Source organism: Polypterus senegalus, chromosome 11 (assembly GCF_016835505.1).
Source record: "Polypterus senegalus isolate Bchr_013 chromosome 11, ASM1683550v1, whole genome shotgun sequence".
Classification (NCBI taxonomy): Eukaryota; Metazoa; Chordata; class Cladistia; order Polypteriformes; family Polypteridae; genus Polypterus; species Polypterus senegalus.
Genome location: NC_053164.1, coordinates 132727909 through 132799997, shown reverse-complemented (window position 1 = coordinate 132799997; position 72089 = coordinate 132727909).

Below are 72089 nucleotides of genomic sequence, written 5' to 3'. Positions count from 1 at the left end.
ACCTGTTAAACCATTCCTGTTTTGGGGGTCATCTCATTGTTGCCCCTCTAGTGCATCTGTTGTTAATTTAATTAACACCACAGCAGCTGAAACTGATTAACAACCCCCTCTGCTACTTAACTGACCAGATTAATATCCCATAAGTTTCATTGACTTTATGCTATACTCTGATTAAAAAGTGTTCTTTTAATTCTTTTGAGCAGTATATTAATATCCTTTTGGTTTTCCAGGTACCCAAAAATTCTTTACCCTGGATCCCAATTAAGCTCTGTATTATAGCTTTTTAACTTTTTAGCCAATATTTATAACTGTCAGAAAATCTTAACATTAATAAGTCCTTATTAGTATAGTAGCCTGTGAATTTACCTTTAACTGGAAACATCACATATATATTTATTGTAGACTGTTCAATCAATGAATCAACAAGGCTACTTTTTGTGTTGTTTCAGCCAGGGTCTCAGTCCTGCATAAGTTTTTTTTTTTTGTTGTTGGTTGTTAAGAATTATTTTGTAATTTGTTTTTGTTTTTCTTTTCATGTGATATGCATATTATTTTGCATACATATTTCATATTTTCTGATTAGTGTATTTTTAACAGTTATTATATACCCTGTATTTTGTAAATTGAGCCAAGGGGTCAGGGTCACCAGATGCTGCAGCTGGGAAACCACCTTCAACTTTTCATAAGAAGAAGCAACATTGAAAATGCCCATTTTAAGACTGTAGTGTTCTCCTGTCTTTGATTTTACATTTGCATTTGCATATGTCTTTGGTTTCCCCAGTTTATCAACTTCTGCCATTCTGGTTTAAGGTTCTGTTTATGATATTTAGATTTGGTTTTGTTAGTGTTTTTGTTTTCTTTTTTTACTTTTATTTTCTCTTTGTGTCATTTTTCAAATAAATCTTTAACTATAAAGGATCTTTATTGGTTCAGTGCATGCTCCCAACATTTGTTTTATTTTCTTGGATGAGAGGTTTTATGGTTTTCCTCTCCCCTTTTTAAAGCCTTTGCCCCACTATTGGGCCTATGCAGGACACTAGCAGGCAAATAGAGTTAGAGACTTTGCTGCTTAGGCATGTCTTGCCCTTTCGATTCAAGCCCGGTGGGAGTGCAGGTGATATTTTCATTCTTTGAGGACTCCATCATTTTTGGGTTGGTGTTGTTGAATAGACAGGATCATAACATTTGCTAATGAAACAAATACAGTATAAACTTGTGTTGTCTTACTGTATTTAGTCAAAGGAACTCAGCAAATTCAGCTGACTTGAATTGTGGACCTTTGACTGATACTGAAAAGTTTGGAAGATCATAGTAGTATTGTCATGCATCTTTTCAATTTTGATCCACTTACATTAGACATCCACTAACATTAAAAACATCTGTCCTTTTTTTCACAAAAATGCAAATGAAGCCTCTGCCAGGGTCTTTCAGCAAAACTCCAAGAATGTACAGGTGCTTTTTTCTGGCAGATTCCTATTTTCTTGGCAGGATCTGCACACATCCATTCTTTCTGCTATCTGCCTACCCAGTCCTGTTCACAAAGAATGACTCCAGGCTGTTGCTTTCATTTTTACTATTCCTGAGTGTTCCCCATGTAACTTGTTCAGTAGGGTACTAGGTAACAATGCTGGAATTACCACTCTCAGCCCCCAATGTGCACAATTGTTCTCTACTGTGAGCTCTTCTCTCCTTTCAAAATAAGGCTTCAGTTCTTCCTCTCTCAGATAATTTGGCCATCCACTCAGTGTATAGAATTTCAAGAGGCATCTACCTGCAGGTGGTGCTTGACATTGCCCTCTTGCAGCCAGGTACCTGTGAGAATTTACCTTCTTTAACATTGTTCATCACAAACAGTTCATGCACTGCAAGCAACTGTACTTTATGTCCATTTTCAGTGCATTCCTTAATGGGTTGGGTGTGCCCTTGGAAGTAACTAAGTTCCTCACATTTGTGTTTCCTGCCATCCCATGAGAAGCATTCAATTGATAATTAGCCCTAGGTGCACTGTCCATACTGATTGCAGCCATGTTATTTATCTCATGGAAGTCCATCACGTCCTCTGACCCCTCCAACAATGAAGTTGCTCCATCTTAGTTCTTGAACCATCCGAACTCTGCCCACAGGGATTTGGAATTGACAAAGCTCATTTACTAACTGGCATGATTCGGCAAGCCCTAGATAAATTTCCACTTTTCCTAACTTGTTACAGTTAAAATCCCTGATTCAGCATGTATTAAGCTTAAGTCAATCCCAAAACAATGGAAGCACTCCTTCGTTCTTGACGTGGCAATGAAGCTGCCTGTATGAAATGGCTTTTCCGGATGAAACTGTTTAAGGCTGGCAACAAAAATCCACTGTCTGGAGGTCACTGGGAAAAAGATCTCTCAATTAATATATCAGAAAAGGAGTGGAAAGTAGCAATGCAGAGAATTCACTCGAGCTCCATATGCGCAAAGCATACAATTATACAACTCAAAATTATATATCGAGCACATCTGTCTCGACTAAAACTCTCCAAAATGTTTCCAGGGCATGATCCAACCTGTGAACGCTGCAATCAAGTCCCAGCCTCACTGGGTCACATGTTCTGGGCCTGCACCAAATTAACATCATTCTGGACCAAAATTTTTAATTACCTTTCAGAAAGCCTCGGCCTCACAATCCCTCCAAACCCATTAACAGCTGTGTTTGGGGTTCTTCCAGATGGGTTTAAAGTGGAGAAAGACAAACAAATTGTGATTGCATTCACTACACTTTTGGCACGCAGACTTATTCTGCTAAACTGGAAGAACCCCAACTCTCCTCTTTTAAGTCAGTGGGAAACTGATGTGTTATATTATTTGAAATTGGAAAAAATCAAATACTTAGTTAGAGGATCCGTACAGACTTTTTTCAAAACATGACAGGATCTAATCAGTAATATTTTAAAATAAGCGCATAAAGCACAGAGAAATTATTAATTTAGGTATGTGTACAAGCCCTAAATTTCACTCCATTTGCTTTGCTCTCTCTCTCAGGGGTGGGGATCAATTGTCCTTAACTCAATTTTTCTTTTTGTAAAAACTTGATTGATTTGTATAGATTGCAATAAAATTAATAAAAAAAAAAAAAAATCCACTGTCTTGTCCCACGTTAACATTTCTTCATAAGCATCTTTTAGCAACCAGACTCACAGCTCCCCATTAGCCAACACACAGATCAGATGGTCCCTCAACTGTTCTCCTAAGGTTGTGTCAAACTTAAAATGTTCAGCCAGTCCCTTTAAAGCCACTATATATTGTGGCACAGACTCCATACCTTGCTGTTTTCTGCTGCAAAAAACATAATGTTCAACCACTATATTCTGCTTTGGTTTAAAATGTGCCTTTAGTGTGGTGGTTAGCTGTTCTAAACTAATTTCTTTTGTGGTTTGTGGCACTATGACATCTTTTAGTAGTGCAATGTTCTGTGTTCCATTTTAACTCAGGAACACCACCTTTTTCTTTTCCTCATCATTTCCCACAAAGAAATATTCATGGCTCTCTTCAAAATTAGAAAAACTCTCCTCCAACTCCTTAAACTTCATAGCTGCAGTAACAAACAACTTTAGTCATTTTCACCCTGCCCCACAATCTCAGTCCTCATCACCAGTCTGTTGTGTCTCAGGTAAGTAACTCTGAGAGTTTGGAGACAAGTTCAATTGACGAGTACTTTATTTCAATCATGATCTTCAATATTTATAAGAACAGTCTAATGGTAATCTAATTAACATTGGATAAATGTATTACCTCAACTTACATCTATTATTCTATGTGAAGCACTTTAGTCAACTTTTAGTTGTTTTAAATGTGTTATATAAATAAATAAAATCTAAACCTTAACCTTTATATGGATATACTTTACAACAAAGTCTAGTATGCAACTGGAATGAACAAACCTTTTACTGCCAAAATAAAAGTCCCTTTTGAAACAGCCAAAACAACAAAGAAGTCCAATCCAGCAGTTACTTTATACCGGAGCTTGAAGAGGGCTGGCATGCACTGGTACCAAGTACTAGCATCTTTCAGCATTTTGAGTTTGCAGACCAGTAGTGTTTTCAAGCGTACCGGCTCATGTCATTTGTATTCAATCCACTGTACTTAAAACTCCCAGGGAGACTCTACTCACCTCCACGCTCTACAATCAACTGTCAATTTATCACAGCACTCAAAACTCCAGGAGAGACCCTAGAGTCCCAGTTTTCTAATCGCTTGAAGCTCCCACTCCCTGCTCTTTAAATGCAAAAACATACAGTACCAGCACTTATGTATATCCACTTCATGCACTGCTTTATATCACTATTGACAAAAAGTAGCCTGCATGTACTTAAACATACCCCTTACCTTCCACAAAATGGAAAATGTTGAGTAGTACCTTATAGCACCAGATAATACCAAACCTGCCAGCACTACGTTCACTCGTGTTTGGCACAACTTGTGTAAATAATGACTTTGAGGACAATCATGTAGTATTTACAAAACTATTTATTACACTGTATCTATATAGATATGATTAAACCTGTCTATTATAGATTCTAGAGTTCCCAATAACGTCTGAATCGCAGTATCCTCCAATTGCCAAAAAATATTTGAAACAAATAACTGTCAACGTACAAGTACAATTTTATTTTTACCCCATGATTCCAGAATTCTGCTGTGCCCTGAGATCACTTTATCTTATAATCAGGCAATCTTTCTTATATAGCTTCTCATATTTCCTTTGAGCTGTACATCATCCTGAGTCTCTGTTTGGATTTCCTTTAGGTTTCTGTCACTCACTGCCAGGCTGCTGTACACAGGTGTATCAGCTGGTATGTTCTTGCCTTTTCTGATACTTTTATCTTGAACTGACAGAGACTTCCTAAACAATAAGTCTATGACAAGAATGTTAACCCAGTCAGTTAATGATTATTTCTCTGGAGCTAAATTATCATCTACTGTACCACAGGTAGTATTGCTGCTTATGTTCAGTCGAGATGTGTTTAATCACTCTCCTCAAACAAACAGCATGAACAGAATTCCTTGTAAAACAAAATTGAAAATCACTTTCTAAATTAATAAAAGACTGATAGAAGCTTAGCCAAGGGACTAGCCCTAATTTTAGAAAATATTTAGGGACACTGTAGGATCTCATATATAGCAGGATACTTTTAATAACAGAACAGATATTGCCATGATATGAATGTTTTATATAAGTGCCTAGCCCTAATATCAGGAGTCAAAAGCCAAATGTGTTATGCATTCATGGACCACCACAAAAGAGTATGAGCCAACAAATCTTTCTCTGACCTGACATAAGAACTTTGGAATTTAAATGGCACCTGCTAGAAGTTAAAGTTATTAAATGCAGAAATGTTATTGTGGCCTGCTTTATAACAGAGGTGAAAAAACAGGTATGCTGGATTGTTTGGGGAAGATTTTAGATCATTTTTAAGAGTATTCAAGACAACAACATATCCCTCTAGAAACATGGGGATGTAAATATCAATGTTGTAAGGCCAAATAGGAGAGGTCTGGTTTGTATTGACTTGTAATCTGTCTTCCTATGACTTTTAATTGTTAGAAAGCTAAAATAAAATATACATTTCTATAAGACTGACCACAGAGTTTGAGGTTTTCAATGACTAGTGTCTTAAATTCATAACAGATACAGTATATTCTATTCTTACTCTAAATTTGACAATGCTTATCAGAAAATGAAGATGTTTTGTGTTTCATTTTGAAGTAATAGATGTGTGTCACAGTTTTGACTCAAGTCAGATAAAGAAGTAAAACTTGAAAATTTGATATAAGCCTTTATGTGTTTTAGTTCTGAATTAAAAAGCAAAACATGCTTTTTTCCTTTTTACTCCTACAGTATGTATTTTCTGTAGATTTAACTTTTTTGTTTGTACTTAAGGATTTCCAGAATATGGGAGCAGAACCATTGTTATACAGATGTAAATTGGGAACCTAGATTGAATGGAGGCAAGCACTTCAAACTTTTTTTGTGGTGCAACCTCATTGAAACCAACAAAATTTAAAAAAAAGAAACAATTAAGAGCTGTTTTAAAGATAAAAGGAAAAACAAACAAAACAAATTTGGTCGCCAGAGGGTTCACGGTGGTGCAAGTAGTCACTTGGCAAAAAAGGCAAAATGGTTATTTATCAAGTAGACAAATGCATGAATTTTATTACTAAAAATGTTTGTGATGCCCCATCTTCTGGAAAAACAGAGACAAAGCAACTGGACGGACACACAGACAGACACTTCTCCTTTTATTAAGGTGGAAAAGTGCATAAAGAAACACACTTCTATTGTCTCAATTGCAACATCAGGCTGTCCAGAAACAACCCTGGAAAAAGACACAGTCCATCACAGTGCCCATTTGGTCAGTTTAGATCTGCCAATTATTGCTCATGCCTTTGGGATTGAGGGAGGAAAGCTGAAATATCCAGAGGAACTCCAAAGTAGACAGCAACAGTACAGTATATGGAACTCAGTGCCAGGAAGCTGGATCTATGAGGCATCAATACTAACCAATGGCACCACCATTCTGCATGAGTATGTTAATATTGAAAGTAACCAACTAATTTTCTGGAATTACACTGCAAGCCAGAGATGATTATTTTTAAAGTCAAGTTTAATATTAATCATTATCTGTATCTGTCTGTCTTTATGTCTGTCCCACTTTCACAAGAGAACTACTTAACGGATTTAGATCTGTTTTTTTTTCTATAATTTGCTTGAACATTCCGGTTGATTTTTTGCGACTCTCATCACGTTAAGTGTTATATTTCAGTTGCAGAACCGCTTTAATTGTACGAATCCGAGAGACTGTGGGCTGAGGGGAGGGGGAGACGTGACCTCAGGAGTAGGGAACCAGGCAGGGCCATCCTCACTCACGTGCCAGCCTCCGTTTGAATCGCTCTACCTCTCGCCACGTGTTGGAGTGTACTTTGCCTCCTTGCTTAGCTAGGGATACCTGTTTGTTCAGCAGAAATTAGCATCTAGAGATTGTTAAAGAGTAACGTTTGACGTTTTTGAGAGAGAGAGATCACAGCAACGTGTTTTAGAGGGTACCTGCTCATTGGCAGAGATATCACGGCCACATGCTCTTCTCCCTATGCGGGGGACACACTTCCATCAGAGATGAACATGATCAGATACTGTGGCAACGTTTAATGTTGGAGTGTACCCACCTTCCACTTGGCCAGAGATACCTTGCCAGCGTTTTACATTTTTGGCAAAGAGATCACAGCTACATTCTCGCCCCTGATAGCAAAACCAAAAATATTGCATATTAAGAGGCCCTTGAATATGAAAGCTACCAATATAAATTATTCTCAATACAAATGATTACATTTTTTAAACTTTTTTATTGATTTTTAAAGTTAGTCCTGTTTCACTACCAAGTGGGCAGGGTTACGGGGGATAGCTAGTGTTTAATAAAATCATGTTTAATCTATATTTGTAGAGCATTTTCCTGCATTCATCATTTACAATAATATTGCTTCAGAGCATAATGTTCAAGTTTTGTGAGCAGTGTTTCGATACTCATTCAGAGTTCATATAACTTGTCAAGTCAACTGTTAATTTCTGTACTGACATAGTGTGAGAATGTGCTATGTGGGATTTTGTGTGTGGTGGGCACCTTAGTTTTACCTGCTTCACTTTTCCACAATTCACATTTAAGGGCAATTTTTTGCATTATTTTTTCTGCAGCAAAAGTCTGCAGTACGCCAGTAAATTCAATCATATTCACAGGAGCACAGTGTGTTTTTAAACAATGTAACATGCTGCGTATTATACACACATAGATGGACTAAATTATAGTATTGTGGATATTATAGCATTTTTGCCTCAAAAAACAAACAATACAGGGAAGTTTTCTAGCAACCACTCTGATCAGAGTTCTGCCTCTAAGGCCTATTTAGGATTGGCAAAGTGAGAATTGCACTGCCAGAACATTAACAACACATGTTACACAAGTTAACACTGTGTCTACACATGACAGGAAATGACTCTAATGACATTTTTCACTAGATAAGAGAGGTCTGTGCCATTATGCATTTTTAAATTGAAATGATTCAGACCATGTAGGCTCCAGGTTGACGCCGCAGCTCCAAAGTTGATTAAGGTGCTAGGCTGATCACGCATTCTTAGTCAAGTGCTTCGTTCATGCCTCAGAGTTGGTGAATTCAGCACCTACACCCTGCCACAACTTAAAAGGGAAACTGGGCAAGAGAAACCATGAACACAAAAGAGAACGGAGGTTGAAAGAGAAGCAAGAGGTAGGAATGGGAGAGCCTGTGCTGTAAGGAATGGAGTCACATGGCTGGAAGTGAGCCCCCGAGTGAGGAGCGTAAGGCCAGCACTTGACGGGGCTGAAGATGGTGGTCCTATTGAATAACATCACCGAGTAGGAGCGGCCAGTTTGGCAGTGTCTCCCACAGAGATTGAAGGACTGGCAGCGGGAGACGTGTGTGTGGCTCTTTGTGGCACCTCATAGACGCCTATGGACTGACAATGGGAACCCAAGCCAGGATTAATGGCTAACTGTACCTGACAGTGGGCTTCTCCTCTTGCTACAAAGTCCAGATGGATTTATGAGAGTTGCACTGGGGCTCAAAATTTTAAAAGGAGACCTTAACCTCATTTTAACAGAATTATTTATTGAACTTTTTAATCTCCACTGAGCACCTGCTTTACTGGATAATTTACTTATTGGATGAAGAATTTTGGCATTGCACTTTTTGAACACTTTGTTTTTGTTTAATTAAGCACTCACTATGCACCAACCCTTGCTGCTGGTTTGTGTCCTCATTCGCCCAGCTCATCCTTGGTTATGACTATCAACGTCTCTGGGTTCAAGCTGCCCAAGGATAGTGGAGTTAACATGGACCATCAAAGACCATTGTTTAAAGAAATGTGGAATTCCTGCATGAAAACACATAAAACTATTTTGTTTTTTGATATATGTTAAAAATGTGTATCAACACACAAAAAACATAGAAAACATCAATGCATATATCTGTCCACGAATCAAGAAAAAATGTTTCTCAAGATACATGCATAGAAAATAATTGCTGGTATTTTTCTTTTATCCATTCACTATTTAATATACTGTACTTAATCTAGTGGTACTTTTTGACATTTTCTGTTATTTTTCAACTTAAGATAAATTACTTCAATAATTTACTATCAATGCTTAAAACCACTGCCTTCTTAAAAGCTGTGACAATAGAAGGACCAAGTAAGTAAGTAATAAGACTTTGCAACTGAATGTCTATTCCTTGACTAATTTTATTGACACTTTAGGACACAGAATATCATCCAGTATTCACAAATATTATGCCATGCTATTTATTAGTCAGCATGAACCTTGGTAGCAGTGAAAATCCAAAAAATTGTTACACACACTGTGTAAAATAGTTACTTTGAAGTGAGCAGGTTATGAGGTTTACATGGAACTTCTCACATCCATGTGCATAATAAACACTCATATGCTGTATCTTCTGATTTTTAAGAGGTACTTGTACAATATGTAGACAGTTCCATTTCCCCTTTGAAGCACTGCTGACCTTGTTTCATCTGTCTCCCATTGCTGGGCTTTGATGTTTGCACTGCAGGAAGTGTCGACTCAAATCCACTTAACAGTCCTTGCATAGTCACAGTTTGACTGATACCAATGAGACATTTTTGTGCAATCTGTTTTTGAGGTTCAAAGTCCTAGTTTTCTTGATCTGGTATGGCCATTTGATACTGAACCTAATAAATATTAATCTTTACACTTCAGCACTGTCTCTGCTGAAAATGCCAGGGTTGATTACAATACAATCAACTCCCTGGAACAAGCCTGGAGGCAATTTTTGTCCAGTTACTCACTGATGCAAGTTACTATATAAACCTTCTGCTCATTTACAGTAAACCTACCTTTAAGCTTCTTTATTTTAAATAATTTACAATGTCCTGACATATGTACAGTACTACATTGTACAGTAAGCAGGTTATCTGAACTGAAGTAGCCATGTCAGCACTTAAATGGGATAAATACAGGTGGGCCATACACTTAACAATCTACCACTCGCATGTATTACTGCAAAGTGATATATTATACATTCCACAGAAGCTATTTTGCCACGTTTTACTAGGCATAAATGAAGCATTTATTTCCACAATTAAGAACTTCTTTGTTCTGCTTACAGTTGGAGCAAAAAACAAAATAGTACAACCCATTGAATACTTAAAATGCAGTTACAGTAGTTTTGATTTGAAATAAGGTGGATTCAGAAAATATTTACCCCCTTCATTTTCTGCACACTTTATTGTGTTGTAGACTTAATTTTAAATGGATAAATGTACTATTTTTGCCCATCACTCTACACTCAATTACCTATAATGAGAATGTTAAAATGTGTTTTCAGAAAGGCTTACAGATTTATTAAAATCAAAAACTGAAATCCCTCATTAATATAAGTATTCAAACCCTTTGCTGTGGCACTCCAAATTGTGGTTACATATATAATCTGTTTACTTATTTACTTAATTATTCTTGAGATGTGTCTGGAAGTTGACTGAAGTCCACCTGTGGAAAACTTTATCAATTGGGCATAGTTTAGAAATGCATACACCTTGTCTATAATTTCCCGCAATTCACACTGCCTATCTGGACAAAAACCAAGAAATGAAGTCTAATGAGCCCTCAGCAGATCTTGGCGTTCAAATTGTTGTGAGACGTAAATCAGGACAAAGGTATAAAACCATTTGTAAAACTTTGGGTGTTCCCAGTATCACAGTGGCTTCAATAATTGTAAAGTGGACAAAGTTAGACACCACCAAGACTCTTCTTAGAGTTGGTTGTCTGGACAAACTGAGTAGCCATGCAAGATCATCATAGGTCAGGAAAATGACTAAGAACCCAATTGTCACTCTACTAGACTTTGAGCATTCTTCTGCTGAAATGGAAGAACCTGTCACAAGGATGACCATCTCTGCAGCACTACATTAATCAGACATTTATGGTAGAGTAGCTAGACAGAAGCCGCTTTTAAGTAAAAAAAATATGATATTTTAAGGACTCTGAGTTCATGAGGAAAAATATTTTCTTTTCTAATGACACAAAAATTCTACTCTCTAGGCAACACTCCAAGCACTGTGTTAGGCAAAGACTGGGCACTACTTATCACCTGCATAATGCCATCCTTACAGTGAAGCATAGTAGTTGTAACATCATGCTATGAGGTTGTTTCTCAGCAGCAAGGAAATGGAGATTGGTTAAAACTGAGGGAAGGATGTATGTCATCAAATGTGGAGAGGTCCTTGAAGAAAATATGTTCTAGAGTGTAGATCTCAAACTTGGTCGATGGTTCAACTTTCAGCAGGACAATGACCCAAAGCATACAACTAAGAGAATGCTATAGAGACTGGAACAAGTCTTTGACAGTCCTTGAGTGGCCCAACAAAAGCCCAGACTTAAACCTTAGAGAACATGTGTGAAAAGACCTGAAGATGGCAATTCATAGACACTACCAATTTAATCTAATGAAGCTTAGAATAGATCAATAACATGCCAGGTGTCCAGGTGAGGCTCTTCATAGGAAAAGGCAGGCTCTGTATTCAGAGCTGAACCTCTTAACAACTAAAGAAACTGAACAACTAATTTTAAAAATCAAAACATCATTACTATGAACAGAGAAAGCTAATGAGCTCTTAGCTCAACAAATCCACAAGCAAGTAGTTCACAATGCAATCCCAGCAATCACCAACAGGAACTGAGACAAAATCATTGACCCTAAAAACATGATGCACACATTTAGAGACTACTATAAATCCTTATATTCTACTGAGTTTAAAGAAGGCAACACACAATCTAATGTATTTCTGGATGCAATACAGATACCACAAAAGGATACTCTTAGTGCAGAAGAATTGGATAAACTTCTGGCACTATCAGAATTACTAGATGCTATAAAGTCACTTCAAAGTGGGAAAGCAGCAGGCCCTGATGGCTACTCTGTTGAATTTTATAAGAAATTCTCCACTCAGCTAGTTCCCCTCTTATTAGCAACATTTACAGAAGCTAGAGACAATGAAGTTCTACCTCTGACTTTTCGCCAAGCATTAATCACCGTCTTTCCAAAACAAAATAAGGACTCATAGCAAGATAGATAGATAGATAGATAGATAGATAGATAGATAGATAGATAGATAGATAGATAGATAGATACCTTATTAATCCCAAGGGGAAATTCACATACTCCAGCAGCAGCATACTGATAAAAAAACAATATTAAATTAAAGAGTGATAAAAATGCAGGTAAAACAGAGAATAACTTTGTATAATGGTAACGTTTAGCCACCACCCCCCACCCCCCACCAAGGTGGAATTGAAGAGTCGCATAATGTGGGGGAGGAATGATCTCCTCAGTCTCAATGGAGCAGGACAGTGACAGCAGTCTGTTGCTGAAGCTACTCCTCTGTCTGGAGATGATACTGTTCAGTTGATGCAGTGGATTCTCCATGATTGACAGAAGCCTGCTCAGCGCCTGTTGCTCTGCCACGGATGTCAAACTGTCCAGCTCCATGCCTACAATAGAGCCTGTCTTCCTCACCAGTTTGTCCAGGAGTGAGGCATCCTTCTTCTTTATGCTGCCTCCCCAGCACACCACCGCGTAGAAGAGGACACTCACCACATAATAATTATATAATTAATTAAAAAACCAGAACACCTGGAAAAACAGAATGAAAATTTGGTTGAAAATACTGTTAACAACTTAAAAAATACATATTCCCATATAACTGCTTATTACATTTTATTTTAAATCCACCAAACTTAGTCTGATAGAACATCTGCAGCATCTTATTGCAGATGTTAAAGGATGCCAGTCTCCTAAGGAAGTATAGTCGGCTCTCTCCTCTCTTGCATAGAACATCAGTATTGGCAGTCCAGTCCAATTTATCATCCAGCTGCACTCCCAGGTATTTATAGGTCTGTACCCTATGCAAATAGTCACCTCTGATGACCACGGGATCCAGGAGGGGACTGGGCCTCCTAAAATCCACCACCAGCTCCTTGGTTTTTCTGGTGTTCAGGTGTAAGTGGTTTGAGTTGCACCATTTAACAAAGTCCTTGGTTAGGTTCCTATACTCCTCCTCCTGCCCACTCCTGATGCAGCCCACGATAGCAGTGTCGTCAGCGAACTTTTGCATGTGGCAGGACTCTGAGTTGTATTGGAAGTCCGATGTATATAGGCTTAACAGGACCGGAGAAAGTACAGTCCCCTGTGGTGCTCCTGTGTTGCTGACTACAATGTCAGACCTGCAGTTCCTGAGATGCACATACCGAGGTCTGTCTGTAAGATAGTCCATGATTCATGCCACCAGGTATGAATCTACTCCCATCTCTGTCAGCTTGTCCCTAAGGAGCAGAGGTTGGATGGTATTGAAGGTGCTAGAGAAGTCCAGAAATATAATTCTTACAACACCACTGCCTCTGTTCAAGTGGGAGAGATTATTACAATGTGCATCATATAGACCAATTTCTTTACTTCTGAATAATGATGTTAAGATACTCTCCAAAGTCCTAGCTAGAAGGATGGAGAAAGTGCTGCCTTCGGTAATATCACAAAATCAAACTGGATTTATTAAAGGCTGACACTTAGCTTCCAATCTTCAACGGCTGTTTAATGTAATATATTCACCCTCAAAGTCAAACACCCCAGAGATATTGTTATCATTGGATGCAGAAAAAGCATTTGTAATGATTGAGAGGAACTACCTTTTCACTACATTAGAGAAATTTGGGTTTGGCCCGAACACTTGTGCATGGATCAAACTACTGTATACCAATCCAAAAGCTTCAGTTTGCATTAACAACATTAATTCAGACTACTTTAAACTAGAACGTGATACCAGACAAGGATGCCCCTTGTCACTACTTTTTGCAATTGCCACTGAGCCAATGGCAATTTACTGTCGAAATGCTTATCAGATAAAGGAGATTATCAGAGAAGGACTTGAACAGAAAATTTCTCTATATGCAGATGATATGGTACTGTATATATCCGACCCACAAAATACTGTGCCTGCAGTCCTAACATCACTTACAGAATTTTCAAAGATTTCTGGTCTCAGAACTAATTTGAATAAAAGTGTGCTCTTTCCAGTGAATTTTCAAGTATACAATATTAGATTGGACACCTTCCATTTTATCACTGCAGATCAGTTTAAATACCTAGCGGTAAACATCTCAAGTAAACATAAAGCTCTTTATCAACAAAATTTCAACGTCTGTATGGAAAAAAATTAAGCAAGACTTGCATAGATGGTCAACCCTTCATCTCACTCTAGCTGGAAGAATTAACGTTGTTAAGATCTTTTTATTTCAAAACATTCCAATATAAACCAATAAAAAAAATTTTAAGCAATTAGATTCAACCATAACTTCATTTATATGGAACTTAAAACATCCACATATCACGAGTGACCCTACAAAGACCTAAGACAGAAGGTGGCATGGCTCTACCTAACTTTCAGTTTTATTACTGGGCAGCAAACATACAAGCTATAAAAACCTGGACATGGACACAAATAGATGAACATACACAGGCTTGGTCCACAATAGAAATCAAATCCTGCAGTACTTCTTTATATTCCGTGCTTTGTGCCCCAATAAATGCAAGTTATCGCCAGTATACTAATAACCCAGTTGTGCTTCACTTACTCAGAATATGGAACTAATGTAGGAAGCATTTTAAGATAGAGAATCTTTTATCTGTGGCACCTCTGCACGAGAACCACCTTTTTCAGCCCTTGCAAACATATGTAGTTTTTAATATCTGGAAAACATATGGGATTAAATCACTTAGATATCTTTATATAAACAACGTCTTTGCATCCTATGAACAGTTACATTTCAAATTTAACTTTCAGGCAACACATTTCTTTCACTATCTTCAAATCAGAAACTTTGTTAAACAGAACCTGCCCGATTTTCCTCAACTCCCACCTTCCTCTATGCTGGAAAAAATATTGCTCAGTTTCGAGGACTCAGACAGCATTTCTGCAATAATAAAATTATTTTACAATCCTTCCCTTTCAAAGATCCAAGAGGACAATGGGAAAAGGATCTTTCACTCAACATATCAGAAAAGGAGTGGAAGGTAGCAATGCAGAGAATTCACTCGAGCTCCATATGCGCAAAGTATACAATTATTCAACTCAAAATTATATATCGAGCACATCTGTCTCATTTAAAATTGTCCAAAATGTTTCCAGGGCAAGATCCAACCTGTGAACACTGCAATCAAGTTTCAGCCTCACTGGGTCATATGTTTTGGGCCTGCACCAAATTAACCTCATTCTGGACCAAAATCTTTAAAAGCCTTTCAGACAGCCTTGGTGTCACAATCCATATTAACACATTAACAACTGTGTTTGGTATTCTTCCAGATGGGCTTAAAGTGGAGAAGGACAAACACACTGTGATTTCCTTTACTATAATATTGGCACGCAGACTTATTTTGCTAAACCGGAAGAATCCTAACTCTCCTCTTTTAAGTCAGTGGGTAACTGATGTTTTATACTATTTGAAATTGGAAAAAATCTGATTCTCACTTAGAGGATCTGTGCAGAACTTTTTCAAAACCTGTCAAGATCTAATCAATAGCATTTTAGATTAAGCTGTTAAAGCACTGAGGACACAGATTCTCTTCTCATTTCTCTTCTCCATTTATCTTTATCCTCTTATTAAACTCACCAATTTACTTATTTTTACTAGCTTTAAGTTTTACTCTGTTGGCCATGCTCTCTTTCTCAGGTGTGGGGGTTGATTTGTTTTTAATCCTATTGTTTTTAAAAATTGATCTATTTGTATGGAATGATTACAATAAAATCAATAAAATATAAAAATAAAAATAAAGGAAAATAAAGAAGCTTGAGAGGATCTACCAGGAAGAATTGGATAAACTGCCCAACTCCAGTTGTGCATAGCTTGTAAAACTTACCCAAGAAGACTCAAAGCTGTAATTGCTGCCAAAGAGATTTCCACCAAGTACTGAATTAAGGGTCTGAATAGTAATATGAACGATAAATTTCAGTTTTGTATTTTTAATACATTTCCAAACCTTTCTGAAAACATGTTTCATGTCATTATGGGTTATTGAGTGTGGACTGATGGGCAAAAATAGCAAATTCATCCATTTAAAATTAAATCTACAACACAAAGTATGTAGAAAGTGCAGGAGTCTGAATACTTTATGGATATACTGCATATTTATACAAACACTGATAAAAAAAAAACAAAAAAAAAATACAAAAATTTGGTTTCAGGGGACAACATGACAAAAAATAAGCTGCTGTTAAAACCCATACAAATATTTTAAAAACAAAAATTACCAGATATCTCCTAGCAAGGTAGCAAATTCAGGAGCAGGTCAGCATATAATTAATTAAATAACCAGAACACCTGGAAAAGCAGAATGAAAATTTGGTTGAAAATACTGTTAACAACTTAAAAAAATACATATTCCCATATAACTGCTTATTACATTTTATTATAAATCCACCAAACTTAGTTTGTAATTTCTACATTGACTCCAAAACACATAACTGGGAGATAATGACTCCTTTAATTAGGCTAAGAGTCCAATGAAAACAGAAGTTTGTTAGAACAAAAACCTGCAGCCACAGTGGGTCCCCAGGATCAAGTTTGGGAATCACTGCAACAAAGGATATAATATCAGTTAAAATATATATATATACAAATCACAGAACTGCAAAAATAACCAACCACTACATAAAAGATAAACACAAAATACCCACACCCAAACATAAATATTTATCATTTTGGTATTTTTTTGTATTTTGTCCACTGTATTAAACCCCAAGGGGAAATTGTCTTCTCATGTGACCTGTGGGGGGGTCAGATCATGAATGTACATGAGCCAATGTATACATACATAAGGCCAACCTCTTGTAGGGTCATATGCAGGCAAGAAGAGTTAAGATTTTAATGATGGCATAAAATGGCCAATTTTGGGGCAGACTTAATATAATAAGGCAATACCATTCCAAAGAAAAGGAGCTGCCACCACAAAAGCCCGATCTCTGCTTTGCTTCAGGCTCGACCTCTGCACAACTATGAGCATCTGACTAGTAGAATCATGCTGTTTAGAAAAACCTAAAAATTCTTTATCTTTTTTATGAAGTACAGTATCTCATCCTTGTTCATCTTTAAATGAATCCATAAACTTTCAGGCAAAGAAATGTCTTCTACATTCTAAAGGCTTCATGAGTTTGCAAATGCATCTCAACAATCTATCAAAAACTTCATACCTCAGGTGTTTAGTTATTTTAGTGTTATTGTGCAAAAGGAACTCATTTTAGGTTTTTGTCATTATTGTTTCAAATCTGTTTAAACAACATGGCAGACAGAAGCTCTGTCTACATGCAATGGAGATTGACTGAAATGGTGTAAGATCTGCAGGAAGCAAAGAATTTCCTCATTCGTTTTTATCACCAAACCTATGACAGAACACTTGGCAGCAAAATCAAGATGGTTTTGCTTATTGCTGATCAAGAAATATTTGAAATCAAAATGTGGTTTGCTATATCAGATGCAAAATACTGGATTTCAGCAATTACAGTATAGTATGATAATGTATTTAATGGAAAAATTATCCGCCTCAATAAAAGGTAAAGTGTATGTATGTCTGTTTGTGTGGCCACCTGTTGTTATGTTTCTGTCATTATAAAAGATGGTGCATCACAAACTTTTTCAATAATAAAAATCATTTCATTTATCACTTCAATAAATGGCTCATTACAAACATTAACACTGCTTTTCATGAATCCCATGCCAAATGGCACATAACTGAGATACTCTATATACCTTGCATGGTCTGCTGCAAATGTTAATGCTGAGGTCTACACTGATTACTTAGATTTCAACATTTCTTTGTCAGGTAGCACAGCTAGCACTTGATTTTAAAAGAGTAATTGAAAGCTAAGAAGTACTTCTATTTGTTAACCAAATGTAACAATTTAGCATAAAATCTGTTTAATTTAAAAAGGTCATTGTAATAATATATAGTAAATATGGCATATATATAACTACCAGGACCAATATAATTGTACAATAGTAAAGCTTTCCTCACTTGCAAAGAAAAGGTACATTATAATATAACTCTTCACAAATATTAAAACATCTAAAGAAACACAGGACAGAGGCAGAGACCTGGCATGTTTAGTCTAGAACTGCATTAAGGAATTCTTGCCAAATTCTGTAGAAACTTTGCACCATTACTCACAATGAGTTTTTTTCCATAGTTTAAGGTAATATAATACATTATTTTTCCCTTGAGTTATAGATGTGTGTAAAGATTCTTCCAGTTGAGCAAGATAAGTTGATGATAGAGTTATCATTACATAATCTTATCCCACCGGATGTTACTCAAAATAATGGTATTAAAGCAGCATTCCATCAGCAAAAAAATAACTGAAATAATAAACATATATAACAACAAAAGCCTGAAAAAACTGAACATTTCTCCTTTTCAAAACAAGTTCAAGTTGTAATTGGTGTAAACTGGCAGGCCACAAAGGCTGTTTAAAAACACCACCAGGGACCTAATGCCGTGCACAGAATTCAAATTAAAACATGGCATATGGCAGTGGTTCTCAATCTGTGGAGCGTGCAGTAACAAAAAGGAGGGTGCGAAGATGTGAAAAAAAGAAAACAAGAATCAAAAATATGAAAAATGCATCTACTGAAACCAAAACAAATTAACTTAAACTGCATTCTGATACTAGAAAAATAAACATAGAGTTAGATAAATGTCGATAAAAGTTAAGTAGGTATAATAAAATATGCATCTATGATATATCATTAATTAAAAAAGAACACATTGGTATTAGTGGGCTCCTTTCAAAAAAACGTTGGGCGGGGGGGCACGATTAAAACTGTTATGAAAACTCGGGTCGCAAATACTTAAAGGTTGAGAAACGCTGGCATACGGAACAAACTGGAAATGTGAGCATGCGCAAAAAATTCAGAGGCATGAAACTATGCTTAAGCGAAGTTCCACGGACTTCTCCATTTATAAATTCCAATCAATGTGAATTTTAACGCAACTGCCCATGCCTACAGCCCCACCCTGATTCTCATATTTGAATATGCAAATCAATATAAATATCCCGTTCTGTTCAGTGTTTTGTTAAAAAACAATGGCAAAAGCACATGGGAAAAAGAATTTTAGTGAATGTGAAATAGAAGTCCTGTTTAATGAAGTGGAGGCAAAGAAAAACATACTATACTGTGGCTTAGGCAGAGTCACAGTGTGGTGAAGACACTCAAAAGTTCAAGTTCAATGTTGCACAGTGTCTGAAATAAAAAAGAAGTGGTCAGATAATCAAAGTCGATGTGAAAGGCAAGTGCCTAGGTGTTATACAGAAGCTTATTAGGGCCACAGAGAAGAAAAAAATCTGGACACAGTGAAGAAAAAAAGGTATATGTTGAGATTACGTTGAAATGTCAACTTTAATCTCAAAATTTCCAATTTAATCTCATATTTATTTTGCCATTAAAGTAGAATATTGTAAACTTCATCTTAAAATCAATGTTTAAATTACTAGACTTTCTCAAATCCCATCGTAACTAAAGTAGTACATGAAATACTTTGTACTGTAAGTGTTCCCCGACCCAATCATTAATCACTCCGTGCTTCTTAAATGGGATTTCTCTTATGCCGACGGGAGTTCATAGGCAGTTATCGTCACACAGAATACAATACATTCATCATATTACTGCTCTCTGAACATTTTAGAATACTAAGATGTATACTTGATATCATTTTCATGATGAAGTAAACTAAATCATGTATTAAACATATGGGGGCACAATGGCGCAGCAGTAGCGAAGAGCTAGCACCCTGTCCAGAAAATGTTCCTGCCTTTTGCAAGATGCTTGCTGGGAAGTGCGTGGCCCTGGAAGGAATAATTTATTGCTGCAGTACTGTGTCTGTCAAACGTACCAAGCCCCAATTCCTGTCCTTCCATTTCTTTCTCCACGTAACCAATCGCCACACAATAATCGACATAGGAAAGACAGACATGGAAGGAAAGGAGGAGCTGTGGCACTATAAATCAAAAATAATATTCATGCTCATAATCTCAAGACTGAAGAAGTGAACTTGTCAGAATCCCAGTGGTGATATCATGGATGTGCTATTTCACTTGTGGCATCATGGAACAATGCATATAAAAATGGACGCATTTATATTTAAAGTTATCTTTCTGTGGATGCAAAAACTCCTTCTCTTTAGTGCTAGTTAGGTTTAGTATTTGTTCTTTTTGAACCCATTGCTCAGCCTCTTTTTGACATTCTTTGTTAGCATTTTGACTGTAGTTCTTTGCATTTTAATTATCTTCTGGCGTTTTCTCATTCACTATAATTCTGAACACCCTGCATTTTACAACAGCTCAGCTGTTAATCAAATCAATCTCTACAAATGCCCTTTCCTAATTCAACATTAATCATGAATTTCTTTATAAATTCAGTTTAAAAATAAGCATAACTTATGGTTTATAATGTTTAGTGTGTTTATTTCAACTGCTCAGTACAAGTATGACAGTAATTTTTAATCCTCCTGTTATCCACAGTGTTGACTTTAGTACAACCTGTAAAGTAGAAAACTATAGGCAAAATGTTCAGTGTTATGCAGTATTAAGAATATGACATGCTGGGAAGGTCTAAAATGTTCACTTCGTTAACCCAAAACACTAATTAACAATTAAATACTTGCTAACCATGCCATTCATGGACCTTTGGAAAATCTTTATATTCACAGTTTTAAAACTTTTAAATCAAAAAAACATTAAAAAATATATATATTCATATACGGTTATGTTGGAGTTGACAGGCCATTAGAATATAAATGTATTGCATAAAGCTTTACAGAGAAGGAAAATTTTATAATCTGCTATTTAAAATAGATGTATTCAAGTTGACTATATACATGATAAATCATTTAAAGAGTACTAGATTTTTGTGCTGTCTGGCTATATGGTGAGTTTTGATAACTTGTGAAACTAACATGACATGGTCACTCACTGTCACATAACATTAATGAGATTTTCAAAAGAATGTGCAACACCTTCCTACTGTGCTTTGACACGCTTGACACATTTCAACAGCTTTACTGGATGTGCCCATTTTAGAAATCTAAGTAATTCTCAATCAGTGAAAAATGGATTTCCTTGACAAGTTTGATACTATAGTTCATGCTTTCAGCTTTACAGCCCCAGCCACATTTAGGTAAGTAGTTCCTTTTTCAATTAATATCACGAATTCTTTAATATGACAAAAATTACTCTTCAAATGCAGAGAATCTTTACAGTGAAACACCCAAGGTTACTTTCTTTTTGAACAAAATTTGTCAAAGTAACCAACTAAGTGGATATAAAATGATTAAATTGGTCATTTGTGCACTACAGAGCAAAGCTGAATCAATCAGCATTGATTAAGTACTAGCCTCTAATTAGGGGGAAATGTAGAATAAATCCAATAGCTTGGCCTGTTGCCTTCAGGTAAGTCACAGCAGTAGAATTTATTTTCCTCCAAACATAACACAGGCAGGAAATGAACAGGTAGTGCTCTGTCACACATTAACCAAGTCAGGAGATATACAAATTCTCTAATCTTAAATTGCTGACGTTTTGTCAAACAACCAAAATACTTTTGAATCATTAAAATATTAAGAATTATAGTAAAATATAATTTTAATAAACTACTAGGGGGCTTTTCGCATCTCTGCCTCTCGCATTGTGAAGGGGGTGGCTGAACACATGGTTTGGAGATGCAGACGGATCACCTGCTGTCTTTCTGCTCCTCCTGCCATGCTGCGAGTTCTGCATTTCGCACTGCATGTTGATCATTTCAAGGTCTGTACAGCAGCTGTCCTCGCTTTGCTCGCTTACCCCCCACCCCATCCGGAGCGCGCTAAGCGCCTGCCACTTCGAGTCTCTGCCGCTCGCGTTGTGAAGGGGAGCATTAGGGGGCTGAACGCACGCTAAGGAGATGTGGATGGATCAGGTGCTGTCTTACTTCTGCTGCTGGCGAGCTGTGTTTTCTGCTTGTCGCGCTGCAAGTCAATCATTTAAAAGCCTGTATAGCAGCTGTCCTTTGGTCTCACTGCTTTGTCTTGCAGGACATTAAAGTGTCTCTCGCTGGGTGTCCCGGCTGATTATTACTTTACTTATTTTCTGAATTTGCACATAGATTATTATTGTTCTCTTGTGCAATCTTTTTTTGCCTTCTTTTCTCTCCACCGCTTTTGTGTCTCTTTTCAACGTGCTGCTCCTTCTTCTTCGCTTAGTCATTCACATGCTATCTAGAACATATAACATTTTTAAGAGCTAGGAGCACGTGAAGTGTGTCTGACAAAAGGATTCCAACAACTGCAAGGTTAGATGTCCGTGAACTTGTTTTAAATTGTTTGTAAGTAGGGCATGACATGCAAAAGTCACTGTCTCACGGGTCTTGCTTCCTAAGGTTGTAATACAATGTGCCATAAAACACAATAAATGTTAAGCAGTTATCACAATAAATAAGCAAACCTGTCAGAAACATTCATTACAAATTAACATTTATTATTAAAATTTTTTTTCTAATTTAATTTATTCTGGGTTTCACCTTCTAGAAATTCTCCTGCACTACAGTTGCCAGATTTGTGAGAGTTCAACTAGCCCAAAGCTTTATAAAGTACTTTATCCAACCTTTAAAATATCCTATACCTTATCCCAATACCTTACAACCTATAGCACCAAGAACAATTTGTCTGAAATGTTTTCAACTGAATACCTGTTTGTCAGTCTCTCATTTTCTCTTTCAATTTTATATAAAACGAAGCGTTACCATTTTGCATGGCAAGGGTTGATTTGTATGCTAAAATGGACAGAAAAATACCAATGATATAATTTTCAGTAAAAGTAAAAATACAATGTAGATAAAAATAGCCTAACAATAAAGTATTATGTTCATGTTCCTTTTCATTACATAGCAGGTTCAAAAGCAGCTCAACTGGGCATTAAATGGCCTATGTTTCAGCACACATTCCAAAAAATACCTTCCTTATATTCACCACACATTCACTCTTTTCATCATCAGTTTATTGTGTCTGTGCTCCTCCACTCTTCTACATTATAACATGACATAACAATTTCAAACATACTTAATCCAATTCAGAGTTGTGAGATGGAAGACGACTGCCCTTATCAGGGTGCCAGTCCATCACAGTGCTAACTCACTCGCTGCCAGCTTGAGGTTCTATGCTCCTTGATCATTCAAATCTGCTGATGATAGACGTCTGGTGATGCCTCCTCTGTGTGGAATCTAATCTCAGTCCAGATTTATTTCATGTGTAGCTTCTGGCTAGTAAATTGAGCTCCATTTGAAACTCTGACTCCCTCAATGTGTTCAAGAAGTGTTTAAAGACTGTTGAATGAATTTCTAAGATTAGCTGTTATGTTCTATAAATCTGGGAACTGCAATTATACTAAATTTTGTTTTAAACTTTTCACTTATGGATATCAATTTTGTAGCCTTGTCCTATAATACTTGTTTCCAAATAGTCCCCAGACTGGTTATACTCTATTATGTTGACCTATTTTAAAAGTCATTTTAGATAAAAGTGTCTGATAAAAAAATAAATGTAAATGGAATCAATGGTTAACCTAACTTGCATGTCTTTGTGGATGTGGCAAGAAAACCAAAGTTCCCAAAGAAAAACACAGGCACAGGAGAAAGATAAAACCTATTCACGGATAACGTCCCCCGAGACATTGGCTGTCTGAGGCAGCAACATTACCCACTGTGCCAGCCATAAAGATGATTATGTTAAACTCAATATATATATATTATTAAATTACATGCTCTATATTTAATAGTGGAGAAACTACATTTGAAATGCGGATACATACGTATTAATAACCATGCTTGATGATATTACAATGCAGGAGCAAAGTAGCTAAAAGAAATAAGATATGTTTTCGTTTGTAATTTTCACATTGAATAAAGTTGTGGTTTTTATTCCTTTTATCTTCCTACATTTTCACACCGATTCTTTGTTCAATAGCTGTCAGAAAAATTTACCTAGCAGAAGACTTCTATTTCCTCAGCATCAGAGTTTTTCTTTACTATGTGTAGGCCCAGACATTCTCAAGAGAGTTGCTCTCATATGTCTTATAGTTGATATGTCCTCTGGTTTCTTGCCTTTTGGCTGTATCTGAGGCAGTTCATGCTACAGGTGGGAAAAACAAATAACAGCAAAATCACAAAACTGCTGCTACTGGTTAATACAGGCTACTGTACTGAACCATCAATGAAGATAGTGACACTGAGCAATCCTTACAATTAGAACTGTATGTGCTCCCACTTCAATAGAAGACTGATGATGTACTCACATAACTTTAAAAAGTGCCCATCTGCTTGTCAGTTTCCCACTCCCCTTACTCTCACTCATGAAAAGAACACAGAAATGCAGAAAATACTCCATTAAAAGCAACACCTCAAATGAAGTAGAAAATATCTTAGATAGCTTGAAAATGCAACACCTAAAAGTTAAATCTGTTTCAAAGAAAACACCTATATTTTGTGAGTATTGTTGTAAACAAATGTCTTTGAAATTAAAGGTACTCTGTATTGCCTGTTTTACAGAATTATCATTGGGTTGATTTGTCATCTTTTATTTACAGTAATGTTTATTCAATTGTTGTATTTTAACTCTTTAGCTGTAATACATGCAGTATATTTTTTTAATTGAAAGATAAATCATTTTAATCAATGATGTAACTTTACTAAAGCAATTAATTTGTGATGTAATGGAAGAAATATTGTGCACTGTTTTTACAAATACAGCTCAGGGATATCAGCACAAAAAAAATTATAATAATGCATTTACAAAAATAACTAACTTAACCATAACCTTAACTGCTGTTATAAAGCCAGAATATTTAGCAAAGGTGTATTTCTGCGTTCTTGATTTCCAATTTATTTAAATATTTACATAAATATATTTTAGTTCTTCAGTAGTTATTGCATCTTGTAGATAACCAGATAACCAGAAGTGAACTAGAATCCCTGTTTTATACTTTCGGAGAAGTTTTCCCTCAGCTACAATGCTCAGCAATTTGGTATAACTGCTGGAAACAGTCCTGCAAAACTTATTGTAGAAATGCATTCTACTAGAAAAAGTGAAGCAGAAAATAATTTAGAAGGGTACCAGAAAATAAGACGTCACCAAGAAAAGATTTGTAACCATGAAGTCAAACACAGAGTCATCAAGCCAAAAATCTAAATTCTACATTGAAGTCAATATTATATTTGCAAGGATTCATTTGCCAAGAATGTAATCAAAAGAACAATGTGGAAATCTTTTAGTTTTCACTCTGTAATCTTGAATGAATAGAAAGTGCTTGTCATGACCTTTATACACACAACTCCATGACGTCACAGCCACTCAGTTCCAGATAGTTTACCTAGCAACATGGTAGCGACAGCTCCACAAAATGTCAACGTTTGTGAAAAACAAAATGGCATCAAGAAGCATGCTAAAATAATTCCTCAAATTACAAAAAATTCAAATAGGAAAACCTTTATCAGAATTGGTACGTTTCAAAGCATAACTTAAATCTGAGAAACATCCAATCAAGTACCTTAAGAAAGCTCAAATAAATTAGAAGTAAAGTTAAATCATAAGAGAGTTTTTGTGAAAGCCCCAGTGAAGTGTTTAGTGTTACACCAAAATCAGAAGCAATCAAGCAAAAAACTGAAAGCAAGTATATCAAATGTGGCAGTAAGTTTGTTCCACATTTTTCATGCTCCTACTAGGCAAACATGGAATGATGTTTAGGCAGACTTAAGTGAATGGAACATTGTAGCTAATTGCTTGGTCACTATGCACTTGATGTAACATCTATAGTGTTTCCTAGTTACCAATTTACTAAGAAAAAGAAAAAACAAATGGCATTTTTGTGCTTCAGCTTCATCGATGCACTGCTCATGCCATTCATTCAGTCTCATCCACAGCTTCTGACCATGTGTGAGTGGCCAACACAGAACATGCATTTGATGTAACATGTATAACATTAAATTTACTAAGAAGATGAAAAACTGGGGGGCATTTTTTCTTCTCTGATGTACCACTAATATCTTTTATTCAGTTTCACCAACTGAGTGGCCAAATGCCTGTAACTATAGATAGAGCTGTTACATGATCACATGCAACATACATGTCATGATGGTTTGCAATCATAGCTTTAGAGTAGACAATCATTGAACTTATTGACTGTAGCACACATTCTGTTAAGACATTGCTTGTACAAAGTCTCTTACGATAGTGGTAGATAGCACTCACAGTGAGATCTCTGTTCAGAGACTCTGTTTCATGGCTCCCCTTACATCTGCTCTTGTTTTCAATCTACTTACCTTTAAACTGTAATGCTCCTAATGTCTCTTTTTAATTTTAATTTCTTGTTAATTAAATAGCACTGTGTCTGCCTGTCTACTGCTAGCCCAACATTCATATCTGAAAATGAATTGATCAGAACTATTTCTATCCTCCTCCTACACAGGAAATGCAAGCCTAAACTCATTGAACAATATTATAAAACTATAAATGTAAGATATGATAATAATGAAATATTATAGAAGTTATTGATATAATTGAAAAATGCACAAATGACTGATTTTCAGTATTTTTGAATGTTCATGAACTGGCATGTTACAAATGTTCATTATCACAATTTATGAAAATGCTTCCTTTAAGAGTTTTCATTTTTGTCTTTAAATGTCAACATTTACAAGATTTATATGGAACATAAAATTTGCTTTTGGATCTTTGAAGATGTTTTGTCTCTTTATTTCATTCAGTAACATGTATGATGGAGTAGTTAAAATAATTTCCAGTGGAGACATACTGTTACACAGAATATCTCTGTCTGTCCTGAGACCAGAATTTTTTATCACCATCTGCAAACACTAGGCTCATATAATATGTAAACATGTGGTACTATACTTAAAAAATAATGCCGCAGTTCAGTTTGGTTCTGTGCATCGGAAATGTGTGCTGAATTAGGTTAGTGGCAAGGCTTTTGGAATCTCATTAAAATATTTATGCATTAAGGGAGCTTGCTGACATGAGGTTAAATGAGAGGATGCTTTATTTTGCCATGTTAGAGCTCTTGATGAACTGGAGTGATGTTTCCACAAGTCCCAAACATAATCCCTTCCACATTTAGAAGTTATTATATTTTAATTGCATTACATATAATGATAATTTGTGTTTATAAATTCTCGCATGCCCGTGTTAATTGAACTGAGAGGCCTGAAGCAATCAAGAAATTGTTTCCATTTAAAGGCACTAGCGTTTCAATATTTTTTCAGTTGCAACAAAATCCCTAACTATATTTCTGTTCTATTTCGTGCGTTGTGTTTTTGGTTTGTTAACTAATAGATTTCTGTATTTTATAGTCCCTTGACCTAAATGTCACTATTTCAATTGTTAGACACTCTTAATCTACTGCTTATCATACAGTATATTGCCAAATCTACAGTAAATATATCTTCTTCTCATGGCTTAACCATAATTCTTGCAAAAGAGCTAAATCTAAACTGGTTCTCTTTTTCTGTTTTGTATTTGATAAAAAACTAACAAGGTAAATTTGAATAAAATAATACTAGTACCTATGATAACACATATCTTGAATTGATGTGTGTCACATTACCTCAAACAGAAATTACACAGATTGTGGAACAAAGATATCGCTAATTGTCTGATGTTAATCAACATACAAAATTAACAGAAAGGAACACCAAATCATAAAGACATACACCCTATACTAAATAATAATGCCTATACTGTTTGGTCCTCAGTAACCCTTATTCAGGATGTTCTCCCTGTCAAATAAGAAGAGCTTGCCTGCTTTCCCACATGCCATGCTGTCTCTCCCTTTAGCATCATTTTTCCCCTGAGGTCTCACCATTCTGTCAGGGAACTGTTGAATCTGAATTCCATTCTGAATGTGCATTCTCCTGCCCTTTAAACCTTCTCTTAAAAGATCATTTCCAGGACAAAAAATTAGAAAATAAATTTCTCATCAAGTTTAACTGACAGCTGTGCAGTTTGACATAACAGCAGTCGGTACTACATACATACCTTTTCTAACTCACCTATTCACTTCAGGGAGTGCCTATTCAGGTATAACTGCATGCAAGACAAGAACTAACCATCTCATATCAAAATAATTAAGATTCACCATTCAATGTAAGCACATCCTTGAGCTATGGGAGAAAAATAAGAGTTACAGGAGAAAAACCCACATAGACACAAGGTATTGTCCAGTCAGGATTTGATCTCAGGATTTTGGAGCTGTGAGGCAATAGCCCTAGGCACTCTGTCACCATTTACCCCATTGTCATATCTAATATAAAACAAAGTACTAGTTCTCAACAGTTAAATAAATGATAACTCTACTTGTGTTTTGTAGATTTGGAAAAAGCAATTGACCATGTCCCTCAGTTTGTTTTTGGGGAAGTGCTGCTTGAATATGGGATAACAGGCTGCTTTTGTGAGATATTTATGTACAGTGAGAGCTGTGTCTAAATACTTGGAGTTAAGTCTAATTCGTTCACTATGGATGTTGAACTCCAAGGCTGTGTCTTATCACCACTCCTGTTTCTGGTTTTCATGGAGAAGATGAGGATGTAAGAGTTTCCAGTTTCTTGGCTCGATATCAAGGTGTAGCAAAGGATATGAGAGTTAATATAGTTTATATAGTTTAGCAAGAGGTGATATCATTGCTTTATGCAGATAATGTTGTCCTCTTTGCCTCCTTCTTTCTTTAATAATTAGATATTAACGTCAAAGTTTGTTTAATATAATATATTCACCCATTATATCTAAGAACCCAAAGATCTTATTATCTTTAGATGTATAAAAAGCACTTGATATGGTTGAATGAAACTATTTATTCACCACATTGCATATAGTATATAACCTATCTCCACCTTCCCTTCTATATCTATAACCTCAGGCAATTAGGTATAATAAAGACAAACAGGAGTTAAGTTACAATTTAAACACTGTAATATTCATAAATAATAACAATATGCAAAGTACATTTGAATATTGGCAGCCATACAACCTGATTAAATGGTGATGTGTTGTTTCAGGCGGCACACAGACTTGTAGTTATATAAAATGTCTCTAGTTAAGGCATCATTTGTGCTCAGCTTTCAGCCACATGTCTGTTCAATATGAATGAAGCCAAGCTGTGCTCTCCATTGTGTTGTCCTTTCAGTTCATGGTGTGATGGTCTTCTTCATCAGATCAGAGATTCTTCTTCACCATAATTGGTTAGTAAGAGAGAGAGTGTGAGGTTAAGCAAGTACATTTATAGATGTTCTGTCCAACCCCTAGAGCCAATAGGGTGTCATAGTACTTAAAGGCCTCTGGGACAAGCCAATTCCAAACAGCCATACCTCAGACCAATGGGGAAATAGAACATCTTAACACCTGCCATCCCCCCAAAACCCTTTGTTGAGCTAAAGTTTCCCAGTTAGGCGACCAGGCTTTTTGTGGGGAATGAGAGAGAGACTCTAGCAGAGAAACATTTGCGTCAAGCACTTCCCCCAGCTCTGTCGTTAAATTCAAAGAGACTCTGTTGTAAAGGGGAGGTAAACATGAATGCTTCTCACTAAAGTAACACTAAATTACATTGCTTTGCCTAAATTACAAATAAAGACATATAAAATATTTATCAAGTTATATGCAAAATCTCACATCACAACAGCCCCTCATCACCTTTACTCTTTGCAATCACCATTGAACCGTTGGCTATATACTTTCGATACTTTTGTATCAGAGATAAAGGGGATTCTCATAGAAGGACTTCAACAGAAAATATGAATATGTGCAGATGACAGGGTACTGTAAATATCTAACCCTCAAAATTATGTTCCAGGAGTCCTTTAAGCATTAGCAGATTTTCAAAAGATATCTGGATTTAAAATCAATTTGAATAAAAGCATGCTTTTTCCAGTGAATTTTCTACCAAATAAAATCGGACTGGACACCTCCCCATTTATCTTTGCAGATCAGTTAAAAAATCTAGGGGTAAATATTACGAGTAAACGTAAAGCTCTTTGTCAACAAAACTTTTCTGCCTGTATGAAAAAAATTAAACTAGACATGAATAGATGGTCAACACTCCACCTTACATTAGCAGGGAGAATCAACATCATTAAAAATGATCATCCTTCCCAAGCTTCTCTTCCTATTTCAAAGCCTCCCATATATATTAACAAATCATTTTTTAAGAAATTAGATTCAATCATAATTGGAGAGGCTTTTATCTGTGGCACCTCTGCAGGAGAACCACCTCTTTCAACTCTCGTGAACATATGCAGTTTTTAATATCTGGAAAAAATCTGGGATTAACTTGCTTAGAGATCTTTATATAGACACGTCTTTGCATCCTATGAACAATTACATTCCAAATTTAACATTCCAGCTACACATTTCTTTCACTATCTTCAAATTTTGAACTTTGTTAAACAGAACCTTCCCGATTTTCCTCATCTTGCACTGTCATCCATGCTGGAAAAAATATTGCTCAATCCCAAAGACTCAGACACCATCTCTGCAATATATAAAATCATTTTACAGTTCCTCCCTTTCAAGGATCCAAGAGGACACTGGGAAAAAGATCTCTCAATTAATATATCAGAAAAGGAGTGGAAAGTAGCAATGCACAGAATTCACTCGAGCTCCATATGCGCAAAGAATACAATTATACAACTTAAAATTATATATCAAGCACATTTGTCTCGTCTAAAACTCTCGAAAATGTTTCCAGGGCATGATCCAACCTGCGAACGCTGCAATGAAGTCCCAGCCTCACTGGGTCACATGTTCTGGGCCTGCACCAAATTAACATCATTCTGGACCAAAATTTTTAATTACCTTCCAGATAGCCTTGGTCTCACAATCCCTCCTAACCCATTAACAGCTGTGTTTGGGGTTCTCCCAGATGGGTTTAAAGTGGAGAAAGACAAACAAATTGTGATTGCATTTACTACACTTTTGGCACGCAGACTTATTCTGATAAACTGGAAGAACCCAAACTCTCCCATTTTAAGTCAGTAGGAAACCGATGTGTTATACTATTTGAAATTGGAAAAAATCAAATACTCAGAGGATCTGTACAGACTTTTTTCAAAACATGGCAGGATCTAATCAGTAATATTTTAAAATAAGCTCTTAAAGCACAGAGGAAGCAATTTTTTCCGTATTACTTTGTCTGCTGCATTCATCTCTATTGGCGTATCTTAAAATATATTATATTAAAATATGGCAGGATCTATCCAATAACATTTTAGAATAAGCTTCCATTTCAGGGAAAAGGATACCCTTCCTTTCTTGTTCCTTTTATAGAAAAGCTTCGATTTCTGTCTTTTCTCTCATTCTCTTGGGTGGGGGTTGAATTTTGCTTTGATTCGTTAAGCTTGACTTGACTGTATGGAATGTCATCTGTTTCTAATTAAAATCAATAAAAATAGATATTAAAAGGTCCCCTTACACATGAGGCTCCATGGAGGCTCCAGGAATGAAACGGCTGTCAGCAGCATGGAGGCACATTGTGGTAGAGATCATCACTGTCCTGTTTTGCCCATTTGAACCTTCATCTACCAGCATGCCAACAACCCAGCATTACTTCAATATTGCCAAGGAAAAATACCTGTTTGTTCTGCTTGTGCTATGGAAAGGTTGCCAGCAGGAAAAGAGCAGCAAGTAAGCAGGGCATGCAAAAAAGTGAGAGTACATGAAGTTAATTGAAAGAAGAGAAGGTGCATGCATGTGTGCCTACCTGTAGCTCTGAATGAGTGCAGACGCCGGGAAATAGGAGATTTGGGTTGTGCCAGGTCATTGTTAAAGACTATTTAGGTGAACACACCCTGCATGTAAAACTGAAACACACCCAGTAGGAGTCAACTTTTTACCTATACGTGTTTTTGGAGAAGGTTAGCTGAGCAACTGTGTAGTGAGCCTTTTAAATGTTTTAAAAGTTTTCCACTGTTTTTTTTTTTTTTGTCTTGTGATTTTCATTACTTTTCTTTTTTGGTCCCCTTGATTTTAGACTGAAAATGAACAAAGAAGAATTGCATGTTTATTTTTGCTATTTTTTCATCACTTTTACGTCTGGAGCCACTGTACGTATCCTCTTTAATAAAACCCCTGTCTGCGTCCAGGTGTCCTTGTGTGTGTGTCTTTTGGTGAAGTGCGCATGCACGAGGCTCGATGTGACACGCACGACCGGCATCGTGGACGCACACACACTGGAAGCTGAGCACACAGTGAATGGCGTACCCGCGGCCGCGCATGATAAGCTAATAAAGGACATCATTGCTGGGGAGACCGTGGACGCACACACACTGGAAGCTGGGCACACAGTGAATGGCGTAGCCGCGGCCGCGCATGATAAGCAAATAAAGGACAGCATTGCTGGGGAGAGTGCTGATTGGGTAGTCGCAGCCGCGCACATAAAATCCATTGCTGGGAAGACGCCACACATACTGCCCCGTGCATGTTTACTAACTATCTACTAACAACATGCCACCCAAAAAAAAAGGACACGTCAAGTAGGACAAAAGACACAGACACTCAAATCGTATATAAGCAACATCTCCTGGAAGAACGGTCAGCTCAGCAAGTAAACATCAACAAAAGAAAGGCTGAAAGACAAAGAAAAATACGAGCAAATAGATCGATTGTAAAAAAGAAAATGAGCGTCAGAATATTCCCCGTATTGATTTGGCTCTATCCTCTACTAATTTACCCTTTACCATAAGAAGGCGACAATTTCCAGTTATATTAGCCTTTGCCATAATCCAAATTTAATAAAACCCCTGTGTGTGTCCAGGGGCCTCATGTATAAACGGTGCGTACGCACAGAAATGTTGCGTAAGAACTTTTCCACGTTCAAATCGCGATGTATAAAACCTACACTTGGCGTAAATCCACGCACTTTTCCACGGTACCTCATGCCTTGTCGTACGCAAGTTCTCCGCTTGGTTTTGCAAACTGGCGGCACCCAGCGTCGAAGCAGTGCTACTGTTCCTGTGTGGTTACACCTTATTTTCCTGACGCGGCTTTATAAATACACAGAAACTAACCGTATATTGTTTATTAGTGTAATGCATCTGATTGTAATTAACTTGTAACAATATAATGGTCAGGAACAACCATAGTATTCCAAATACCATAACTGCTTTAGCGTTGTTACTCTCACTTCTTCTTCTTCTTCTTCTTTCAGCTCCTCCCGTTAGGAGTTGCCACAGCGGATCATCTTATTCCATATTACTCTCACTGCACGACTCGGAGTATTTATATCACTGTATCTGAGTGTGAATCACAGCAGCAGCTGATCGGAAAGAGAATTATCGGTATACAGCTTCAAGGACACGCTGTCTCAGCCACGGCAAAACTTTTCAAAGTCTTTCCTGTACGGACCTCGCGGTTCAGAAACAGTTTCATCCCAAGAACTTTAAATGCACTCAATCAATTGCTCCTTGTAGAACGGTTTGTACTTATAAGTACAATCACCCCACTGTAAACTTGCACTATAGTTATAATATCTCACAACCTGAGCCACTTTATAAAGCGTATTTACATATGATGACGATATCATTTTTAAGGTGAAATGCAGCAAAATATGTTTGTTAAATTATACACATAAAACTTTAACTTCATTTAAAACATTTTGAAGAATCGGCGCTAAGCTTACAGATGGCTTAACTTCTATTACAGAGCTGATTGTGTGGCGATCGGTTACTTGGGGAAAGAAAAGCACTGACTGCAGTGACGGCTACGCCAATTATTGAATATAAAACAGAAAGAGAAAATAACAACACAGCTAAAAACGCAGCGACAAATTTCAACAAAAGATAAATGCTTGTGTCATGAGCACGAGGCTGCTATGCAGTGTCCTCAACGGACGAGGCCATCCACCGGGCATAAGATACCGTACTGACATTGGCGGACGAAGGAGCCACCGATTCTTCCTCTGCCAAGTGCCACCACAAGCCTAGAGCCGCCCCTGAGTACTGCTGCAATAAATTATTGAATCGAAGTGAAACCCATGTTTAATAACGTGCTTTAACTCCTATCATCATGAAAATGACATCACGTATACATCTCAGTATTTTAGTTATTCAGAGAGCTGTAATATCACGAATGTAATGGATTCTGTGTCCAGTTGGAGGAAGAGAGCCAGTTAAGAAGCAAGTAGTGATTCACACACATAGAGCACATACGAGTAGAAGATCAAATACAAAACAATGCATTTAACGTGCTACTTTAATTACGATGTGATTTGAGAAACTGGTTAATTAAACGATTTTAAGATGAAGTTTATAATGTTCTACTAAATGACAAAATAAACTACGTGATTAAAGTGGAAATGTCGAGATTGAAGTTGACATTTTGTGCTTTTTCCTCACTGTGTGCCTTTATTCTCTGTACCCTAATAAACTTTCATATGACACTCAGACAGTGGGCTTACAACTCTTCTTTTCACGGCAACTTTGATATGTGACTTCTTTTTTATTTCCGGCACTGTGCGATTTTGTGAATGTGAGCTTTCAAGTTTCTCCAACACGCTATGTCACTCGATCAACTTCATTTTGTTGATTATACCACTGTTTATTTGAACAAATAGTATGTTTTTCCTTTGCCTCCACTTGATATTCGCAGAAATTCTTATATTTTCCCCGTGCTTTTCCCATTGTCTTTTCACAGAAGGCTGCGCTTAAGGGCGATTTATATTGATTTGTATATTCAAATAGGCGTAATTCTGGGAGGATTTGGGGCGTTACATAATGCGCTTGCACGAGCGTTAGTTTTCACGCTGATCGGGATTTATGTAGCGGAAGAACGTGGAAGTTGGATTACGCACAGATTCCTGCATCTGGATTTTTCTGTGCGTAAGCACATTTCGGCTTTTGTGCTTACGCCATGTTATAGTGCGATTTCTACGCACGGCGTTATACATGAGGCCCCAGGTGTTTGTGTGTGTGTGTCTTTTGGTGAAGTGCGCATGCGCTCGGTGCGACACGCACGACCAGCATCGTCCACACACTGGAAGCTAAGCACACAGTGAATGGCGTAGCCGCGGCCGCGCATGATAAGCAAATAAAGGACATCATTGCTGGGGAAAATGCTGATTGGGTAGTCGCAGCCGCGCACATAAAATCCATTGCTGGGGAGACGCCACACATACTGCCCGTGCATGTTTACTAACTATCTACTAACAACATGCCACCCAAAAAAAAGGACACGTCAAGTAGGACAAAAGACACAGACACTCAAATCGTATATAAGCAACATCTCCTGGAAGAACGGTCAGCTCAGCAAGTAAACATCAACAAAAGAAAGGCTGAAAGACAAAGAAAAATACGAGCAAATAGATCGATTGTAAAAAAGAAAATGAGCGTCAGAATATTCCCCGTATTGATTTGGCTCTATCCTCTACTAATTTACCCTTTACCATAAGAAGGCGACAATTTTCAGTTACATTAGCCTTTGCCATAACAATTAATAAAGCTCAAGGGCAAACCTTAGAAAAAGTTGCCATTTACTTGCCAGAACTAGTATTCAGCCATGGTCAGTTATATGTTGCATTATCAAGAGTTAGAAGTTTTACAGATGTTGTTGTCAAGGTTGTAGATGGTCCTGAACAAGTGTTTACAAAAAATGTTGTCTATAATTAAATTTTATTGAAAAATTTCCTGAGGTAAAAAAAAAAAACATTTTCCTAAATATCTTCTTCAGATATTGTGTATTACAGATTGTTATAAAGTTTTAGAGTAAGGCAATATTAATTATACTTACTGTATTGTCATATACGTTTCTATTTTATATTTAATATTATTTTACTTTAGGCTTCTTGCAAAAATATTGTTAACAAAAAAATTAAGACAACAAACAGAATGAGGTCAAGGTCCCTTGCCATTTAATATAGACTGTTCCTAATAATGTTTATGCAATACTGTTCTAGCGCCCGTTATTGTAACGGGCTTAATGTCTAGTTGTAAATAATTAACTTCTTTTTGTTTATTGTTGTCATTGCAGAGGACTGCATTTTTTGAATGTTTGACACATTGGATTTGTTTTCCCTGGCTCTTTTATAAAAGGCATTCCTTTTTAACTCTTTCTTGGAGCCTGTGCTACCATTTTACCACCACTAGTATGTTACAGATGCCCAGATTTTAAAAGTATGTAGAGGTGTCAGTACACAGGGCAACACAAGTGTCCTCCAGCAAGTTGTTTGTGTGATTGAGAACCCACTTCCACTCCATGCTATTCTTTTATTTTGACTGACCATAGATTAGAAAGACAGCACCAACCCCGACTTGGATTGGAATTAACCAGTATCCACTGAGCCCTGAAGTTGTCTCCCAATCACGCATGTGTGACAATAAATATAACCTGATAGTATTTGGAAAGAGACTATCAATACCAATTAAGTATAAACCCCTTACCAAGAGATGCTCAACAAGTCTTTGGGATAGTAAGAATTGTTTAGTTCTGCATAAGGTTGCTATGAAGCAAGCAGTGAGAGTAGATAATGAATGTCTCCTCAAATCAGAGCAGAGTAATGAAGATAACACAGTACTGTACAGAAAGCCATTGTAGCCTAGCCATATAAAGGATGATGTTTCGTACAGGTTAGAATTGGCAGAAGAATTCTTAACTTGTTGTAAGCTGTTAATACATGGTGGGCAAAAACCACAGCTATGGTTTCTATTTCTTTAGCTTGTGCTGCTTCAAATGGTTCTGTGATTTTATTGTGGCACAACTCTCTTCCTTTGTAAATTATTAAAATTACACGGACTTATTTCAAGGCACTTTATCAACTCAAAGATGTAGGCATTTGGCATTTGCTTAGACTGTATATCATGTTTGATTTAAGAGAAAACCATCAGGTTACTCCTAGCTAGATTGCCTTCTAAGCAGGATTGTCATGTACTTCATGTGTTCTTACATTTAAATGTGTTCTTACACTTGGATCCTTGGCTTCTCCTCACAATTCAAAGACATACTGTCAAGTTATTCCCCGTTTCCAAATTGGCCTGATATAAGTGTATGTGCCCTGCTGTTCACTGGTGATTAATCTAAATTTAATTCCTGCGTTCTCTCTATTGCTGCAGGCATATGCTCCTTCTGTCGTCAGCCCCATGCTGAATCCTTCACACTTTGGTGAATTATAATTTGTATCTTTTCTGCTTCAAAAATTACCCTACAAAAAAATAAAAATCTATTAGGCCCTTTCATATAAATACTTACATAGTAAAAAGGCCTAACTCTCTTATAATGCTCCACACAGCAGCTATGTATTGTGCTACGTCTAATGAAATATTGCGCAGCTGCTATCCTATCCTGACTATCCTAAGAAATATTTCACCACACTGTAATGACCAAAGTTCTGGTGGTGTGCTTTTTGAAAATACTGTCTGGATTGCTGTGTTGTGTAGAACACCTTAATGTGCAAATCAGGAGGACATTTAAGCTGCATTTAACTTCTAAAGGGAGCTTATGCTGATCTACAGAAAATCAGACTACAGAAACATAAATGAGGTCGACATGCAGGTGAAGATTGGTGACAGGTCAATAATAAACATATTAAAGGACTCCCACCTCTGTAAGTCATCATCCAATGGGTACCACTTATGTGCAGATTATGTAAAACACTGATAAGTTGCTGTGATGGCCTATCATATTTTATGTTGGTCTTCTTATTGTGTCTGCACTTCTCAGAGCTGTACCAAAGAACATGGTAACTTCCAAACACCACTACACCGGCAACGTCTAGCCAAATTTTTATGAACTGATATATCAGACTAACCTACTAGCCTCATGGGGTCCAGTGATTTAGCCTCTTATGTATCTTACTCGTTTGCACATCTGAAGAACACTGCATCAGTCTTGATATTCTCCTTTTTAGTATAAGTGTTGCGATTTCATTATCATCTGTCTTTGTTATTATGTTTTAATGTTGAACTCTATGTGTAGCTTTTGCTATAGTTTTCAACAAAACAGAAATGCAAACTTAATAATTGTCATACCTAGCATTACTGATATCTATTGTCACGCAACTGCGAATAGGAGGACATTGTATGAACCAAGCGAAGGTAATTCCACGCCAGTCCAGCCACGGGAAAACCTGTCTGACTCAACGTTTGATGACATCATCATATCTGTTTCCGGCACCCAGTACGACGTCACTTCCGGTTCCCAGAAGAATGTCACTTCCGGTTTCAGTGCCACAGGAATGTCACTTCTGGTTCTGATGCACAGACTGACATCAGAAGAACGTCACTTACGGTTCCCTTATGCCACTTCCAGTTCCTACACATCACTTCCGGTTTTGTCCTTTAAAGCCGCCATCTTTGCAAACCTTCAGCAGTTCAGTAGGGGTAAGTATTGACTCTGACCTGAATTTTAAATCACATATTAATCAGATTACTAGGACAGCATTTTTCCACTTAAGAAATATAGCAAAAGTTAGACCTCTTATAAAATTGCAAGATGCTGAGAAATAAATCCATGCTTTTGTTTTCAGTTGACTAGATTACTGTAACACTCTCCTCTCAGGACTACCCAAAAAAGACATAAATCGTTTGCAACAAGTGCAGAATGCAGCTGCAAGAATCTTAACTAGAAAAAGAAAATCCGAGCACATCTCTCCAGTTTTAATGTCGCTACTTTGGTTACCTGTGTCATTTAGAATTTACTTTAAAATCCTGCTTGTAGTTTACAAAGCCTTAAATAATCTCGCTCCATTTTATATTTCGGAATGTCTTACACCTTACACTTCAAATCGTAACCTTAGATCTTCAAATGACTTTCTGCTTAGAATTCCAAGAGCTAAACTTAAAAGAAGAGGTGAGGTGGCCTTCTGCTGTTATGTACCTAAAATCTGGAATAGCTTGCCAATAGGAATTCACCAAGCTAATACAGTGGAGAACTTAAAAACACTGCTGAAAACACATTACTTTAACATGGCTTTTTCATAGCTTTATCTTAGTTTAATCCTGATACTCTGTATATTCAATTAATTATCATGATTATTCATGGTGGATCCAAAATTTGTACTAACCCATACTTTCTCTTTTGTTCTTTTTCCAGTTTTCAGGGATGGCGACCTGCGTCACCACCACCTGATCAAAGCACCGTGATGTCCCTACATTGATGGATAAAAGGCCAGAAGTCCACATGACCGTCATCATCAAGTTCTTTCATGAGAACCCTGAATACCATGAGGACTGATTGAGGTCATTTATGTTATGTATAATCCCTAGAGGGTGGGCAGGGCGGTCTCGTGGCCTGGAACCCCTGCAGATTTTATTTTTTTCTCCAACCATCTGAAGTTTTTTTTTTTTCTGTCCTCCCTGGCCATCATACCTTACTTTTTTCTATGTTAATTAGTGTTCCCTTATTCTAATTTTTATTAATTTTGTCTTTTTTCTCTTTCTTCATCATGTAAAGCACTGTAATAGCTATTTTAGAAATACATAATCTAATAAAGTAAACCTCATCCATTCAAGCATGCAAATGAAAAACAGGAAAACTCATAAAAAAACCTCACACATAGACTTTGACAGAACAATCAAAAATTCATATGGTCATTTACAGTACTGGGATTAAAGCCTGGAAATGTGAGGAACCAGCTCTATTTTATGGACTATCCTGCCATTTATAAATATATCTGAAGTGCTCTATACCAGGCATGTCAAACATGTGGCCCCCAGGCCGCCCGCAACAGACATCTGTGCGGCCCACATGACAGATCCAAGTTAGCACTAAACTTGTACAAAATAATTACTATCGTTTGTGATTGAATAATTCTGCATCTTCAGCGTTACTTTTTGACTTTTCTTACTTTTGCCTTCTGACAAAAGCACGTTTTCCCATGGCATTACGATACCGGAAACGCCATCTGCTAATATAGTTGCAGCCGCGGAGTCGCAACTGAAGTGATAGGCTGCGGTCCGCGGCCCTGCCAGCAACGGAGACTCACTCAGTCAGTGAAGGGCTACAGCAAAAAGGCTGCTCCTTTCACTAAGGACACTTTTCAGAATGCTAGGCGGGCGGGGCTTTGCAGCAGTGCAGAGAGAGGAGAGACCGCGGTGAGAGAGTATTACAACAAAGTATTTTTATGTTTCTGACAGTTTCCCCATATGACACGAGTCCACAAAAATCTCGTTACTACGAAGTACATTCAGCAGCAGATACTTTCATTAAAACGAAGTGACCTTGAAATGCTTGAATGAATCATCCACAGAGCAGTTAGTTCTGTGGTCACAGTTCAGTTGTGGACATCTGCACAATAATCCCCAAACAGAAACACTGTAAAAAAATTTTCTTTCTTCGAACTTTCCTCGTACTGTTTTTTTGCTGTTTTTGTTTTGTGTGGTTTTAAGTGATACATTTTCCTTATTGCTCGTCAACATTTGAAAAACATCAATTAGAATTTAACTCATTATCACCCTTCTATAGAAACGGCATACTTGTTATATGCAAAAAAGAAGAAAAATCTTGTGTTGCAAACGTATGCGAATTGCTGCATTTGAAGACGCCGAAAAAGCTGTTTTTATGTGGTTGCAGAGATGCTTGTTCAAGAAACACTCCTATTAATGCAGCACTCTTTCAAGAATATATGAGGTTTTTAAACTCTCTTGGGACCCAGACAAACAATCTCACACGCGGCAATAGCGTTTCGAGACGCACTTCGGCGTGTCGTTCCCTTTGGGTGGGGGGGGTCCCAGATCCCAAAAGAGTTCAGAAACCTCACAATATGAAGAAGAAAAGGGTGATTTGGCTTCTGCTTGATAACAGTGCTGACCACAACATGCTTCCGCACTTAGATCATGTTCACACTGAATTCCTCCCACCCAATTGCACGGCAGTGCTTCTGCCATTGGATTTGGGCATCATTCGCACCCTAAAAATGTATTATCGCAAGGAAATGCTGAGAAAAATTCTCTTCAGCATTACTTGTAGACAGGAGAAGATTAAACTAACGCGAAAAAAGCTATTGAAGCTGCTTCCATTTCCAACATCCTGTCTTTGTGATGCACGTTTTCTGCAGTGACAGCAACCAAAACGAGATTACGGAGTAGACTGAACATAAGCAACACATTTTGCTTGTCACTGTCTTCCATCCTCCCCAGATGGGATCGCCTGGTTGCTGGAAAACAAGCTCAGGGCTCTCACTGATTCTGCATTATGGTAAGCTGTATAATTTCTATTATTAAATTATAACTTAATAATAATAGAAATGTAATGTAAATTATGTATAAAACTGCCCTACGAACCCTCCCATAATCATCCCATAAACTCCAACCTCCAACAACCTACCGGTTCCTGGAAAAATTTGCTTCTAGTAAAGCAGTCCTTGGTGTCAAAAAGGTTGCGGAGCACTGGGCTACACTACTGGCTGGACTGCTGAGACTGGCCATTGGGCAGAACTGGCCATCACAAGTAGTAATAGCTCGCATATTTTCACGTTTTGTTGCTCTAGTTTTATGTAATTTTGTGCTAGTATCGTAACAAACAGTTAGTGCAGACTACAGCTGAAGACCTGAAGTGGACACGAGAAGTTGGTGAGTTGTTTATTAACAGATTTTTGTGATTTTGAGTTTGTATAATTAGTGTAGGTCAGTGGGCTTTTTGCATATCGGCCTTTTTTTACAATATAAACTTTGAAGTAAACTTAGTAAAGTAAAATTTGATTTTTGGAGGATTTGTTTTCCAACTTGTATTACTGAGCAATGAATTCAGTGAGCATTTTCGTGATTTCAGTTCACATAAACAGGACTTTGCGCTGTTTACATCACCATACACTTACAATGTTGAGAATGCATCTGGGAATATCCAAATGGAATTGATTGAACTGCAGTCAGGTTCTATTCTGATGGCAAAATACAACGAAGTTGGTGTGCCAGGCTTGTATGCTTACCTGCCACCCTCGTATGTGCAGATCCATAAGTTGGCATCGAGAGTACTGTCTATGTTCAGAAGCACTTACCTTTGTGAGCAATTGTTCTCATTAATGAAAGCTACCAAAACCCCACATCGCTCAAGACTTACTGTCGAGCACTTTTCATCCCTCATAAAAGTTGCAGCTGCACAAGATTTCAAGCCTGATATTGACAAACTGGTTACTAACAAGATATGCCAAGTGTCGGGACAAAATAAATAAGTCTCACACTGTAAGACTCCTATATAAGCAATGAATATAATATAATGAATATAATATAATAATATTAGGACCTAGCTAAGAGGCTAAGACTCTAATTGTACGCTGTTGTACAGAGATTATATGGAAATAAACTGCTTTACTTTAAACTTTAAGTGTTACATTTTTTAAAGTTTTCAGTATTGGAAAGAAAGCTACAGTAGCTTTGTATAATAGTATAATAGTATTTGTTACAGTGCGGCCCGCTGATGGCAGTCGAAGCCTGCTCTATACTACCACTGCATGTGTGTTTGTATTAGCCCTGTGTCATGCACATGCACATGGGAGGCAGCCTAACAGCTTTGGTGATGGTAATTTCCCACCGAAACATGGATTGGCACTGTGTTCTAATGTTTTCTCCTCCCACTGCAGAATAGAAGAATGTCAGCCACTCCTTCATGAATGTCACTTCTGGTATGGACCCACGTAATCCTGCCACATGACCATATAATCTGGGAACTGCTCATCTTGGTTCCAGTCTTGAATTTGTGTCTAAGAAGACATCTCCAAAATGATCGTGTGTTTTTGTCCTCCACACTTTCAATTATATGGGGTCACCAACTCTTTATCTTTGTATCTTTTTTTTTTTTTTTTGCATTTTATTGATTTTATTAAAATCAAATAACATTCCATACAAGCAACTTAAGTTTAACAAAACTAGGTTCAAAGCACATCAACCCCCACCCATAAGAAAGACAGCTAGGCCAGCAGAGTAAAACTTTAAACTAGTAAAAATAAGTAAATAGATAAAATTAATGAATAAAAATAAATAGAATAAAAAAGAGGAGAGAGAATCAGCTTCTTCAATTTAAGTGCTTATTCAAAAATGGTATTGATTAGATCCCACCAGGTTTTGAAAAAGTTTTCACAATCCTCCGCATTTGATTTTTTTCCAATTTCAAATAGTATATAACATCATTTTCCCACTGACTTAACAGAATTCAGTTAGGATTCTACCATTTGAGTAAGATACATCTACGTGCCAATCTTGAAGTAAAAGCAATCACAGTCTGTTTGTCCTTCTCCACTTTAATCAGGAAGTACACCAAACACAGCTGTTAATGCGTTAGGAGGGATTGTGACACCAAGGCTGTCTTATAGACATTTAAAGATTTTGGATGTTAATTTGGTGCAGGTCCAAAACATGTGACCCAGTAAGGCTGGAACTTGATTGTTTGTATCCGTTTTACACCTGCTATTGCCAAATAAACCAACATCCCTTGTAACTGATATTCAGATTTGAATAAATGTATGGTTTAATAATGCATTGGTATATTTTTACCATTTTCAGGATTCAGTCATTTAAGTTACTGTATTTTAATTACAATGAAGCAGTACATGATAGCCAAGATGCTGGCGTATCCACAAAGCATTTTAAAAACATTAATAACAAGAGCATTAAATGATCTGAATAAAGCTTTAATAGCAACCAAATGTGACTATAGATGATGTTTTTTAAACTAGTAAATGTAACTGTATCCTAAGTATAGGTGTCATGTGTGTACTTTAATATAATCTACTTTATATAATCTATACAGTAATCCCTCCTCGATCGCAGGGGTTGCGTTCCAGAACCCCCCGCGATAGACGAAAATCCGCGAAGTAGAAACCATATGTTTGTGTAGTTATTTTTATATATTTTAAGCCCTTATAAACTCTCCCACACTGTTAACATTATTAGAGCCCTCTAGACATGAAATAACACCCTTTAGTCAAAAGTTTAAACTGTCCTCCATGACAAGACTGAGATGACAGTTCTTTCTCACAATTAAAAGAATGCAAATAGATCTTCTCTTCAGGAGCAGAGAATTTCAGAGGGAGAGAGAGAGAGAGCGATCGCAAAGAAAAGCAATCAAAAAATCAATATGTGTGCTTTTAAGTTTGCCGCGGCATTTTTTAGAGGAACGTTAGTATCTTCTAAGCAAACAGCCTCTGTGCAAACAGCCCCTCTGCTCACATCTCCTCCGTCTGGCGCAGAGAACGTCAGAGAGAGAGAGCGAGATTAAAGCAACAATCAAAAAATCAATACGTGTGCTTTTGTGCTTTTAAATATGCTGAGCACCGCAATAAAGCGGCATTTTTTTAGAGGAGCGTCAGTATCTTTTAAGCAAACCGCCTCTGTGCAAACAGCCCCTCCGTCAGGCGCAGAGAATGTCAGAGAGGGTGAGAGAGAGGCAGAGACAAGCAAACAATCAAGCTCCGTGCGGGATGCATATCTTATAGCATTGAAGAGTTTTAGTTAATATGTAATACATGCTCTGATTGGGTAGCTTCTAAGCCATCCGCCAATAGCGTCCCTTGTATGAAATCAAAAGGGCAAACAAACTGAGGAAGCGTGTAGCATAAATTAAAAAACCCACTGTCTGCAGAAATCCGCGAACCAGCGTAAAATCTGTGATATATATTTAGATGTGCTTACATTTAAAATCCGCGATAGAGTGAAACCGCGAAAGTCGAAGCGCGATATAGCGAGGGATTACTGTACTAATAAAAGGCAAAGCCCTCACTGACTCACTCATCACTAATTCTCCAACTTCCCGTGTAGGTAGAAGGCTGACATTTGGCAGGAGTATTCCTTACTGCTTACTTACAAAAGTTAAGCAGGTTTCATTTCGAAATTCTACATGTAACGGTCTTAATGGTCGATAACGGTCGACAATGTCCGCTATGTTGAACATTCTTATTTATGGCCCCATCTTCACGAAATTTGGTAGGCGGCTTCCCTGCGCTAACCAAAACCGATCTACGTACTTATTTCGATGGTATGATGCCACTGTCGGCCGCCATATTGAACTTTCCAACTCCACCAATTCTCCAACTTCCCGTGTAGGTAGAAGGCTGAAATTTGGCAGGCTGATTCCTTACAGCTTACTTACAAAAGTTAAGCAGGTTTCATTTCAAAATTCTACACGTAACGGTCATAACGGTCGACAACATTTGCTATGTTGAACTTTCTTATTAATGGCCCCATCTTCATGAAATTTGGTAGGCGGCTTCCCTGCGCTAACCAAAACCGATGTACGTACTTATTTCGCTGGTATGACGCCACTGTCAGCTGCAATATTGAACTTTCCAACGTCACTAATTTTCCAACTTCCCGTGTAGGTAGAAGGCTGACCCCATCTTCACGAAGTTTGGTAGGTGGCTTCCCTGCGCTAACCGAAACCGATGTACGTACTTATTTTGGTGATATGATGCCACTGTCAGCCGCCATATTGAACTTTCCAACGTCACTAATTCTCCAACTTCCCGTGTAGGCTGAAGGCTGAAATTTGGTACTTATTTCGGTGGTATGATGCCACTGTCGGCCGCCATATTGAACTTTTCAACGGTCTTGGTTACTTAAGGGCCCATCTTCAAGAAATTTGGTACTCGGGTTCCCAACGCTAACTGAATTCTACGCGTAATGGTCATAACTGGAACCTATTTTTCTCCATATACTGTAATGGACGTTAGCCCGATGGCCGTGGGGGGCGGGGTTGCGTGTGACATCATCACGCCTCCCACGTAATCACGTGAACTGACTATGGCCGCAGTACGTAGAAAAGAAGGAAGAGCTCCCAACAATAAAACAGCGGAGAACCCGTGGATTAAATAAAAAGGCTGCTTAGTTGGCGAAACAAGGAAAAATGACCGCCCTATATGCCGTTTGTTTATAAAACGGTACAGAAGCTGTGTAAACGCTGCTTCACAAAAAAACAGCGGAGCGCCTAATATGGGCAGGCAGTCAGCCAAAGAAGGGAATCAATAAATAGCTATAATCGTAATAAAGGAACAAAAAAAATACCGGAGAACCCGCAAATTAAATAAAGGAAATGGGTACTTGACCAGTAAACTAAGTCTAAAATAACTACACAATAACTATAACAATCGTAATAAACAAACAATAAAACAGTAGAGACCAGCAAAGCAAGGAGAAAGGACGGACTTCAACCAATCAGATTTTGAGTTGGGGTCAGTAGGGCCCTTTAGCAGGCGTACGGCAACGTCACCGTATTCAGACCCATTGATTGGATAGAAGCCGATATGAGGAAGTCTACGACGCCACTGGACGCACCATAAACGCTCTGAACGAAAGATTGCCGCGTGCACTACGGACAACTCCATGGCAGGATTCTGGACAATATTATTTGCCAGACACAGACCAGATTTCAAGACAATGAAAACCTGATGTTAGTCACGCTCCTCGAACCACAAAACTTTCGGGAATTCAAGAAAAAATTCACGCATGCAGCCTTATACACTTTAACACAACAGCCACAGAGTGCTTTTGGATCTGTCTCGGCTAAAAACGGAACTGACTGTAATGTATTCTATGGATGATTTTGCAGGAAAATCTCCCGCTGATCTCCTTGACTTCCTTCATCAGAAAAATCTGAATGAGAGCATGGGGTGGCTGTTCACATTGGTATATTTGGCGGTGAGCATTCCCGTGTACACTGCTTCTGTCCAGCAGACATTTTCAGCCCTAAAGCGAATTCAAACTTATGCCAGGAATACCATAGGGCAGGTTCGCCTTTCACCATTAGCTTCGATGGGGATAGAAAGTGAAGTTTTGATGGAACTGAAGCGCTCCGATAATTCGTACGACAGAGTAATTGAACTGTTTTTGAGGAAAGAGAGGACGATGGATTTTGTTTACAAATAATCCGAATTTTGGTGAGTAAAATGTTGCGATTTTCCTAAATGATATTGCACGTTTATGAGTTATTATTGATGTTTTTTATGTGTGTCGCGGCAGTGGGTGCAGTAGAAAGGAAGTTGTTCATCCCTGGTTTGTCTATAAAATAAAGGCATTTATTGTGGCTACAGAAGTATATATATATATATATATATATATATATATATATATATATATATATATATATATATATATATACACCCCGATCTACATACTGTCCAAATAAACGAAACACACCCCGTGGTGCAACACGAGAGGCTTTGCCTCTAGCGCTGACGTCCGAGGTTCGATTCCCGAGACGGGGTGCAGTGAATGTGTATGCCTGATGAGCCCAGATGTCCGAGGTTCGATTCCCGAGACAGGGTGCAGTGAGTGTGTACGCCTGATGAGCCCAGAAATGGGGTGAAACGCGTGCCGCGTATTGTTTGCATTATTTGACAGTAAAACTATTTCAGTATATTCAATATATATAAATCAGCGCTTCCCGATTCATTTTACCCTCGCACCCCCTTGGTTTGAGAAGTATGAAAAAATATGAGGTTAACGCAGAAAAAAAGATTACCAATTGAAGCTTTAGGAATAATGGATACTTTATTCGCCATCAATAATTATTTTGGTAAAGCCATACTCAGTGTGATCCTCCTTCCATGTTCTAATTTTTTCGCGACTAGCCATGATTACGTGAACAGTAAAAAAGTAAGAGCGAAGCGAGGGTGACATATCCAGTCAGGCAGGCGACAGCTCAATAGCTCGAATTTTGATATAAGTAGGTTCTATATAGTCGACAGAAATATATTTGGTAGGAATGTAAGTTGAATTTACTCTTTAAATTTCTATGGTGAAGAAAAATTTATGCAATGCTGACTAAATTTACCTTTCATTCCTACCAAACAGATTTCTGTCGACTAAATAAAAATTACTTATATTTAAAATTTAAATAGAACTTGAACAAATACGATACTTCATAATACCCACGCAGCACTACAGTAAGTGCACGTAAGAGCAAGAGTCATCCGTTTTTTTTTTCATTTTTCTTCCTCGATGGATTCTGGCACCCCCAGCAACAGCTGCTCGCACCCCAGAGGACAACAACACTCATATCAATGACAAAACAATTACTTTAACAATCATGTTACGTTATTTTTAAAATTTTTCCTTTTCTTTTTCATAACTTCTTTAACACACTACTTCTCCACTGTGAAGCGCAGGTATTCTGCTAGTATATATATATATATATATATATACACACATATATTATATATATACACACACACATACATATATATCAGCGCTTCCCAATTCATTTTACACTCGCACCCCCTGTGACGGACAATCCTGATTTCGCACCCGCTTGGTTTGAGAAGAAGTATGAAAAAATATGAGGTTAACGCAGAAAAACAGATCACCAATTGAAGCTTTATGAATAATGGATACTTTATTCGCCATCAATAATTGTTTTGGTAAAGCCATACTCATTGTAATCCTCCTTCCATTTTCTAATTTTTTTAGCGACTAGCCATGATTAAATGAAAAGTAAAAAAGTAAGAGTGAAGCGACGGTTACTTATTGAGAAGGTATGCGAGAACACAATAGCATGCAGGCTCGATGTAGTGCACGTCAAGTCGATCTAAAATGCGTGATCAGATTCGAAAAAATATATCTTTTCAAGTTCTATTTGGATATAAGTACGTTCTATTTATCTAACCCCAATTTAAATATCTTTGGTAGGAATGTAAGTCTTTAAATTTCTATGGTGAAGAAAAATTTATGCAATGATGACTAAATTTAACTTACATTCCTACCAAACATATTTCTGTCTAAATAAAAATTACTTATATTTAAAATTTAAATAGAACTTGAACAGATACGATAGTTCATAATACCCACGCAGCACTAAGTGCCCATAAGAGCAGGAACCATTATATATACACGTATATATGTGGATGTATGTGTGTGTGTGTGTGTGTGTGTGTATATATATATATATATGACAGCAACACTCATAACAGTGACAAAACAATTACATTGACAATCATGTTACTTTATTTTCAAAATATTTCCTTTTCTTTTTCATTACTTCTTTAACACTCTACTTTTTCGCTGCGAAGCGCGGGAATTTTGATAGTCTAAATATAATCTTAACCTAATTATACATTTTGTTATGTATTATTTTTATATCCTATATATATAAAATACTACTTACTTGATGATGCACATTCATCTTCTAATTTAATAACTGCTTAAAAAGAGTAAGCACTTTATTGTAAGAAGCTGTACTATTATTCAAACAGTAAAGAAAGTGGAGCAATTGTAAAAGAAATGCAAATACATATTCATAAAGAGTTTGGGTTCCAAGGATTCAGTACGAAAACCCCACTTATTACCTATTTGTCTGGGTATTGAAAAGAAGAAAAAAAAAGAATTAATTGTGGAAAAAGTTATTTTCAAACTCAATAGTTCTTTATGGATGTGTATTTATGAGTCTGAACAGAAATTAATTCAGCATACTATGGCATAACATGATTTATTGGCAAAAGAACTGACTGAAGTTTAGAAACCTTCCAACATATTTTTTGTCAATTTAAAAAAATATTTATTGGGTCCAGGAAAGTCAGGACAGGTAACAGAAAAAGTTGCGACACCAGCCAGGTTGTCCCATTTAATTAAGGGAGTCCATCATAAATAGTGCTATAAAGTGGAGCAAAACAAATGGCCAGTCAGGCTCAAAACAACAAAATTAGTGGTTATGTATTCTTTTTAACAAAGGGTCATTCGTTCCGAAGGTCCATCTGGTGGTTCGCTCTTGGAAAAAAGACAACTTCTTCTGGGTAGCCGGGCTTCTTATAGCAGCATGTTCCATAAGGGGCAGGGCTAATTGCCCTCAGTGGGTGGTTTCTCAGAGCTGTGGGGAGAGAAAGAGAAGAGAACATTAGTGACAGCACCCCACTTACCCCAGTGAATTATCACTTACCTTGATCGAGCCTGAGAGGATTTCCTCCTCCGCGCATACATGACAATACATATACATTGATATCCCCCAGATTCTAAATTCAACCTACAAACAGAGAAGGGAAAAATATCTTAACCTACAGTCCTTGGGCAAGATAATTTTAGAGAAAACTAGCAGGGATACCCTACGCTGGCCATGGAGGACAACAGTGCAGATGGGTTCACTGACTAAATTCCCCAAGGGCAAAATGTTTAGAATGAAACATAGCTTATACTTCTCCAGAAATTTCAGTCATTAAACCCACCCTGGGGAGCAACTTTGGAAACCTTTGCCAAAACCTAAAAGCGAATCCTATGTACACTTGCCTAATAAAGCAATCTAAATAAAGGTTCCTCAAAGGGGAAAATGTTTGGAATGACACATAGCCTATGATCCTCCTCTATATACAGTGGAACCTCGGGTCATTCCAAAACTCTGGTCGCAACCCGATTTGGTCGTGACCCAAAGTAATTTCCCGCATAGGATTGTATGTAAATACAATTAATCCGTTCCGGACCATACAAGCTGTTTGTAAATATATATTTTTGTAAGATTTTGAAGCACAAAAATAGTTAATTATACCATAGAATGCACAGTGTAATAGTAAACTAAATGTAAAAACATTGAATAACACTGAGAAAACCTTGAACAGAGAAAACTAACATTGCAAGAGTTCACGCTATAGTCTCTCTGTAAACACTTTTTTTAATGAGGTTTAAGCACAGGGAAAAAAATGAATTTTAAAAATCCGTAATTTATACAAAAACTAACCATAAACAACCAAGAAAACTAACCTTGCATGAGCTGAGTTCTGGCATGGAGGAAGTGAGGAGGAACTGGGTGGAGACGAGATTACAGTTCTGAGGTAAAGTCTGTGAAGATGCAGGTTCGCTGCATGCTCCCATCTAACTTCCGGGACCCCTTAAACCCATCACTGTCGGTAATGTTACCGATGAGCATGACAGTGAGGCACTACAATGGAGAAATCGGATGGTGCAAAAAGTGCCAAGTGATTTTATTAAAATCAACAAAACAACAATCAAAAACAAAGTCTAAATTAAAGTGCAGTGCTTTCAGAATCCTTCAATAAATAAATTAACCCATAAAAACAGAAGTGAAGTGGAGGTTAAAATCCAATAGAAAAAAAGTCTTCATTAAATGCCTCCTGGACACCTCCCTGGTGAGGTGTTCCGGGCACTTCCAAACGGGAGGAGGCCCTGGGGAAGACCCAGGACACGCTGGAGTGACTATGTCTCCTGGCTGGCCTGGGAACACCTTGGGATTCTCCCAGAAGAGCTAGAAGAAGTGGCCAGGGAGAGGGAAGTGCTCAAATGCTCAAAGCATCTCTTTAAAAACAAGCCCGGTGCATTCTTTAACAGCCTTCTCGTGCACCTCTGTCTCTTGCTCGCTCACTTTCTCACGCTCTCTCTCTCACTCATTTGCTGCACAGGGAATGCACAAGGAGAGACTGAACACATGCGGAAATCATTGGCGCATACGAACTGGAAGGGAAACTGGCTTATCCGTCACCCGAGTGTGTGGTTGTAAACAGATGCAAAAATTTGGTGAACCTTTTGGTCGTAACCCGATTTGTACGTGGTCTGAGACGTTCGTGACCCGAGATTCAACTGTAAATGAGAAATCTGTGCAAAATTTGGCATAGTTAGGTTTAACAGTGTGGACTTGCATACCAAACAAACACATAATCAGCTTTTTATAACATATTTCCAGTGTACCTGAAATATAAGTAAATATATATTGTGTTAAATTAATGATACCACATTGTGTTTACAGTTTGAATCTGTTACATTAAGTTTGAGAGACATTTTAGAACATGGGCCATTCTTTACAGTGCAAACACTATATATATAAATGTATGTTGGTGGGGTTTCACTATAGTGTTTTAAAATATGGTGTGATTTATGATTTCTGTTGCCAACTGCACCTGGTACACTGCAAAAAAATTTTTCTTAACAAGTAAAATGTCTTATTTTAAAGTAATATATCTAATATTTTTCCCCAAGAGATTAAATATCTCATGTTGCAATGATACTTGCTAGATTATTTTGCTCAATTCAAGATAATTGGTCTTACGCTATCTGACTTAGATATAAAAGTGTAATTCCAAGACAATTTCGACTTAAAAAAAGCACAACTGTGAGAGAAAAGGCTGTTATCAGCTACAGCGATGAGCATAGCAGGACATGTATTCTTATTTCAAGAACCAAAACTCTAGGTTTGTCTTGTTTTAAGATATGAGTAAGACACAACCCCAAGACTTAAATTAAACTTTTTATTCCAGAAAGGTTTTAGAATACAACCTTGATTTTGTTAACAACTACAACATTTCAGATTAACACTTGCCTAATTCAGTGGCTTTTCTCTGTAACTAGTATGATTTAACAGCTGAATTCCCTGCAAAGGGTAGTACTTTATTATATTCAAATGGTAAAATTTTTCTTCAAATTAAAATAGTTTCCACATTTTAAAATAAATGAGTCTTGTATAAAATATGTGTCTGGTGGTTTGTTGCAAGAGTTTTTTCACTGTGTCAAATAAATGGCTTAATCCAAACAGTGTTGCTGGAATTTATTAACATAAAAAGAAAAGTTCAAGAATTTAGGAATCTTTAAAAGTTTTATATAGTTCAATGATATCCCCATGGTAGTACTTCACGAGAATATATATTTTGTTTTTCAGTCATATAGTCTCACAGAAATTAAAATTAACCAGCTTCATAGCATCAACAAAACGGGTGGATTTATCCAGGTTAGGGATTTTAATTTCAAATGACAAAACATCTTCATGCTTCATCAAATTTCATAATTCATAAACAGTTTATTGATAACTGGTGACTATTTTCAATGCCCTTTTCCTGTATTTTTTTTAACAGGGGCTGCAGTTTTCTGTGCTGCAAGATAACTTTCAAGACACCTGCACATCTCCCTCCTCTTCTGAATGCAATACTTTAAAAAATGCCAATCTTTCACCTACCCCTCAATCCAGTGAGCAAGGATGTTCCAGAAAACTTTTAGGAGAAGCCAGCCCCTCTAAAATCATTCAACTACCAAGCCCTGAATACATCCTTCATAGTGACAGTGAATTGGAGCAGGTCAGAAAACACTGCAGCGCATAGGGAAAGAGGAGCATTTTATTCTTTCAAAGGATCTGCGATAAAGATTAATTAGAAATACAGTGACCAACATGGTGCCCATACTGAGGACAACAACGAGGGAAGACAAATATACTGTACCTCCAAATATGAGGTTTCTTCAATGGCAAAACGTATAGTCAAGTATTATCCAAAGCTATGTGCAGCTGAAGATCAAAACTCATGGGTGAGTGTAAGTAACTAGTTTTTATAGGGATTTTAGACTGAGCAGTCACACCTTGTGTTCACTTGCACACTTTTTAAAAGAGTGTAATCTCATTACAGGAACCTGTGTTTAAACAATTCCTGAAAGGGCTACAGAATATCCGCACACCCCAGAAGTGACAGGTCTGTATGCCTCATATAAATAAAGAGATGTCTCGGCGTCACCACTGACAAGCCTGATGCTGCTGAAGTCGAGAATTCAGGCGAGGCCGACTCCATTGCATCATCGGGGAATTCTATTGCTTCAGCGACGCTTGTTAACGTGTCACTTTCTAGTCATACCCAAGAAGTTACAGCAGAGAGAATGTGAACCATCTGGTAAGTGCACAATAGAGATGGTCATATGCCATCTTAGTTCAGACTGTTTAGAAAACACAACTGATTTGATTATTCATTTATATGTTTTTGCAGCTGTTGACACTACAAAACACTACAGGATCTTTACAAGAAGCCAAAGCCAAATAAATTCGCAGTTACCCAGCTCCTTGATCATGAATTTAAAGCACAGAGGTAATTTATAGATTATATGGGAGGCTTACCCAGGCTTTAAAGAACTGGATCATGTAAGTACATAAAACACAGACATTTGACTGAAATATTTTTGAAAATGGTTTCTTAAAACAAAATATGTGCTGACTTAGAGTGTGCTTATTTTATAGGTAATGGATCAAATGCGTTGTAGTCTTAGTTGAAAAAATCTTAACTACATCACAGAAGTTAAGAGCAGATGGACCAGTTTTTATGGAAAAGCACAGCTGTATGGAGTAATGAAGAAGATCCTGAAGCGTCCACATATGCAAGATGAGGGTAAAATTTGTCATGTATATTTTATTCAAACTCATTTTATAGTTGGTTATGCACTTTACTCAGTGTTACAGCATGATAGGCCCAAATGAAAATCAAATTGAAGTTGTTTAAAGTTATGATATTTTGCAGTTGATGCTCAAAGGGTTGCACTATTTTTTGCCATTTTTTCCATAAAGACCAAGTCTATATTATAGTAAGCCAAACTTTGAGAAATTTTCATGCAAAATATTATTGCTGCTGTCTTTGCCAGTAACCGTTGATTTGTGAATTCCAGGTTCCCTTTCCTTCATTGTATTAGAAAGCTGTACTGTGTTATTCTGAAATAAATTTTTCCCTTTAATTATGTTTTTAAAAAGCCATTTATTAGCATTGTAAATAGTTTTGTCTAGCATCTTTTTAAGACACAACAGAATAATAAACTGACTGACACTATCCTTTATTAGGTATAAATAATGAAGTAATATTTTAAAAAATACTTAACTTTAAATATGATCTGTGTAAGGTTCATTTCAATTGTTTGTTCATATTCTAGCATATTAATAGGTAAAAATAATACCAGACATCAAATAATTTTTGTTATAAATCATTCTTAATTTGACGCTTGCTGTTGTTTTCATTAAAAGGAGAATGTTTGAGTTATATTAGAACATAATGTGAAAGATATTTAATAAGATTTTTTTTTTCTTTTCATTAGTGAAAAATGCCAACACCATGTTTAGAGCTCTGCCATCCATGTTTCTTTCACTTTCTCTACCTCGAAAAAAGCTGGGAAACAAAACATGAGGCATTAGTTCATGGCCTTAAGGTAAATCTTTGCATTTTTACATTGTTTAAAGGAAAACTAAAGACAGCTACTGCAATTCTATCCATCTGTGACTGGCAGCAATTTTCCGGGTTGTTTTTAATGTTAGCTACAGGAACGACATTATACATTAAACGGTCTGATTAAAAGGGCTCAAACAGAATATAACAATCTTCAATTTTTAGTGATTTCTTTGCTATTTCAATTACAAGCTGTGTATAACTGCTTCTGTTAAAATTAGCACATTAAGTATTATAAATAGGTAAATGTATAATAAATCTGTATAGGACTACAGAGGATAGAATAAATTCAACCTGTTTTCTTTGTTGGTTTTTGTTTGTCTTAAAGACCTCCGAGAATCCTGATGCCTTTCTACAGCAAAGACTGACCACTGACTAGGACCGTCCTTATTGTGGACCAAGATACAGTAACTGCATGCTGGCTATTAGAAGTGAGCCGGTGACAACTTTCCCTCAAGAAATGTTGCAGGAAGGTATCATGTACCTTATGGCGTACTATTATGCACAACATCTAACATATCCTAAGTGCATTGCCGCTGTCCTCTCTGGAATTCAAACTGAAATATTACTGGACAGAATTTGAAGGGAAAATACAAATATACTAGAAGAAAAATTGTTTTAGCCAAATGCAGAACAGAAAATGCATGTCTATGATGTACTGTATATAATTACCATAATCTTTGAAAATCAATTAGATAAATTATAAATAATTTTATATTTTGTGGATTTTAACATGTTAGGTTGTATTTTCTTTGCTGTTAAAATTTTGTTTATGTAATTAAATTTGTTATGCATTTCTGACTGTGACAAGATGAGACAGTCCTAAACTACAATGTACAATAATGATATGGATATGACTTTTGTGTTATATACAAGGTAACCTTCCTGTGTCAACTCATTTTCATGTGCTGTTTCTGTATTGTAAACTCAGCAGTAGTGCTGTTGGATACTGATGCAGTGCTAATGATTATGTCTTTATTGTAAGTTATTTTATGTATTCAGGAAGCCAACATATATCAGGAAATTATATGTTAATTATGTGTCTTGAATATAGGAATGAATTCCTAATTCAAACCTCTGCTAAAATATTTGGTTTCAATTTGAAATGAAGACCATCCTAAAATGACAGCACTGTGCTACTTTTACCTTATTCTTTTGTAGGTGGACTGAAATTTGTTGTATATAACATGCAAATATGGCTTAGTATGTGTTGAAATTAAGTAATTTCAGGATTTTTTAAAAATCCAAGTCAATGTATCTCACCCCATTGGCATATAATTTTGCTTATTTCAAGCATTTATTTTATAATAATCATATATTTTTTTTCTTATTCTGTGAGTTTTGTAAAATTTTCTTTTTTAAGATGTATGCTCTGAGATTAAATATTGGACTACCTATTTCAAGATAAGCTAACTTGTTTTAAGTAACAAGACTTTCATTCTCCACTGGTATTAAGAATTTTCCACTTATATTAGTGATTTATTCTCTTGTTCCTTGGCCTTCATTTTTCAGTGTGCTAAAATTAAGAATGTAAAACAACTGAATTAAAAATTATTTTCTAATATTCAGTGTATTTCCACTGTAGAAAGTCTAATCTCAAGTAATTTGTTATAAAAAGCAGCATTTTCTACTTATTTCAGACCTTTGAACACCTATCAGGGCTTTCTTATTTCTAGACTGGAACTAACTTATTTTAAGATATCTTGGCAAGTAAAATTATCTTGCTGCATGGACAGATAATTTCACTAATATTAACATTTTCTCCTGAAATTCAGTGTTTTTATCTTATTTCTTAGCTAAGTTTTTTTGCAGTGTAAGTATTAAATGTTGACATGACTATGCTTATATATTTTCACCTACTATACTAGCAACTTTTTATCCACTATGCTAAAAGCTAACATAATTATCAATTTTTCCAAATACTCAGAATGGCAAATTGGAAATTCAACTCCAAAAGTATTTCTAACATTCTGTCTTTTCTTCAATATCACTTGTTAGCTTAACCACGTGTTTTGTACATCTGCTGTCTTTTATTAACTCAGAAACATAAAACACACTTGCAAGAATTAATTATTTCTTTATAGATAATAATTTCTTGCCTGTGATTAAATCTTGCAAGTACGACGCTATTGTTATTTCTGACCATGCCCCTCTGATCTTAGAGCTGAAATCATTATGCCCCACATACTCATCTCGCAGATGGCGTCTTAACCCACTTCTATTAGCAGATGAGAACTGTACAGAATTTATATAAAAACAAATCAGTTTCTTCCGAGAGAAAGATACATCCACAGAGGTCTCTGCAGGAATACTCAGGGAAACTCTAAAGGCCTCCTTAAGAGTACAGATTATTTCATATCTTTCCCACAGAAATAAATTAGAAACCAAGAAGGTATCAGAGCTAACCAGCGAAACTACTAGACTAGATCAAGAACATGCCAGGTGTCTTGCCAGGTGAAGCTCTTCATAGGAAACGACAGGCTCTGCATGCAGAACTCAACATCTTAACCAACAAAAATTAGGGTTAGTCTCTGACAGTCCTTGAGTGGCCCAACAAAAGCCCAGACTTAAACCCTATAGAACATGTGTGAAAAGACCTGAAGATGACAATTTATAGACACTTCCAATCTAATCTAATGAAGCTTAGAATAGATTAATAACATGCCAGGTGTCCAGGTGACGCTTTTCATAGGAAAAGACAGGCACTGCATTCAGAGCTTAACCTCTTAACAACTAAAGAAACTGAACAACTCATTTTTAAATCAAGACATCATTACTATGAACACAGAAAGAAAGCTAATAAGCTCTTAGCGCAACAAATCCACAAGCAAGAAGTTTGCAATACAATCCTAGCAATCACTAACACGAACGAAGATAAAATCATTGACCATAAAAATATAATCCACACATTTAAAGACTACTTATAAATCCTTATATTCTAATGAGTTCAAAGAAGACAAAACACAATCTAATGCGTTTCTGGATGCATTACAGATACCACAAATAGATACTTTTATTGCAGAGGAATTGGACAAACCTCTGGTGCTATCAGAATGACTAAATGCTATAAAGTCACTTCAGAGTGGGAAAGCAGCAGGCCCTGATGGCTGCCCTGTAGAATTTTATAAGAAATTCTCCATTCAGCTAGTTCCCCTCTTATTAGCAACATTTACAGAAGCAAAGTTCTACCTTGAACTCTTTGCCAAGCATTAATCACCATCTTTCCTAAACAAAATAAGGACTTATTACAATGTGCATCATACAGACCAATTTCACTTCTGAATAATTATGTTAAGATACTCTCCGAAGTCCCAGCTAGAAGGATGGAGAAACTGCTGCCTTTGGTAATATCACAAGATCAAACTGGATTTATTAAAGGCCGACTCTTTACTTCCAATCTTCGACGCCTGTTAAATGTAATATATTCACCTGCAAAGTCAAACACCCCGGAGTTGTTATTATCGTTGAATGCAGAAAAAGCATTTGATATGCTTGAGTGGAACTACCTTTTCACTACATTAGAGAAATTTGGGTTTGGCCTGAATATTTGTGCATGGATCAGACTACTGTATACCAATCCAGAAGCTTCAGTTAGTATTAACAACATTTGCTCAGACTACAAGGATGCCCCTTCTCACCACTGCTATTTGCAATCGTCATTGAACCACTGGTAGTCCACTGTCAAAATGCTTATTAGATAAAGGGTATAATCAGAGAAGGACTGGAACAGAAAATTTCTCTATATGCAGATGATATGGTTTTGTATATGTCAGACCCACAAAATACTGTGCCTGCAGTCTTAACAGCACTTACAGAATTTCAAAAGATCTCTGGCCTCAGAATTAACTTGAATAAAAGTGTGCTCATTCCAGTGAATTTTCAAGCGTACAACATTAGATTGGACACCTTCCCTTTTATTATTGCAGATCAATTTAAATACCTATGGGTAGATATCACAAGCAAACATAAAGCTCTTTATCAACAAAATTTCGCTGTCTCTATGGAAAAAATAAGCAAGACTTGCATAGATGGTCAACCCTCCATCTCACTCTACATGGAAGAATTAACGTTGTTAAGATGAATTTCCTTCCTAAGCTTCTTTTTTTATTTCAAACATTCCAATATAGATCAATAAATAATTCTTTAAGCAATTACATTCAACCATAACCTAATTTATTTGGAACCTAATACATCCACGTATCCAAAGAGTGACTCTACAAAGAACTAAGATAGAAGGTGGCATGGCTCTACCTAACTTTCAGTTTTATTACTGGGCAGCAAACATACAACATATAAAAACCTGGACACAAATAGATGAACATACACAGGCTTGGTCTGCAGTAGAAATAAAATTTTGCAGTACTTCTCTATATTCCCTGCGTGGTGCCCCAATAAATGCTATCGCCAATATACTAACAATCCAATTGTGCTTCACTCACTCAGAATATGGAACCAATGTAGAAAGCATTTTAAGATGGAGAATCTTTTATCTATGGCACCTCTGCATGAGAACCACCTTTTTCAACCCTTGCAAACATATGTAGTTTTTAATATCTGGAAAATATTTGGGATTAAATTGCTTAGAGATCTTTATATAGAAAACATCTTTGGATCCTATGAACAATTACATTCCAAATTTAACTTCCCAGCAACACATTTCTTTCTCTATCTTCAAATCCAAACTTTGTTAAACAGAACATGTCTGATTTTCCACATCTCCCAGCCTCTATGCTGGAAAAAATATTGCTTAGTCTCGAGGACTCAGACATTTCTGCAATATATAAAAATTTTACAGTGCCTCCCTTTCAAAGATCCAAGTGGACAGTGGGAAAAGGATCTCTCACTCAACATATAAGAAAAGGAGTGGAAGGCAGCAATGCAGAGAATTCATTCGAGCTCCATATGCGCAAAGCATACAATTATTTAACTCAAAATTATATATCGAGCACATCTGTCTTGCTTAAAATTATCCAAAATGTTTCCAGGGCAAGATCCAACCTGTGAACACTGCAATCAAGCTCCAGCCTCACTGGGTCACATGTTTTGGGCCTGCACTAACTTAACATCATTTTGGACAAAAAACTTTAATTGCCTTTCAGACAGCTTTGGTGTCGCAATCCCTCCTAATCCACTAACAGCTGTGTTTGGTGTTCTTCCAGATGGGCTTAAAGTGGAGAAGGACAAACAAACTGTGATTGCCTTCACTACACTATTTGCACACAGACTTATTTTGCTAAACTGGAAGAATCCTAGCTCTCCTCTTTTAAGTCAGTGGGTAATTGATATTTTATATTATTTGAAATTGGAAAAATCTAATTCTCACTCGGGGCGGCACGGTGGTGCAGTGGTAGCGCTGCTGCCTCGCAGTTAGGAGACCCGGGTTCGCTTCCGGTCCTCCCTGCGTGGAGTTTGCATGTTCTCCCGTGTCTGCGGGTTTCCTCCGGCGCCCGTTTCCTCCCACAATCCAAAGACATGCAGGTTAGGTGGATTGGCGATTCTAAATTGGCCATAGTGTGTGCTTGGCGTTTGTGTGTGTCCTGCGGTGGGTTGGCACCCTGCCCAGGATTGGTTCCTGCCTTGTGCCCTGTGTTGGCTGGGATTGGCTCCAGCAGACCCCCGTGACCCTGTATTCGGATTCAGCGGGTTAGAAAATGGATGGATGGATAATTCTCACTCTGTGCAGAAGTTTTTCAAAACCTGGCAGAATCTAATCAATAATATTTTAGAATAAGCTCTTAAAGCACTGAAGAAGTAGATTCTCTCCCCAATTCTTTTTATTCTCCATGTATCTGTATCCACCTAATAAAAATAGTAAAAATAATTAAGTTGATGAGTTTAAGTAAGTTTTAGTTCATTGGCCATGCTCTCTTTCTCAGGGGTGGGGGTTGATTTGTTTGCAATCCTATTTTTTTTTAAATTAATCTATTTGTATGGAATGATTACAATAAAATCAATAAAATACAAAAAAACAGACAAAACATGCATTTTTAAAATAAAATCCTTTCTCCATACATGAAAAAAATCCATTGAAGAGATGCATTTTATTAGCATCTCTATATGTATATTTAAATCAAAAACATTTTATCTCTGGACCTTAAAAAAGGCAGCAAGCTATTTTTTATCCAATGTGGTTCTTCTCTTAGTTTTTTTTTTTTGTTTGTTTATTAACAGTTATGTAGTATTTTTTAAACACTCTTTATTATGCCATTAGAAAATAATCTGGGATAATCACAGGCTACTTGAATAAATTGAACACTATGCAGCAATGATACTAATTTATTTGCCAAGACATATTTTTTACAGTATACTGTAAGAAATTCCTCCCTAATGAGGTTGGTCACAAAGGCACTCCAAGAAATGTGGACATCTTAAGGGTTCAGAGGACATATTTTTCGTTAAGGCTGGAATGACCGATAGCTTCAATTTTCTTCTGCACTTTGAGTTCTAACGTTAAGCCTGAAAAATAGCTTATTGATCAAGTGTAACAATTGGAGAAATGGAGTATATACTCAAATCAATTAATTTTGAAGAAATAGACCCTTGTTATGTATTGGTGTGAAGGGAATAAAAATAAGGTTGCAGCAAGTATAACCAAACTTAAAAGCGGGAAACATGTTTAAGTGTCATTATAGGGGAATGTACACATAAATAAAGATGTAATACATTTGTCTCGTTGAAGACAATATGCCCTTTTGTACTTTTAAAAGTCATAAACAAAGTGGTGTAACTTACAGTAACTGTAAATCTGAGCCTAACTTAAGGGGGCACTTAAATGCAATAAGTAAAAGGAAAGGAGCACCTTGTAAGCAGTAGGGAGGCACCTCTGAGAACCAAGTCCCAGACACAATCTTCTTTCTTCACATTCACCCTGTCAAGCCTTGTCCACCTCCTCCAACTGCCCCTTCCAGTTAAGATGATGCAGCTCTTTTTATCATTGATCCGGCAGTATTTCCCGGTTAACTGAGCCTTGTAGGGGTCAGTGACCAGTTCTGTGAGGGGGTTAGTCCCATGTTCTTGAAGATTCCACAATCCTAGATTCTGTAAAACTTATAATCCGAGTCAAATAAGTGTTGGCCCTTGCTACAGCCTTCCGAATAAGTAGAATGGGGATGGCTATTTTGGCCCCTGCTTCTTAACGACTGGAGCCCTGCTGGTTTAAGCATAATGTTCTCAAGTTTGAGGGAGAAAGAGCTATTTAGATCACCATATTAATCATAGTGCCCTTTTCGCCCTGAATTCCAACATTTTTCCCCATCCTGACCACAGTCTGAGTGATAATCTCCAAGACTGCTGGTTTAGACATGGAAGACTGCTTCTTTACAACTATTGGATCAAGCACTACTTGGTTCCCATCATCAATGTCCAGGACCTCTTCATATTGTGTCCATTCCTCTTTGCCTAGTCTAATCTCTGTGGTCTGGGAAGCAGTTTCCATGGCTATAAATTCAGACAGATACGCTTTTTTCATGCAAAATGTAACTGTTGAAACAAGTGTTACTTGGCTCCCTTCACCAATATCCAGGGCTACTTTGCACTGTGTTTCTTTATGATGTAGTATACAGAGCTCACTCACCTGTATAGCCAAATCCACAATGGGCTGCAGTTCTACCCCCAGACATTGTAAATATTTTTCAACTGCCTCAAGAGGTGTTTGGATGGTGCTCTGGATACCTTTAACTGGGGCCTCTAGTAGAGTTCCTCTAATTCTTGCAAGTCAATTCAGTATTCAGGTGGTTTCCACTTGCTGCACGGAGTTCTGGCAATACCTGACATGAGCTTCTCGGCAATGCATTGTGACTGTGCATGCTCAGGTGGGCTCTCTTTTCCGAGAACCCACTGTTATCCCTAGAATAAATAGAAAAGACACTTACCCCATGTTTGTGCATTGAGGTCTCTTTGGCCTTTCCTTGAGTGTCTTGGGATTTTATTGTGGCATATTCACTTTCTGGCCTCTCACAAGCCTCGCAGCTTTGTTGCCAGCCCATAGAGACCTCGCCATTTTCAAGGTTAGATACTTTTCAGTGGTTCTACGATACATACCTCAGTCTTGCGTTCGCCAAGTAAAGCTTTGCCAAGGAGGCAATATGTCACATTTCTGCCCGAGTGCTCCAACTGCCTGTGGCAATCTGCCTCCAGTACATAGAGCAGCTGCCAGCATATACCCTGAGAGTTCAAACTCCATCCAGGTGTCAGCATTCTCCAAATTTGCTGGCTGTCTTCGTCGTGTTCTTGTGTTTTTTTTTTGGAAAAGAGTCAGTATTCAAGTAGTTTGGCCAGGTGGTCTGGGTTTGGTTACATAAATTAATTTAGCAGTTTCTTGCCATAAAACAGCCAGGTAATCCTATGAACTATGCCAATGTAAACAGTAGGAGGTGCCACTAAGCCCCAAACCCCAGAAGCAATCCTCTTTCTTCACATTCATCCTATCCATCCTTATCTATCTCTTCTCCCCTCTGCCTGCCGGTTAAAATGATGCAGTTATCTTTGACCTGACACTAGGTCCAGGGATAGAACATGGTCCATAGGAAGCACTCCCGGGTCAGTTAGGAGTCCCTTAAAGTAGGGACCATATCTCCCTGCAACGCCTTTTGGTAGCACCCATGCAACCCAAAAGGTCTGTGTTCCGGAACTCTAATTCCCATCACACCCTGTGGATAACTAACAGTGACCTGAATCCCAGGGACATAGTACCCAGATGCTGGTGTCTCTCCTAGTCCTACCATCATCGTCGAGGTAAGGATATTTGTGCCCATCCAGTCAGAGAGTTTGTCCTTCCAATTTCTTTTCCCATGGTCACCGTATGGGCATGGACTCACCCTCTGGGATGCCCGCCCATCTCTTGAAACACTCACAACATTCTAACTCCCTGACTGTAGGAAGGCGGCCCCCTTTATAGTCACCCAGACGTGTTCCAGGTGCTTGCTGACTTTCTTCCGGCAGCACTTCCTGGTGTGGCAGAAGTGCCATATGAGCACCTGGAAGCACTCCCGGCATCGCTGGAAGGTCCTTCCTCCACCTTCCCAGGTGTGGCGGAAGTGCAGATCTCCTGGGCTTTATGAGGATTAGGGCACCCCCTGGAGGTAGCCACGGGCACCCATGGGTTTGAGCCTCCCTGCTACTTCCCCGTGGTCCCCTTGCTATCCAGGGTGGTTGCCCTCTTGTGGCCCTGGGGATGTATAGATCACCTCCTTCCAGGCATCCCGGCCGGGTCTGGCCCCCAGCCTCCTGCCACACACTAATTACTGTATTGTTCATTTTGATTTTTGAGATCTATCTTTTGGGAACTTATTACTTTATTGCTCTATTTTACAATTTGTTTTATCCTGCTATTGTTGCTAAGATTTTCAAATTAAGCCAGCAAAACATAAGTGAAAACTGACACAACAGAATATTCATTTAAAAAGTTGCCAGAATATTCAAGTTCAATTTAAAATTCTCCATTGTCCATATTTGCAAACTGCTTCCATGTTCTGGTTAAAAGTTTGTTTTAAATCTATGATTAATCGCCAGATATATAAGGCTTTCAGTAATATCTACTGCCTGGTCTTTAATGATTGTCCCTGGTCAATGAGTTTTATTTTTTTCTAAAATCTTTTTTTTTGTTTGCTTTATTTGTTGCATTAAGTTGTAGAAGTTACTTATCATAAAACTTATGATAATTTACCTCTAGAGTATTACTCATTTAATTATCATTAGTTGGCTAAAAATGAGAAAGTTTTAAGGTAAACCCATTTTTTTCAAATTTACTCTATAGAATCTACAAAGAGGTGGAAGAACACATCCTCAAGGAGACCCCGTTGATGAGGACTGCATGTTACAGAGACAACCATTTACTTCTACTCTTTAAGTCAGTCTGTTAAAAAGTCAATCAGCAATCATGCCAAGTACAAATCAAAAAATTTAATAAGCCTTTCTTTAAAGAAGGTTGGAATTGATGGTATAAAAAGCTTATGATCTGGCCCAGGACTTGCATTGCCCTTCATTTTGCTGAAAATGATCACTGCATTCCTTTGATCAACCTGCCCTTTATCACTTCCACAATAAAAATCAGACTACACAAATGTTAAAAAGAATTAATTCAGCTCATAAACTAAATCAAACAGGAAACCACTATATATTTCTGACTGATGCTGGCCAGGTTTAATGCTTGACCAAGTAGAATAATATATGTTCAGTTTTATATTTATAGTCAAATATAATTATTTTATTCCAAGTTTTAAATTGCTCTGTGCTGCTTATGTCTCATTGGGATCATCTAGTTCAAAAGCTAGTTTCTTTTGTTTAATAATGATTGTTGAGTCAGAGTTTGTTCTTAGCATAGACTTCAATAATTTTTGTTGGAATAGGCTTATTTTCACAAAACATAATATAGCTACTGATGACATCATTAAGTTAGACTACATCTGTGTTTTTGTTTTTAAACATCTCTCTATCCATACAGTGAAAGCATATTTATAGGTGTTACAGTATATAGAATCTTCACTCCACAATTTCTAGACTTTTTTCTTTTTTCAGGATGTTATGTTATATGGTGAGATGGTAAATGTAATTTTGGTCGGCACAGCCCAAGGTCAGTTTGGTTATGGATTTCTGTGTAACCTTTATTGACTGGTATTATAGATCAAGAGTTTTATTGTTCCCTGGTGGGCAGGTTACATATTGATAGTTGACTTTTAGAGAGTTCTTCGGGCTGCAGATTGATGTTCCAAGATCGAATTGTTTTACATTTCATGAAATGTGCTTCTGTTGTAATAGTAGAGAATGTCTAAGGATGAATACATATCTGTAACAAATAATTGTTGAAATTCATGATGTAAATAAAATGGTCTAAGAAAAAAAGAGCAATCTCCTGTGTCCATTAATGGGAAAAGCTCACTGCTATGTCCTATCACTGTAGTTATTCAAACTGATTTATTCTCAGCAGTGCTCAAAAGCTGTCAGTCATGATTTCTGCACTAATGACTTCAGAAGGCTTCATCTCTGTTAAAGCCATGACATAGCCTATACTCTTTGATCCCCTCAAAATGAGTTTTAGTTAGAAATTATTCTAGTCTACTATGTAAGGACTACATTTTGGTCAGAATTATAGCAGGAAGAGAAATATAGTTGGTTACCTGTTGCCCTATCAGTCTTAAGTGGGCACCTCCATGTCTGCCCTATTTATGTGCGCTTGTGTTTATTACTTTGATAAAAAGACGTCATTGGAATTAAAAACGAACAGGTTCTGAGCCACTCAGTACATGTTGTTTCTGTATGAGGCTAGCTGCACTACAGTTGGAACTCCCAACTGTATTGAACTCACTCAGGTTGAAAATTCAAACTGTTTATTTTAACTTTCATCAGGATACCGGATACGGATGCCCGTTATTGCCAATGTTTTTGTGATTGCTTTTCAACCCTTAGCTGTTCATGTTAAGGTGCAGTCAAAATGAAAGGGACAATGAGGGAAGGGCTTGCAGAAAAGTATTCATATATGCTTATGATATGGTGCTCTATTTCTGAGACCCATACACATCATTGATATTTATGATTTTATAACATGAGCATTAGAAGTTGCAGAAGAGAGTGTCAATAATAGCAGTGTCAGTGTCAGAGTGTAAAAACATAGATTAAGCTGGCAGACAGTTATACAGATTGGTATTTTCAGCACCAGCCATAACAGAAGTCTATTAAAAGGCATGTCTGCCACAGCCACATAGTCACCATCTGAGCCTGGCTGAGCAAGCTATCAACAAAGAGCTTTTAAAAGTGAATATTACACCACTGGGTCACTGTGAGCTACAGCCCTGCTTCAACTACAGTATTATCATGATTCAGCTCTCATTTTATTTTTTATATGACTCCTGGGGATCTGTGACAGATTAGGGCTGTATCGCTCCCTTGAACCCCTGTCCATGACTCCAGACACCAGGTAAAAGTCCAAAAATCTACTTTATTTAAATGCCACAGTGCACAAAGCACCCTCTCCTCCACTATACTCATATAAATCACTATCACAAATACAATAAACAATCCTCCGCCTCCCAGAAGCGTTGCCACCCTTTCACCCAGCTAGGCTCACCGTCTGGGACCTCCCACAGTCCTTTTATCCTTCCTGACCCGGAAGTGTTTCCAATCCCCAGTTCACGTGATTCGGTTCAGGTACAAGTCCTTCTCACCTCGGAAGCACGTCGCTCTTCCTTTGACGCACTTCCATTTTATAAGACACAAACGAGTCTTCGGTCCTCCCTGCAGCTCCCTCCTGCGGCCCCTGTGGTATCTACATAGTCCATGACTCCCTGCTGGTCTTCGGGGCACCTCCATACTGCAGGGAGGACTCCATCTGGCGGCCTGGGGGTATTGGTCGGGATAACAAGCCGACCAAAGACCACAGGATCTTAATATAATTTTCATATCATTTTAGGTTTTTTTGAGAATCAGGAATCCATATGTCACATTAATTTTTGGTTTCAATGCATCTTACCTTATGTTAGTTATTTTTTTACATTATCCCAAAAACGCCATTGTATTTTTTCCTGGGGTAAAGCCATTTTGACACTTTAGTGTTCATGATTGTTTTGTGGTTGTTAGGAGTGACATCTGGGTCAAGGATAGTGTGACATCACAGGTCAAAGTTCAAACCCTTGGACGTCCTGGTGATCCAAGTTTGAATGCATTGAAAACAGTGAACATAATGTTTGTTTGTTTCTTTGTTCATTTGAAAGGCTCTTTGTTTTCAAAATCTTTTCTATCCCTGACTTTGATTTATTGTTCTTGTTTTCGCCAAGTTATGTGCATTATTCTGGTTTTTCACCTTCTTGCTCCCATCTTTTCCCATCTATGTTCTGGACTAGGTTTATCAGATTCTTCCTCATCCTAATACAACTTCATCTTGATAACCCCAACCTTCTTCTAACTTCTAATTCCTTTATTATTAAAAGCTGCTGCAATGTGCAGTCAGTGCAAGTATTAAAACTGTTTGGCAAATTTCATAAGATCTCAGGGTTCTCAATTCATTAAAATAAGCGCATTCTCCTCCCAGTGAATTTTCTCACATGCCAGATTAAACCAGATCACTTTTAGCTGATTTCAAGCATCTAGAAGTAACTGTTCCAAAACAAAGGAAGATCTGTGTAAACTTAATTTGTGCTACAAATCATAAAAAGATAAAAATAAATACTTTATTTCTTCATATTATTCTAGCTTAGAGAGTAAATATTCTTAAATGAATAGCCCTAAACCTTCTGGGTTTTTTGTAGAATCTCCATATAAATTAATAAATCCTTTTTGAAAGCCAGTTTTAGACTAAATTGTACCTTTTAGAATTCCAAACATTACAGAGCAGAGATCTGAAAAAGATGGTGATATGGCACTACCTAACTTTAACTTCTATAAATGGCTGCAAATTTAAGTACAGTGAGACTTTGGAAGAAAACAGAGGTCAATGAAACCATGCCTTCCTAGTTAGCAATGGAAGAGAAATCCATTTAAAAACCTTTGTGTTTGCTTTGTCCTCCATTCATCATTAGTTATGGTCAATTTATCAGCAAAACTGTGGTCCTACTCCCACATCAAATATGGTACCACTGTGGGAGACACTTTAAGGCAGAGATGTTCTTATCAGCAACCCCTTTCTACATATAATGTAACATTCTAGTGCAGAGTTTCTTAAACTATGTGTTGGGACCCAAAATGGGTGCTGGGCTGCTGCTGTAGGGTCATGTTTGGTTTGTCAAGCGCTTTGTGATGGGTTGCCGCCAGTTGTTTAAGTAAAGAGCATTGCTCAGCTATGACTGTCGGTGGTGATTCTCCAAGGGGGATGTTCTCTCCGATCTTATAGTTGTTATGGACTGAGTCTCGAACACACTAAGAAGGGCAAGATTGTGTCACGAGTAAAAAAAAAGTTAAAGAAACCTTGCTATAGAGCATTCACTTTATGGAAGTCTTTAGGCACCAGGACCTCTATATAGATGATTTTTATGCAACTACTGTCTTAAATGTAATCTTTCAGCAACACAGTTTGTTCTATATACAAGCAAAAAGCAAAGTTAAAAGCAACCTGACTAACTCCTAATCTTCCATCTTTACCTATCCCTAAACCGATGAAGTTACATGCTCTGTCAACAAATTTAAGGAATTTAACTCCAGATTGTTCCAGGGAGAATGGGAAAAGAATCTTTTAAATAACAGTTTAGATAAGCAATGGAATTTAATTATACATAAAATATATTTCTCAGTTTCAAATTCATCTTAAAATAGGACATCACTTAAACCTCTCATTTAAAATTGTCTAAAATGTTTCCAGGACAAAATCCAAGCTGTGAATGTTTTGGTGTGTTCCAACATCCATCTTGCTAGGGCATATATTTTGGGAGTGTTCTGCATTCAAGCTATTTTTAGTGAAATTTTTTGAAAATCTCTGCTATACAAAATCACTCCCAATCTTCCTAAACATTAGCAGTATAAGTGACACCATACAAGGTAACACTGTGCATTGAAAAGTGCACTGTTGTATCCTACACTGCTTGCAGAAAGTCTCATTTTGCATGATGAATCCTTAACCACATACAATAACTTAATGGGAAAGTAATGGCTTATCTTAAAGTAGAAAACCTGAAAGGAAAAGTTCAATTTAGAATTTGGCAAAAATTCATTAAAACTGTTCTAATAAGAATAGCAGATCTCCTCCTTTTTAGTAGATATGAGGAGCTACTTCACACAGGGTTTCTTTGTCATATACTGTATCTTTTAATTGGGTAAGGAAAAGGGGTTGGGATTTTCTTTGGAAACACAATGTTCTGTAATGGACTGGTGCCCAGTCCTGGTTAGTTCCAGCCTTGTGCTTAAGTCGTCTGCCCCCCTGTTAGCTTGAACAGGGAACATATATGGATAGCCAATTTAAAAGAAGCAAGATCAAAAGCAGAAAGTAAATAGTAGATGGGTTATATATATATCTATATATATATATAGAGAGAGCAGACTATATACAAACAAAAGACCTTTAATTTTGTAAAATGTCAAAGTATACCAGTCAAAATATTCCATCATCTTAAAAAGTCATGTATGGTGAAGGAGCCATGTTAGTCTTGTGGGACCATTTGCCTGCAGTTATATGTGTATATACAGTACATATTTTATATATATATATATATATATATATATATATATATATATATCTATATATCTATGTGGAGCCGACCGGACACAGACAGGCGGACATGTTGTTTCTCAACCACCACACGTTTATTTACAATATTTACAAATATTAAATTGGTCACACAGACCCAGTTCAGTGCACAAAACACCCCAACACACTCAATCCTGGCCACAAATGCCTTCTTCAGGCCGCCTCCACACCTCCTCTGTGCTTCGTCCTGCCTCCTCCCGACTCCAGCCTCGAATGAAGGGAGACGGCCCTTTTTATACAGGACCCGGATGAGCCCCAGGTGTTCCTGGCATTCCTCCTCTAGCCACGCCCCAGCGTGGCGGAAGTGCCGGCTGTCCTCCCGGCAGCTCTCCGGGTATCATCCAAAGGCATTGGGGCGCCTTCTGGCGGTGACCATGGGCCCCTACAGGGTAGGGCTTCCATGCCCTCGACCCGTGGCCCCAGAACAACCAGGAAGGCGACCCCCACGTGATCCAGGGTGGGCGAGACCCACATCCGTCCTCATGACGTCCCGGCCGGGTCATGGCCCCTGGCATCCCTGACAATATATATATATATATATATAAATGTGTGTGTGTTAAGGCCAAAACTCGAAGTTCAGCAAGTTCCTGAATTGGCTAGCCGTTTCTCATTTTGTCTGCGAGGTGTGGCCAAAGTCCGAATTACTAGAAATGACCAGCGTACTGTATATGCTACTTTGGCCAGCCATTTCGCGAAGTGGCGAGAACTCCCTGGCCAAAATCCGATGTGCTGATGTAAGACTGTCCGCTCAAGGTGCGAAGATGCTTAAAAACTTTCAGTTGCAGATTCAGAAGTGAGTTTTCCATTCTGCACGCGAAACTGCTCAAGGTGGGTCTTGTTCAGAAAGCAGATGCCATTTGAGACAGCCTTCCACTTGCCCAAACACTAACCTTACGGTCAATAAAATAGGTCCCTGATGTTAAATCACTATTTTACGGCTAAAATGATAACAGAAATTGGAAACCTACTTATATACCGTACCTAATCTTAATTATTGCGAAACAACCAAGTGGCGTCCGCTTTCTGAACAAGAGCCGCCAAGGCTACACTCGATGCAATTGCACTTCTAAGTGCGCAACAGATCGCTGCTCATGCATTTTTTCTTCTGACTTTGGCCGATCATCCCATGCCATTATGCAAACTGGCTGGCCAAATCCCAAAATCGAGGAAAAGACTGGATATTGACCAGTCAATTTACAGCGACATTGGCCATTTCCTGATTTGGCCGGACACTTCTCGCTTTGGCCGATTTCGGGTTTTGGCCGTAGCACGTGTGTGTGTGTATATATATATATATATATATATATATATATATATATATATTGTCACGACGCAGTAGGAGGCATGGACTGATTCGATAGCACCTGGGAAACCACTCGCCGCCAGGGAATGGCGGGTATTAACTTTCTCCCTCTGCTTCCTCGTAGAAAGAAAGACCTTCCTGCACCATAGGCTTGGATTGACGCAGTGCGTACTTCCGCCCTTCCTCCGCCATCTTGCCCTGACGTCATCCTTCCCATCCTCCCTTGCGGTCCTTCCCAGCATTCCTCCACTTCCGCTCCTCCCCAATAAATGGCGCGACGCCAGGAGTCGGCGCGCGATTATGAACTGTTTGTTTATAATTTTGACCGGTGTTTTTGTTTGTTCTGTACAATATACGGGGCCGGAAACCCCAACCCTTATTGCTGTCTCCTCGGTCTTTGACAATATATATATATATATATATATATATATATATACTAATAAAAGGCAAAGCCCTCACTGACTCACTCACTCACTCACTCACACTCACTCATTACTAATTCTCCAACTTCCCGTGTAGGTGGAAAGCTGAAATTTGGCAGGCTCATTCCTTACAGCTTACTTACAAAAGTTAGGCATGTTTCGTTTAGAA